This window comes from Chelmon rostratus, chromosome 21, assembly GCF_017976325.1.
Source record: "Chelmon rostratus isolate fCheRos1 chromosome 21, fCheRos1.pri, whole genome shotgun sequence".
NCBI lineage: Eukaryota > Metazoa > Chordata > Actinopteri > Chaetodontiformes > Chaetodontidae > Chelmon > Chelmon rostratus.
Window position 1 is genome coordinate 6,825,628 of NC_055678.1, and position 54,825 is coordinate 6,880,452.

General features: G+C 41.6%; 3 protein-coding genes across 3 annotated transcripts; all 3 read right to left on the reverse strand.

Annotated features, from left to right (window-relative positions):
• Positions 1–2,231: 2,231 nt before the first annotated feature.
• LOC121625278 (endothelial PAS domain-containing protein 1-like) lies at positions 2,232–8,230 on the reverse strand. Its single transcript, XM_041963368.1, has 9 exons — positions 8,205–8,230; positions 6,679–6,845; positions 5,512–5,759; positions 5,323–5,407; positions 5,079–5,179; positions 4,769–4,932; positions 3,856–3,962; positions 3,607–3,775; positions 2,232–2,351 (listed from the first exon to the last, which is right to left on the reverse strand). Exons 1-9 carry the CDS (start codon positions 8,228–8,230, stop codon positions 2,288–2,290), a joined length of 1,131 nt encoding a protein of 376 aa, XP_041819302.1. The 3' UTR covers positions 2,232–2,287.
• A 441-nt stretch (positions 8,231–8,671) lies between these two features.
• On the reverse strand, positions 8,672–47,688 carry LOC121625204 (protein kinase C epsilon type-like). Its single transcript, XM_041963279.1, has 15 exons — positions 46,545–47,688; positions 27,015–27,078; positions 21,110–21,275; positions 20,969–21,003; positions 19,281–19,369; positions 18,861–18,990; positions 18,047–18,189; positions 17,173–17,275; positions 16,313–16,527; positions 14,801–14,974; positions 14,546–14,700; positions 14,129–14,267; positions 12,583–12,771; positions 10,985–11,131; positions 8,672–10,491 (listed from the first exon to the last, which is right to left on the reverse strand). Exons 1-15 carry the CDS (start codon positions 46,887–46,889, stop codon positions 10,342–10,344), a joined length of 2,244 nt encoding a protein of 747 aa, XP_041819213.1. The 5' UTR covers positions 46,890–47,688; the 3' UTR covers positions 8,672–10,341.
• Positions 47,689–52,595: 4,907 nt separating this feature from the next.
• Positions 52,596–54,119, reverse strand: six3b (SIX homeobox 3b). The gene is made up of 2 exons (XM_041963280.1): positions 53,425–54,119; positions 52,596–52,745 (listed from the first exon to the last, which is right to left on the reverse strand). Exons 1-2 carry the CDS (start codon positions 54,117–54,119, stop codon positions 52,607–52,609), a joined length of 834 nt encoding a protein of 277 aa, XP_041819214.1. The 3' UTR covers positions 52,596–52,606.
• Between the last annotated feature and the right edge of the window lie 706 nt (positions 54,120–54,825).

Sequence of the window (54,825 nt, forward strand, 5' to 3'; positions counted from 1 at the left end):
CATGTATATCCATATGCATATGTACTGAATGTAATATCACTTTTCACCTTTTATTTACATAATCACATGAAGTTGTTGCATTAATTTGTTTTTCTATGGACCCCAGGAGGTGTCGCTGTTTTGCTGGTAATAGCTAAAGGGGATCCACATCAGTAAGTGATGGCTAAGGCAAAGCAAAATCTACCTTAAGAATGATTTCATTCTATTATGTTTTCTAATGTGCTCATATCTGTAAGAGCACAGAGTGTTTGTTATGAAGTTAGTTAGATTAATGTCACATGGTGACCACCTGTGGGACACACAGCACATGACGCTGTCCTGCGCAAAGCCTGAGGAATATAAGCTGACTCTAAATTTAACTTCAGTGACTACAGTTAAACACTAGATGGCGCAAGAGTGTTTCCCCTTCCTGCTGTAGTGTGACTGCATCAGTGTGAGGGTGAGAATACTAATTCGCAGCTTTCAGACCAAACTGTGCTTCCTATATAAACTCATTTAAACACATGCATGTGTCTGAGCGCGATACAGATGTGACACTGAAGCTACTTAAAGGTAAAAGAGAACTGGGACTTTATGAAGCCATGTATTTATCAACAAAGACAGAGCAAATTAAAGTGTCAGTTCACCCAAATTACAAAAAAAATGCATCTTTTCTTATCTCTAACATTCTGTGTTTGAGCATTGGCAAAAGACTCCCAGTCAGCTCCTCCCACCTCTCTGTGGATAAATACCAGCAGATGTACGTGACGAAGAATGTTTATCATAATTTGGGTGAGCCGATCTTTTAATGAAAAAGATTATGAATGCGTAATTAGCCAGGGCTCGCTTTTAAATATGTACGTAAAAATTAAAATGAAGCTGCTATTGAAAAAAGGACACTAACATCCACAGCAATAAAAGAAAAAAAAAATAGATATAAGTTCACATCAATAGGGACAGTATGTTCAAGACAGGGAAAGATGTGCAGTGTTACAATTATCAGATACTTAGTCAGGTTGTAGGAGCCTCCCGGTGGATAGAAGGTGTTCTATGCTGCACAAATTCAAAAGCCCTTTGAGGCAAATTTGTGATTTATACCTTCAAAACATGCTGAATGTGCAGCGTTTCGGGGGATTTCTCAGTCCAAGCAACACTCAAATACATCAAACATATAAAGAAACTGTGCATCAATGCGCCCAAACGTTGCACATCGGAAGAGGAAAGAAGATGCTCTGAGTCCGTGATTTGCAGGTTGAAAGATTTAAAATTGGGAGTTTGGTGGCAGCATGTAAATCACTGTACAGTGTATTAGCAGTAGATGAAATCCTTCACTAGAGTAAAAAGTGCAGTAGAAAAATACACCATTACAAGTAAAGGTTTCGCATTGAAAATGTAACTTAAGCAAAAGTATATTCATCAAAAAGTAAAAGTACTCATGGTTCCCAAATATAGTTCCTGTTTTATACTGTTATGTATATATATAAATTGTGTGTGTGTGTGTGTGTGTGTGTGTGTGTGTGAGTGAATTTAGAGGTCGAGAGGTAAAAAGTTGAAAAAGTTCCCACGAGAACTTTCCTCTCGTGTGTCTCTATTCAGGAAGCTGTGGCTTTGACTTGCGTCTGCTCACATCTCCTCATCAGCACAGTGCATATCTCGCTATATATACTCTGTGTGTGTGTGTGTGTGTGTGTATGCGCGTGCCTGTGTGTGTACTGTGCATTATGTCTATGACAGTCAGATGTCACCCCACGTGCCAGGTGGCTCAGAAGGAAAACCCCACAGGAAGTAAGGTCAGGCCCAGAGAGGTCAGGAAAAAGTCAAACTGCCAACTTTTGTCAACACATTTCAGCTCTCACTACGCCCCGTCAACTGTCTGTCAACCACAGTCTACACCTAAAACTTCCACTTTCTTATAGGAGACACATGTCAGGCAGAAGTTGAGCTAGCGAAACGATTATGCAAAACAGTGTGGGAAAACTGCGAAGTCAAGCGATCAAAAAAACAAACGACCTGCCTGAACCACCAAAACCTGACAACTTAAAACATCTTAAATAAACAATATTTTCCCAAGGGTTTGGTTTATTTGTCTGGTGGTAGTTTACAGTTCTGAGTGTTCAGATATTTGAAGCCATGTCCAAATACTATGCATCAAATAGTGCAAGTGGATATCCTCGGAAAGATCACAGCAAGTCGTTTTGAATGAGAAAGTTTTATATTTGGTAAAAGTGAGATTAATTAACACAGCTGATGGTAATTCACAGCGGAGGTAGAGAAGATTGTTGTTTTTTTTGTTCTTCGGACTCCAGTTTCACCTCGAGTATCTGTGGACAGTCTGGTCTAGAGAGAGCTGCAGGGACGGCTGCTCCACTCCACTGTGAGACACACACGCATGCAGCATTAAACCCTTCACAAACAGTAATACTCGGAATTATGATGCTACAACAGGCTCCATCTATGGGATTTACTATAAAGCCCCCAAACAGCAACAACTAGTCACTCAACACATAACTAATTGCATTTTGAAAATCATTTAATCTTATAAGTCAATGTATTGAGCAAAATTGTTCAAGCTTTTTCAAATGCGACCAGCTGCTGCTATTCTCTGTTCACAATTTCATGGCATTTTAATAGATTGATAGAAAAAAATAAGCAACAGATTAATGTAAAGTAATGTAAAGTTATTAGTTCCATATGCTGCCGTTTACTAAAGCGTTGAATGCCTTTGATCTCGATGTGGCATGAAAATGATTGATTGGTAATCAATAACAGCAAAAAGTCGCTATGAGCCGTTACAACTCACTGATGAACAATAAGCCAGTTTTATCACATGACAGCGCTACGGTTCCTGTTCGGTTAGCTCTCGGCACAGAAATGACTCGGTCGGGTTTAGGCTGAGATCATGGTTTGGGTTAAAATGACTTTGTTAACTTTGGAGACTTTCGTCGTCATGGTTTCACAAGTCTTGCAAAAGGACATAACAAACGTAGCAGTTTTTTTCCATTAAGGCAACTGACTCTCAAATCTGTGCAACTTTAAACAGCTCTGAGAGGTTGTGCTAAAGCACCGCAGTGCATCGAGCTAAATGCTAACATCAGCATGCTAACATGCTCAAAGCGCAAAATGTTGACCATGTTAGGTTAGCATGTTAGCATGCTAACATTTGCTCATTAGCTCTAATTCCAAAGTACAGTGGGGCTGATGGAAGCGACTGTTGTTGGTAATAAACCAAAGAGTCGGACAGATTAAATTTAAAATCTGTTGCTACGTTGAACTTGAGAAGATAATTGGTCCAATTATCTCTAATTCATCTTAACGGGGACATTAAATTCTGTACTGCATTTAATGTCAATCCAGCCAATTGTTGATGAGAAATTTCACTGAAAATCACAACCTCATGTTGGCGCTAGAGTTGAAAGCAGAGGATCATCGAAGTCAGTTGGATTCATTCTGCTGTGAACATGAACGTCTGCACGAAATCCATCAAACAGTGAGACGTTTCTATTTGAACTAAATTGTTGGGCCGACACAGCAACTAAGGCTAAAAATAAGCTTCATCAAGGTAGAATCAAATAGATTTAAATCAAGTGACACACACACACACACACACGCACACACACACACACACACCTGAGGACGTAGGTAACACAGAGGATGCAGAGCGGCTGGTGGGCGCCGGGCCTGGACTTGGAGGGTCGGACGCTGGGGATGACAGCGCTATGGCTCTCCACCCAGACGTAACCTCCACCTCTCACCAGCATCCTGTACTGACCGCTGACTGACTGACTCTTAAAACATACTGCGGCGAGAAAGAGAGGGAGGGCGGAAATTACATATTCAGTGTGTAATGTGTGTGTGTGTGTGTGTGTCACTGCTTACAGTTCAGATGATTTTTGGTCAAGCAGTTTGTGTCCAGCGTGTGACAGAGATCGTAGATTGAGCGGCCCAGCAGCTCCTCCGGACTGTAACCTAACAGCAGAGTCACTCTGCAAAAACACCAACGCACAAAGCAGAAACAAATATTATACAGCTGTAGGGTCTAAAATTAAAAAAGGCGAAGGGATAAAGGTAAAAAAGAAGTTTTAAATGACTTGTTCATTGTTGTCAGGCTAAATTTACCCCTTAATATCCGGCTTTCTCTTTTATTTCCAGAATTAAGTAGCTTGTAGGAAGTTAAAATCATTTAATTTTACTCTCTCACTGTATCAGCTTGTTCTTAAGCAAATGTGATTTTTACACTGAGAGAAATATTCAACCTCAAAACTCCATGTTTGTATCTCAGGGAAATATTCCAAACATCTTGTGCATCGTTTCATGCACATTTTGCCCAGAATTCAACCCGGCATCGCTAACTCTGGAAACTCTGAGATCTTCGCTTGAATATTAAATAAAGCTCTGTGGGTTTGAATGATGTTTGGCTGCACGGCCTGAATTTTTGTAATGGGTCAGTGAGGTTTCAGCGATAAAAAATAAACTTACTTCAGACAGCTGCTAATGGTTTGCGTTTGCTGTGCTGTTTTTTACTCATTCGCTGAACCAGCAGGTAGTATCGGTATCAGTGCAGCACAGTTGCAGAATAACAGGGCTTTAATAATCTTCCTTCCTTTTTCTTAATAATTTCATAACGTGCAACATTGCAGAATGAAATCACGACATGTACAGTTTGAACTTTGCTAAAATGCTGCTGAGTGAGTTCAAATGCTGCTTTTTATTCTGTAACTTGGGTTCTTGCATCACTTTTCTGTTTCCACATGCGTGTGTGTGTGTGCTGTCAAGCATGTGTGTGAATCACCTCTGGTCACAGTACGTGAACCTCATGTCCATGCTGTGCTGGCTGGTGAAGGTGTGTGTGCTGAGGAGTGTGTGTGAGAGGGGCAGAGGCTGGCAGGTGAGCAGCAGGCAGGAAGCTGAAGACGGGGTGACACACATCTTCGCTCGGCCCTGACAGTGGAGAACCTGAAACCACGGAGTGGGGTTGGAACGTAGCAGCGACATATTATCAGGAGCTTTTTTCGCTGCTTCATGATGTGTTGAACTTTCAGGAAGAGTTGCAAAAAAAAAAAGTGTGATGTTTGTTTCGAGCGGTATTCTTTCTCACTAACCTTCCACGTTGCAGACTTGAGGTTGGCGCTTCTTCCTCTGTGTGTCAGAGCACCTTTTATCCTCATGACAAAGTCCCTCTTTGCGCCACACCAAACTTCCTCTAAAAAACAAGCAATTTAAGAAGCTACACTGATAAACCCGTTCAAACCTGTATGATAAACAAAAAGGCAAACAGGCACATGATATACAGTGAGCATTGATGCTTGACGTTCACACACACACACACACATTTACAGTACACACCTGGTGTTAGACGTAGATTATTTCTGATTTCTTCATGGTCACAAGGGTGAGTGAACTCAAAAATATTGTGTCCCATCAGCTCAGTCTGTCGGAAAATACAAAGCATTCATCTTCAAATCCCAAATCCTAAATGTATCATTACATTGTGTGTGTGTGTGTGTTTGTGTGTGTGCCTGCATGTGTGTGTACCTGTGTCAAACCCATGTACTTGCTGACGTTGTCAGACAGGAAGATCATGTCTCCCTCAGTGGACAGAACCATCAAGAATCCCTCCAGGATCCTCAGGTACATGTTGGTCTCCTCCGAGGCCTCGACATCCTCCGTTTCTTTCTCCTCCTCGTCACATCCTCCGTCACACTCTGGCCGCTCCTCTCCACCTCCCGTCACTTGTCCGTGTTTTACTGCGTGGCTGGCCTCTCTTTTTGTCCCAGTCTTCCCTGAAACAGTGAAAGAAAGGAAGAGATTTTACTTGTTGCGAAATCTGGTTTCTTTCATGGGAAGCGACTCTATTCTCTTCAATGTGTTCAGTGAGGTCAGTGTTCATGGGGAACTTTGATCAAAGGATGTGGTGTATTTGTGATCGTTAACTAAACCACACATTGTGTGTGTGTGTGTGTCTCACACCTGTCTCAGACTACTCCTGTGTCACATTCACACTCGAAACATGCTTTTTTCTGCAGTTTTCTGTCCAGCAGAAAAGTAACTTATACTTCACAATAATTAGAATTTACCCAATAATTATCTCTGTACATGTAGGTTCAAAGGTTCATTTGAAACATAGTGTATTTTGGAAACTGTAACACAAAGTCCTTCAGAGCTGTATTTTTTGTACAGCTCTGGAAACAAACCATCAGCAGACTTAATTAATCTTATTAAGGTATTGATTTGGTATCAATTGAGCAGGCAGACGTGTTATTTTGTTCAAGGATATTAACTCACTTAATTTCTGTTAGCATTATTTAAAGTAAAATGAGATCTGGTTGTGGCTCGTGTTTTATTTGTTGTCATTATGTACATACTTATATTCTAAATGGAAATATTTTTGCTTCTAACGTTCATTAAATGTGGTCTGTGGCAAAGAATATCAATATTAATATATTTAACAGCCACATGCCCTCAGCTGTGAAACTTATCAAGTGTTATTTGCTGCCTTTCTTTCTTTACACAATCCTGCAAAAATACACAGCAACATATGTAAAATATCTACAGATATCAATGAATGCCATCTGCACAAACATATGAATATCATTTTTGTCCATTTACTGGTTTTGAAGCCCGTCTATTGGCCAGTAACGCTGTTGGTGATGGCGATGTTTCCCTCTGCAGATGTGATGTGTGCGTGATGACCGCTAGTACCTTTGAGCAGTGTGTGCGTGCGCATGTAGCTGAGGGTGAGGCGAATGACTGAGGGCTTGTCTAGGTGAGCTTGGACAGAGGGTTGGAGCGGCAGGAGACGACATAAATCTCCAAACACGTCGGACTCCACCCGTCGTCTCCTTCTGGCTGCCTCGCGGCTGATCGCCCTGCAGAGGACAGAGGTCAGGAAACACTAGAAACTAGAAACTACCACTTCACAGCTGCATTCCACCACCAAGCAGTCTGCAACGACAATCACCTGAAGCTCAATATCAGCGGAAACAATGAGCTTGTAGTGGACTACAATGCTTCAAATATGGATGTTGCTGCAAATTAGCTACGAACTGTGAAACGTGGATGTTTCACACACATCTTGAACCTGGCAGCACAGAAGATCGAAACAATCAGCACAGTTTCAAGGTGGACGTCCAAGATTAGAGTCACCAATTCAGCATCTGACCAAATGTGAAATGTGGTCACAGTCTGCCTTCTGCTCCTGAGTTGTGGTGCTGAAAATTGTTTTTGATGTCACACTGAAGCTGAACTTTGAACTTTTGTGTGAAATTTTGTCATAATTAGCGAATGAATTCTAGAGTTTTGACCACCAAAATCTAATCAGTTTATCTTTGACTCTAAGTGAACGTTGGTGCCAAATTTGAAGAAATTCCCTCCAGGTGCTCCTGAGATATCAAGTTCATGAGAGCGGCTACACACATCTACATGCGATACTCCATGTATTTTACTCACAGAACATTTCCACAGACAGTGCAAATTTTAACTTTTGTTGTAATTACTGGGTACAACATAAAGTACTAAACATACTTAGACACTGTTGTGATTGTTTGTTTGGTGCAGATGTTCAGATTAATTCAATAATGAGTTTTGCAGACATTTACTGAAGGACCCTCTGAGGTGCTTCCACTGTAAACTGTTTATTTTTCTGTACATTTCGCTCACTACAGCTGTAACTCTGCAGATTCAGATTCTACCTTCAGCACAACCAAAAGCTGAGAAAACATCAGTGCTGTTGCTGCTGCTGCTGCTGCAAAAAAACTTTGCAGGAACTGGGTGAAGTGGGTTTCAGCCCGACCTCACGGTGACTTTTTGACACTTTCTGACAGGTCATACAGAATTTCTCAACATTTAGGGAAGTATGCGATACTTAAACTAAGACTACACTGGCGAGAAAAGGAAACCACCAATTTGAGCATAATTAGTTTCAGCTTTGATATGACTAAATGCTAATACTTTTTACTCACAATCGTGATTGCAGGGCTTTTCCATTGAGGTGTTATTCTTTTGTTTTTTTTTTTAAAACATCACTTCTTCCATGGGGAAGGACAGCAAGTGCATTGTGGTTATCTAGATGCCCAGCATGGCCACACATCTCTGGGCTCATCACCTCAGCACCATAGAAACAACTCAATTAAAGCCAAAATCGTTGTAGAGCTTGTCTATATTTTCAAAGACATCGACGTGAAGACGCTTTGCAAAAAGTTTGCGCACAGAACAACATGCAGCTTTACCTTCTCTTCTCCTTGTCGGCTGTCATCGTGTCCCACAGGCGTCTCTATCCGGTGTCATGGTGAACAGTGAGATGAGAGAGATGGTGGCAGCAGGAGATCACAGCACAGCAGGGAATGTCCTCGCTACAGTTCGCACCATCGCAGGTAGTCTAGTTAATCAGAGGGGCAATTAGTGGCGCCAAATGTCACAAGGCAAGTGGCTGAACAGCCTCCAGCGAGCGTGTCTTCCCCCCTCAGCATGTGCATCACCTACAGGCCTCCACAAAACTGAGCGCGATGATAGGTCAGCTGGCCAGGAAAAGCATCACCCTCCCCTCCCCTTCCTCCCTCCCTCCACCCCACTCTCTCTTCTCCTCTCACAGAAAACTTTAATGCATCCTACCATGAAAACAAATCTGCCTCTGAACAGCAGCAGGCGAGGCTCGACGAAAACCGAGGACGGAAGGACGACACACGGGAGTCTGGGAGTGATGTAGACAGCTCAGTGTTTTATTGGAATCAGACCAGACAGGACTAGCCCGGCTGTTGCACTACATTTTGGCACAGAGTAAGATAGTGTGACCAGGAACAGCCCTACCCCTGGGTGCACAAAGCTTCACTACACACCGACTCTACTGCACACAGAGCAACCAGCTCGCCTTCAGATCACTGTACAGTACACGCGACAACAGTCCTTCTCTGTGTGTGCATGTGTGTGTGTGTGTGTCTGTAAGAAAGAGGGAGGAGGTAAAGGAGAGAGTCTGTATGTGGTGTTTTGTCTGTGTGTGTGTGTGTTTGAAATAAGAGGTAATTCAGCTGCTGGTTTTCCACATTTCTTTTCACCTGGCTGTAACAGACCTATGATAGTATAGTTATAGTAATATACACAATGGTTTCCTCCAGATACACTTTACAATAATAATAATTATTAGAATAAAAAAAGAGAGAGAGCAATAAGAAAAGAAAAGCCATTCTTGAAAAAAGCAAAAGTCAGAGAAGCAAGTGGTTTTGGCTGAGTGAGACGGCTGCTGGAGGAGGGAAAGGGGAATTGGTGGTTTGGAGGAGAGGGGAAGGAAAAGGGGGGGGGCTGAAAACACTGATGGTAACTATAGAAACAGAAATGCTGAAGACAAAAAGTCACACACTGACAGGGAACAGGGAAAAAAAAATGTAACGCATTCACACACATATGAAAATGTACATTCATGACAAAGTGACGCCCACGGGCCAGCACGTTTGCGCCGGCAGGACAGACACGGACTCTGAGGCGAGCAGATGGGTGAAGTAGCTGGAAATCGGGCTTTTAACTGCTACACAGGCCGCCTTTAACACTGTGCTCCGCATAATTAGTTCAATAGCCTGTAACTTGTAAGCTCGACATTCACTTTGCACACACAAGACAGGAGGACGTGGGGCGAGTGTGCCGGAAGATGAGAGCAAAATTTCAATCATACCGAAAAAAAAAAACCAAAAACGTTTTGAGGAGAAAAAAGACAAAAATAACACATGAACAAACAAAACTGTAAAATATATAGATAGTCAGGGTATTGCACAAAGGGTATTTGGCCCTAACCGGTCCACAATAAGGACAGTAATAACACAGGTAGGGTGCTTGTCCATGCGCCACAACTCTCCTTTACTAGCAGACAATACCAACACGATACAGCCACTCAACACAGGCTATATACAGGCCTCTGCGCCCAGCACCTACTGTACAGTCCACATGTGTGCTGGGGAGAGAAGCAGTGTAAGTGTGTGTAAGTGTGTGTGTTTGGTTGTCTGAGCATGTGCAGGGAGCTCGTGGGTGTGTGAGTAGAACTTGGGATTGTGTGTTTGGGTGCAAGTCTGCATTAAAAGTGTGCACGTGTGAATGTGTGAGTGAGAGAGTGTGCAGGTGTGTATATTCATATTCATAGTCATAGTCATATTCATATTTATATTCATAATAAACCCAGGCAACAAGAACAACACAATGCAAGTAAAGAATATTCCAAAAGTAACAACAACCAATAGCTTCAAAGTAAAGGAGTGACCGTGTGTGTGCGTGTGTGCGCGTGTGTGTTGTAAAGGGATTTATGGTCAGCAGTGTGTGCGTACGTGCATGTCAGGTTTAGTGTTATTGGATCAGTGTGTGTGTGTGTGTGTGTGTGTGTGTGTGTTAGGTCTGCGTCTCTTCGGGGGCGCAGTAGGAGAAGTCTTTGAACTCCTCCTGGTTGATCTGTCGGATGATGGCCTCGTCCGTGGGCGTCAACACTGGGTCCTCCTTGGTGAAGTCTTGGTCAAAGTTATTCACATCTCGTTTGGTCTTCTGCAGAGGCACGAGCGTGCACACACACACACACACGCACACACACACAGACGGGAAGGATGTCAGAGGAGTCAAAGTGATATTAGAGCGACACCTTCTGACCAATGAGACTTACTGCTTCTTCAGCGAGAACACATTTGTGCATGACATGTTCTAATAAGTGGTTCCCAATATGTGGATGGGCAGTCTCAGGAAAAAAGAATAACTACATAGAAGAATTTAATCATACATTTTCCCTCTATTTTCCATCACTGTAAGGGATTTCTGAGCTACTCTCGCCACAAAATGACCTTGTTTTCCTGTAAACTGCAGAGCAAAGTGTTCAAGCTGCAGGACGCAACTCTGACATGTGTGGAGAATAAAATCTAAACATGCATCTTTAAAAAAACATCGATAAGTGGAGGGAAATCAAGTTAATATTCTCATTTTTGTCACATTTTTACATATGTGTGTACTAATGCATGCAGTGTGTGTGTGTGTGTGTGTTTCTTACAATCCGGGGTTTAAAGGGTGGTTTGACTTTTCTCTGCTCCAGCAGGACCCAGTCGATCTCTCTGAAGAAAGCATGGGTCTTGATGGCCTCCTCACAGCCCTGGTTCACCACGCAGCCCAGACGCTTGGCCGGGTTCTTGGTCATGAACTACACACACACACACACACACACACACACACACACACACACACTTGATTTTAACCATACAGTCTGAAAGCCCCTTTAAGACGCCTCGCTGCGGTTAGCGGTTAACAGTTTTGTCCATAAACCGACGAGGACAGAAGCAGAGCGAGGGGTCGAGCAGAAAGCATTTGAGTGCTAATAATAGCGCAGAGGCATTAATGGCTCTGTGGCTGGTACAAACAAAGAGGCGTAGTGGCAGAGTGATGAAACAGGTCAGCAGAGCGCTGGTGTTATTTACTGTCACTGAAAGCTTGGTCTCTTTTGTTCTGTGGCCCGCACAGTATTGTAAGAGCACTTCGCATACCACTGTGCTTTTATGATCGCATTGTTATTACTTTGACCCTTCTGACTGACTTATTTTATTCTTGTCATTATCACAACAAAGTGAATCGTAACACATCCGCGTCGAGCGCTCTGCAGCTGTTCATGTGCAGCCCTGAGGATAGGAACATGAACAGTGTGGCAACAAGACCGCAGGTCAGAGAAGTCACGGGCAGCACATTCATTATGCAGCACGGTGATTTGAAAAAACTTTGCTGGAATCGGTTTCTTGTGTTGTACAAAAAGAGAAAAGTGAGAAAAGGCTTAAAAATACTCTCTGGTGGATTATTTTTTCATCCAGATCTTTAGAAAAGTGTTCAATTATTCTGGAAAAACCTTCAGAAGAGCGTTGAATGTTGTCAAAGTTATTTAATTTTTAAGAGTTTTGGATGCTTAGCTCTTTGACACCAACGTAATGCTTACCAAGATTATTATAGACAACTAAAGCTAGAAACAAAAAACTAAAGCTGGCTGTGAAAAAAACATTTAGTTCACTGAAATAGAAATAAAACTAGACTTTAGAAAAAGGCCACTGTTTACTTCCAAAACTAATAATGAAGCTAAAAAAATCTCAACGAAAACTAAACATTATTAAACAATTAAAAACTAAATGAGCAAATCCACTCTGGAAACTAAACTGAACTGAAAGCAAAGACTAAAATAACTGAAAAAACAAATGAAAAACACTGAAGTAAAACAGCTCTGATGACAACACTTAACTGGAGCTCAAGTCCAAAAAACCAAACCGACTCACTCATTGGGCCATTTTAACCTCTGAGCATCACATGAAAGGTTACTGGAAAGGTTTTATCTCAGGAAGATTTAGTTTATGCTGATTTTGTAATAAAAAGTCTCAAATGTAGATGGTAAAAAGCAAAAAGTAAAGCACACAGTACATTCTCTAAATGGAACAAAATCTACTGAATTAAATTATGCTAAAATTAAACCATTCTTCATTTTGCCATGTACGCCTTCCAGCACCAGCAGGAGAAAGAGGATGAGGCGCACTCTTGGAGAGAACTGAATCGCTCTTCAAAACTCTAATAATCCAATAAAGAAAGCGTTGGAGGAGGCGGTGCGGAGACGCCACGTACCGCTCTCAGGATGGAAACGGCTTCTTTGCTGAGCCACACGGGGTAGAGGACGTCGTCGTGGAGAATCGACTCGAACAAGTCGTCCTCATTGTCGGCTTCGAACGGAGGCTGTCCGGCCATCATCTCATACATCAGCACCCCCAGGGCCCACCAGTCCACAGAGGCTCCGTACTCCAGCTCCTGCAGGATCTGAACACAGGCAAAACACGGTTCAAACATGGAGGACAGTAACACCGACCTCCACCTGTGACACAGGTCCGCAGGTGCATCCTTATTATCTGAATAAAGTTAAATGTTCGTAACTTTAGGTGGTGGGTAAAGAGAGCGCCAAACAAAATTCACATGTTCCTTTAGGGGCCAAATGAAACATCTTTTACAGCTGGCAGAGGAACGAAATTATTCAAGAAAAAGAGCTGCAGTTTAATAATTCACTAAATACTTAATAATAGTGAAGAAAAGGTGGCAGTAAAATGTGATAAAATATCAAAAGTAAGAGTAAAAATAGCTATTTTCACAGGCGGGTAAAAATTTTCATATCTCCAGCTTAAGAGATTTAGTTTTTTCATATATTTTGACAAAGAACAAAAAAAAATGTAGAAGGAAAAATGAAACAAAGGAAAAGACAGACAGGGAAAAACGAGGAACGAAAGAAAATAGGAACAAAGCTGAGGAAAACATGAATCATGTCTCTGAAAGGTTTTAGAGAAATGTCATCAAGCTGAAACTAGTTGATGATTAATTGCTATACAAGTAGTTGTGATGACTGATTTGTCTGTTTATATTAATTTTATGCTTCTATAAATAATAAAAATATGGTCTCACATAAGTGGAACCAACCCTCAACCACATTTACAGAAAACAAAGAACAAACGTTTCCATCCAGCCCCATTTATGTGACTATTAGAGTTAAGTTAAGCGCCTGGTGATGAACAGCTGGTGGCGCTAACTCTCCATCAGGTCCACGAAGCCGCAGCAGAAGAAGGGGGTGCAACCAGATGACATCACTAAAACAGCACCAGTCAAACCTCAAATTGTGGGAATAATGATTGAAATATGACATTTCTGTTAGCGTCATCCAGCTGTTTCAATGCAGGTGAACGGAAGCGAATGTAACGATTAAAATGATGGAGATCAGCTGATTATGCAATAAGTGTTTTTGAAAAAAAGATATAAAACAACCATATTTATGTGAGTTTATCAGTAACTGGAGTTGACACAATTAACTAATTAGCAAATATTTAAATAACTGATGAAGCATTTGTCACTTTTCAAGCAAACATGCAAGAAAATCCTCTGATTCCAGTTTCAAAAAGGAATATTTGCTGGTTTTCTTTGTCGTCTATGATATTAAACTGAATATGTTTTGGTTTTAGACAGCTGAATATGTGGAAACAGGGTTGAGTATTTTGTCTATTCTCTGACTTATCTTGTGGACCAAATGATAAATCAACTAATTGATATGAAATCAAATCGTTGCAGTCCTGCCAGAAACATAAAACTGCTCTTTCGTACAGTAGAAAGGAGGACAGACCGCAGCTAAGCTCACCTCAGGGGCGATGTAGTCAGGCGTGCCACAGAAGGTGGTGGTGGTCACTCCGTTCATGATGCCCTCTTTGCACATGCCGAAGTCTGCCAGCTTACAGTGTCCCTCTGCGTCCAACAGGATGTTGTCCAGCTTCAGGTCCCTGAGAGACGAGGACAGACAGAGAGAATCAGCACCATCTGCTCTCCATAACAGTTGGTCTCGCTGGGACAAGTGAGCATGAAATGTACTAAAAAACTTGAGAATCATCACGTAATGCAATTAAAAATGCGCAGCATGTTGTCATACACCGTCTGGTATGTTTGAGTTCTTCAAATAAACAATCAAAATCTCTGGACTTCATCTCCAAAACAAGACAGACTGTGAGTATTATGAAGAATATCCTTGGCTGAAAATCTTAAGAAATAAGTGGGCGTTTACCTGTAGATGACCCCGTTACGGTGCAAGAACATGAGGGCTGAGGTGACTTCGGCGGCGTAGAAACGAGAGCGAGGCTCATCAAACTTCCTGGATCGCTGAATCTGGAACATCAGGTCTCCCCCGTTCACATATTCCATTACAAAAAACAAACGGTCCTGCAGAGAGAGAGAGAGAGAGAGAGAGAGCGGTATGATACAGAGGCAGCAGCGATGAATCATCAAATCTGCATGTGCACGTGCTGTCTGGTGGTCCTACCCGTGTCTGGAAGCAGCAGTACAGCTGGGTGAGGTAGGGGTGTCGGCGGGCGAGGGCCAGGATGCGCTTCTCGGTCATGGTGCAGTCCACGTCGTCGTCCTGCAGGATCACGTCCTTCTTCAAAACTTTGACGGCATAAACCTCCTCCGACCCCTTCAGCTCCGCCAGCATCACCTGGGCGAGGGACGAGGAGAGGAAAGAAAGCAGGAGATGTTGGAACCGTTAAGGCACTTCCAGCTCAGGTTAAGAATGAATTCATACACTGAAAAGGCAAAAAGTTGCACATTCTGAAATACACGTTTAATGAGTTAATTATTGTATAGGAATGAGTAAATTGTGTGCTTGTTGTTTTACCAAGACAATAAGTGTTGACAGACTTTTTTTGTGAAAAAAAAATTTATATGATGGTCGAAAGTAGACGCACTTCAAAGCAGCAGTAACTCATTTTTAAAGGACAACAAGCTGTTAGGACAACACACGTAGATCCAGCGCACACAGAGAACATTGGCATTCATTTGTCGTGTTTTTAGCCATTTTGTGAATGCACCTTCAATATTTACACTCCTTTTAGCTCTGTTTTGGTCTTCAGCCACCACAGCTGCTTGTCAGCCGCTGAATGTTCACAAGCCTGTCGGTAACTTTGTTAGTTTACGTGAGCTTTTTTGGTGGAAAACAGCTGGAAAACAACACTAACGTGCGCAGCAAGAGTGAACCAAATCAGTAGTTTTCTGTCAGCTCGTGACCACAAAACAAGCAGCATCTGATTAGCTGTTAAGGTAAACATATTGACTAGTGCAGCTTTTTTATTGTTTTTTGTTTGTTTCGCAGGCACCAGAAACTTTTGTGAAAACTTTTCAAGATCATTTTTAATCAAATTTAAGATTGAATTTTGGACAAATCATCTTCATTCAAGCACTGCAGGTCAGTAGAATGGTAAGTAGTACCTGTGTGGCCGCATGCAGAGAGAGCTTTTAGAGGTTATTACAGTGAGTTACTGTAGGCTGATGTACACTTAACCAACAGGTGCACGCAAATATAAAGCAAAAAAGACAGTTTTAGGTTTATTAGAGATCTGCAACATCAGAAAAGTTAACTCACTTGGATGAATTAAATTAGATCAAATGTTTGTGGCAATTAAGAAATCACAAATTAAAATTTAAGACTGTTTCATGACTTTTAAGGACCGATAATTATAAACTTTGAAGACTTTTTAAGAACCTGCACACACCCTGGTTTCCAAAGATAAAACTAAAGTTTTAAAGTGGGAGAAAGTCTGTTTTCCTGTTTGTGGTGAGTAGTGAAAAGTGAAATGTAATGTGTGGAAACAGCAGCCTCCGAACAACGTCACGCACATGTGAACTGGTCTATTCTGGGCCCTGATATTCTCTGACATCTCCTGATAATTCAGCGGCTATAAATATGAAGATCCTGGTGATAACGTGTTTCAGTAATGAAAACAATGAGCTGTAAACAAACAGACATCCCCCTCAAACGCCTCCTCTGTCATCGCACCTTCCCGAAGCTGCCTTTGCCGAGAACCTTGATGAAGTTGAAGTCCTTGAGGGTCCTCCTCTGGATCTGCCCGTTCTCCCTGCCCGCCGAGGAGGAGGACGAGGAGGAAGAGGAGGTGGTGGAGGAGGAGGAGGAGGAGGAGGAGGACGAGGAGTGCTGGGGTCCCTGCTGGTCGAGCGACAGCGCGTCCTGCAGGCGATCTAACCCTGCCAAGTCTGTGGGCGTCAACGGAAAAGCAGATCAGGCATCAGTGAAAACAGGCCGATCGTCTTTTTTTTATTTTCCCCGTCAGCGTTCGGCTCGTTATGCAAAAAAAGAGCTCAGATTGTTTTTAGAAATGTTGCTCATTTTTTCTTCCTGATCACTTTTCAGTAAACTTTCAAATATGATGATCGCATCCTCTGCTGGAGCCTGGGATGACTCAGTTACAGTATCCCTGAGCACGGAGATTAAACGGCGGCGGCGGCGGCGGCCGGCGCTGTTATCGTCGACTCCATAAAACAAAAATGGGAATCCGTCCATGAGGAGAAAGTTAACTTTTATTCCTCAGCTTCGAAAGTGTGAGAGGACGATGACTAACTGTGACAGCCAAATGGCGGTGGTGGGCGGAGGGGGAGAATTCTTAGATAATTCAAGTAAAATCCACAGCAACAATAACAGATTTAACTACTTGTTTTTTAAAAGGCGCAATAATATTATTCCTGAAATGGAAATACTACCACTCACTGGTAAAATTAACACGTTAACACCACATGCTGCTAAGAACGCATCTCGAAGGGCTTTGAAATGTCCGCCTGTTTGTGTCAAATCTGTGCTTTTTGATGGCTGTGTGTTTGTGTGTGTGTTGTGCTCGGTGTTACCCTGCTGTGAGGGGGAGGTGGGGACAGCTGGCTGGCTGAAGCTGTTCTCCTCAGTCTGGGAGAGCTCAGGAGGAGACTGGGGAGGGTCCTGCCCTGGAGTCAACTGGACAGAGGGAGAGACAACATGACCGTTCCGCTGAGCTGTCCTCGGACTTTATTTTTCCGGTGCATCACCCGTCCACAGAAACGGCGAGAACAAAACCCTAAACCAGTGAATTGTCTCAATAATTTCTCAAAAAAGAGGAAGAATATGAAGCTACAGCCAGCTGCTGGTTAGCTTAGCTTAGCACAAAGACTGGAAACAGGGTGGAAAAGCTAGCCTGGCTCTCTACAAACATAACAAAATCCAACACAAAGCTCATAATTACTTCTGTTTTTACACTCTGGTTTAAGTACTAATAAATCAAGCAACATTTAACATGCTAATCAATCAGTTTTAAAGCCACTTTTAGTTGAATTTTGCTACCTTTGGAGAGAGACAGGCTAGGTGTTCCCTCCTGTTTCAAGCCTTTGTGCAAAGCTAAGCTAACCAGCTGCTGGCTGTAGCTTCATATTTACCATGCAGATGTGAAGGTGGTCTCATTTAACTCAAAGAGGATTTCCCAAAATGTCAAACTTTCCTTTAAAAAAATAAAAATGTCATAAAGAATTTGCGTTTAATGCGACACGAAACATGGCGACCAATCAAACGTCATTTCTGCCGCCATGGGGGTCTCTCAATCAACAGCCACAGACGCCGGTGAAAATGAATAATTGTGCTCCATCAGCAGCGAGCAAAACAACAGTAAACAGCAGAGTGACACGACTCAACAATAATTCGCCCTGTGTTTCCTGCGTTCCTGTTTCAAATGGGGACCGCGGTGAGAGCCGTTACCTTCCTCCTGCGCTGTGCCGTGTTGGAGATCTTATCGGGCGTGACTCCCAGGTCAGACAGGACCTTCGCGATTCCTCGGGCGTCCACGCCACAGTTAGGAGCTACATTGGTCTCACACCGTCTGTGCACATTCATCTTACACACTGCGTAACAACAAAAACGAGAAAACGGCTCCGGGTCAAACACAGAAAGGACGTCTGGCTCAAACACTGGACTTCTTTAAATGTTATCTATTCCTTAACGACATCAAACTGCGCTGGAAGGTCACAGGTGTGATCAATATGAGTAGACTGCAGAGTGTAAAACCATACCTTCACTGTATTTCAGCTAATATTTGACATTTGCTTGATGAAATTATTAACCGTTTGTCAAAATCCTTAATTAATTATGGAAAATGTTCATACACACAGTGACAGATATTCATAGCATACATATGGAAGAAACTGCATGAGAAAACAAAAATAAATTTTCAAATGACCTACAATTATCAAATTAAAATGCTAAAATAAAAAATATTGGATCTGATACAAAAAGGAATCACATTTAACCGAATTTCTTTTACATCTGTAAACCTGTTTTGATCCTGCTCAGTAAAAAACAAGCACAATGGAAAATTCCACTTGGCAAAGATACAAATGTGTAATGAAAAAGTCATTTTTCATGTGCTGTTTTACAAACATAACATTTATTGTCTGCCTTTGACTTCAAATATATGCACATATTGCTCGGGCTCCAATGAGGTTGTAAGACATGAGCTCTCCGAAACGCATCTATGTGCGCTCACGTTGTGAATCCCCACTGCACTTGAACTCACCTTTGCACTGCAGGCCCTGCCTCATGAGGCCCCACAGCAGGGAGCCACAGTGGTCACAGAAGGTGGGAACCTTGTAGTTGTGGATACTGAACTTATGGGGCATGTTAACACTGAACCGCTGTGAACCCACCTACAGAGGGAGACACACACACACACACACAAACACATACGGTGTTACAAAGAGGTCACTGTCGCATTATCACAGGAATAATGCATGTGGCTCAAGTGTTAGCGCACTGTGTACACATGTTACCTTAAGTGACACAGATTGGTTCACAAAAGGCCTGAATGGCACCTCAAACATGATTCAGTGCATGTGATGATACAGATAATTAATGCCAAAGAGGACATATTCATCTGAGCTGAAAACCAACACACTCCATGTGGACTTTGTGGATGTTTGCATGTGAGTGTGAGCACCTCCTCAGGTGTGTCCTCCTGCTTCTTCATCCCGGCACACTTGGTGATGATGAGCTCATGGCAGCGTTTGTGGACGACACACGTGCACACTGGAAGCATCAACGTCAGGCATTCACAAAATTAACAACAGTCTGTTCAGAATCTGATTAGCGGAGGGGCATCAAACACAGCATGTGAATGTGATATCAGCATTATCCCCAGGTTGGATCAGCCGGGCAGAATAAAAGTGATAATATCCTAAAAGGCAATCTGTTCTGCAGGGATTCAGAGGCAACACTGTGGCACTGAGCGATGCATCGATTTGATTCGCAGATTTAATATCCGTGCCAACAGTGACCTCATTAAAGGGGTCAGGTATCTGCCAGATGCAGCTGACCCACATTAAATGTCGATATTAAAATGTACAAATGCAATTTTCTAAACTTTCTTAAAAGCATAATTAAAATCTACAAAAGCCGATGAATGGTCCCAGTGAGGGGATATTTTTTGACGTCACACCATTATAGAGATAGCGCAAGCCACTCGCAAGAAAAAACATTAATATTGGATGATTCTGCAAAACCTGGATTAATTTCAAATTAATTATTTGTACAATAGGACAACTACTACTACAACTACTACTACTACTACATGTAGATCAATTGTGGTTAAGGAAACACAATGTCCACACAGGAGGGGTAGCATGAGCGGCATGTTAGCGGCACAGCAGCAGTACTCAGCCTGCATCTACACGGGATGCGTTCAGGAGCAGTATTGAGTGTGGGTCACCTGTGCTTTGGCAGCGCTCAGACACAACACACACAATCACTGTAGCCTGTGTGGACAGCTGTATTAATCAAAACAGAAGGAGCTAAAACAGGCTTGGCTCATTAATGTTTTGGAAATATCTTCCTCATGATGAAATATTTAAAACCAACGTTATTTGATTTTGGGCACTCAGAGGGAAAACAGCCCTGTGTTAAAACAGTGCAGGGGGCTGCATTGGTGGGTGCCTGTGGTTTAAGGTACCGCTGGGATATGAAATACGATCCAGTTGGGTCCAGTTGGAGTAACAGATGAATACATTTAGAGGCTTATCAGATGCCAAAATACTGTTTATAATACTCACAGACAGGATTTTACAACTCTGCAAAGGCGACAACTATTTTATCTTTAAACAGCAAACAGCTGAACTACAACGTTCACGTCACAGGCTGTGTTTTTACACACCGTGAGTCTTGAACGTGGTCTTAGTCTGAGACAGGAAGTCAGCTCTAAAAAGCTGGATAAATGAGACACCCATCCACTACACCCATACCTAAAACAACACTATTTCCTGCATCTGCACTGAACGTTGACACTGGATGTATATCCTGTCCTGCAGAATCATCCAATATGACTGTCCTTCCTTATGGGCTAAATGACAATAAAATACCTCAACAGGTCAGTAACACTTTCACTTCCAGCTGAATCTTTAGTGTGTTTGCTTACACTGGAACAAAAGCAACGTATGCAGAGAAAGTGCACACAATGTTCATGAGCATTTTTAATACAGCTCATCTACGTGTGGCTCTCGGTGATGGTGGCCCACAACCAAATCACAGCTGTCATTCAGCAACACGTAATCCCTCTTGTGTTCTTGTTCTTCAATAATACATGATGTGCAGCGTTACTTGAGAAATTGGAATCCAACAGAGCAGAGTACTCACCCTGACACTGGTATCCCTGCTTCCCCAGCACGCCCCTATCAGATCACACACAGAGGAGTCAGCATTTCAGCCAGGTTGGTTTAATGAAACATACTAGGTCAGCCAGATCTGTGTGTGTGTGTGGGTGTGTGTGTCGCCTACCAGATAAAATCTCTGCAATGTGAGCAGTACGTTGGTTGTCTCAGGTAGGTGGCCATGAACTTGTGTCCGTTGACTTGATGCACGCGTCTTCGGACGGCGCCCTGTCGCCGGCGAGGACCGATCCTCTCTCGAAACACTCGCTCCTCATTCTCGTTGGTCCCGGAGGCTGTCGAGTGAATAAACACAAGTTTGTCATATTTCAGAATTGGGCAAAAAGGTGCAGCTGAGGCGGCTAGCTGTCACTCAAAGCGGCCATGCCCATAATTATCCGTAAGTTTAAGGCTAACTTTAAGTGAGTTTTATACACTCACCTCCTGTGCAGTTGTCATGAACAATTAGACCAAACTGTTCTTTGTACCAGGCTGTAAACATGTTTATTTCTGCTGTAAACATGGGGGTCTATGGGGATTGACTCGCTTTTGCAGACAGCCTCAAGTGGCCATGTTAAGGAAGTGCAGCTTCTGGCACTTGATTTTTGATTGATTTGCTTGAAGTTTACCAACAAAAACAAATCTGCAAAGAGCAATTTCAGAATATTGGTGTGTTTCTGAGTCATCTTTAGATGAGTTATCACGCACATCACAGTGGACGTTTTCTTATGCACACTGATTTTACTTCCTGAGACTGTACAAATAAGGATCATTTGCATCATGTTGCTGGAGATGTTTAATCATTCAGCGGCCTCTCATCTCCCCCCCCCCCCACCGCCCTCCCTCTTTCTCGCAAACACCCCACACCTACCAGAGGCCTATGCATACGTACGGGTGTGTGCTATTTATACTTTCATGTGTGGGCACTAAAAACGAAGGACAGCATATTAAAATACTCCTCCTCAGCGAGCACCATCCAACCAGCCGTTCCCTTCCTCTCCGCATCTCCCCGGAAACATAAATGCTTTCCGAGGGTAACCTTAAGACAAGAGAACCACCTCCACTCTCACTCCCACACACACTCCTTCTCTCTGCGCTCCTGTCCTACTTCGCCTTTCTTTCACTCTCCCTCCATTCCTCTCCTGGGTGCGTTATAGATGTGGTTACTGCTGAGCCTCTCCAGAGTTCGATTACAGACAGGCTGTCTAGGGACTCGGTGTGTGTGTGTGTGAGTAGGAGTGTATGTGAGTGAAAGTGTGCGTTTTTGTGTATCTGTGCATGTGTGTGTGCGTGGAGACAGCTTAACAGGCCATTATTGGGATCACTTTGTTTTACATAATACATCATCCATCTGTCCAGGACAGACACATACACACAGGCATGCTGACGAGGAGGGGCGACGAGGCATAACAACAGTTGAGAGTGATCGCCGTGGAGACAGACGCACTCGGGTTCTGCGAAATGACCAACCGGAAGATGGCCGTCCAACAGACACGCACATACGGACAGACAGAAGATTCAAATGTGACGTGTAGAAGACCAGCAGACAGCGAAGACAAAGAGGAGGGAAAACTGAACTGCAGATGGTGATATAAACAAATATGACATAAAAATGAGTAACAATACAACAGCGGCAGTAATCCATCTGCTTCTCCAATAATGAACTGCAGAATTTATAATTCACTGCTGGCAGATTTGCGTTGGAAAATCTTTCAGGGTTTAAGACAAATTGAACTAGACATTGTGACATTTTCTGAAGGAAAAAACACACGAATTAATCTGTGCTAAAAGGAGGTGAAGTGGTTCCTCAAGGTCGTCAATGTATTTGTGCCACGCTCAATTATACATAATGTTGAAGCAAATTAAGTTGCACCGTCAGGTTGAAGTGGCTCCTCAAAGATTGTATTGCAAAATAATCACAAAATAAAACCACAAAAGGCGGCATTTTCTCAAAGAAATTAAAGCTGAGACATTTGAAGTGTCTTCAAACTTTAATTCTGTGGTTGTTAATACTCAACTCATAACTACTGTAAAATCCTATAAAAATCTATTTAAAATTGAGACTCTTTGGAGCTTTTGAAATGGCAGCCATGGTTGAAGCATTTGAACAAAATGACGCAGCTGAACTGATTTGAAGCGGCAGCTGAAGTGGTTCCTCAAATTATTCGTAAGATTGTAGATACACTTCAAATAATCTTTCAATACTGAATAAAAATAAAGCCGAGATTGAAGTGAATGCTATACTAAAAAATGTGCAGTTGCAACATCTTTACAAAAGCAATCAGCGCTGCAGAGGAAGCGTTTAAAGCAACTGAAGCGGTGAAAGGTGTTGAATATGAACGTAGATAAACGTGGAGGAGATTGAAGGGTGCACACTTTAACTGAAAAACTGCACTTGAAACATCAGAAATGGCAGAAATCACTGAAGTTGAAGCACTTTGAGGAGTTGAAGGTGAACCACTGAAAGAAGTTCAAGTGGCACAAGGCAAAAATGATCTCAGCTAACGTCACATGTGCATACACTTCCATTAAAAAGGTGCATCTGAAACACTTGAAATGTCTTCAAATTTGGATTCTTTTGAGATTTTATCAAAGGCAGCAACAAGTGAAGGTGACGCATTCAAAGGAACTGAGGAGCTGAATCTGAAGCATTTACAGTAAAGAAGCTGAAGTGGAAGATGAAGCAGCCCCACAGACGTTGGGTAAGACTGTAGCTTTTAACTGGATTTTAGATAGTTATTACTCTTATTTCCTTTCAATTTTCTTAAATGTTGTTACGCTTCTTAATTGCATTTTATTCTATTTTGGATTTACATGTAATTTCGTACTCTGCATTTTCTGTTTTTATGTCAATGTAATGAATTGCTAGATGTATGACACTTAGAGCAAGAAGTTATATTGAAAAAAATAAGAAGCAATACGCTTTTTAAGTGCTCAACGATTTAAAATATTTCAAAAGAAGTATAATAAATCAATATTTAAAGAAAGGGATGAAGAAAGAGAGAGCTGAGAATCCAGAAACAGAGAGGGAGAGACTGCAGATGGTCAGATTAGTTCAGATTATTGAAATTTGCTTCCTGAGAACAACAGATGCGAAAAGGATGGAGAGGAGAAAAGAGGAGGAAAAAAGGAGAAGAAGTCCTTCCAGCCTCCGAAGCTGCAGAGAACAGATTGCACCAGGGGAAAAAAAATATAAATCTGCTAAAAATACCACCTCTTCCTCTGGTTCTCTCCATCCCTCCTATCAGCACACACACACCATTTGTTTTTATCAGCATACATTAACGTGACGAGCACTCAAGCCAGCTGAACTCTGGGAGGAAGTTCAGGAGTGGGAGGAGAGGGGGTCGTGAGGTCACAACAGAGTGTCCAATCATCCATGAGGAGGGCAAGACACGGACGCCTGAGTCTGCGTGTGTGTGTGTGTGTGTGTGTGTGTGTGTGTGTGTGTGTAATCCGTGGCTCAATCTCACCTACTATTTTAAGAATCTACTCCCTCTCTCTTCACTCTCTACTGCTCGCTTCATCCATCTTTACACAGAGAAACTAACCTCTGTGTTACACTACTGGGGTTCTCTGCTGCACCCGCACACACACACACACACACACACACACGTGCACACCTTCACTGGAAGGCAGATAACTGCTTCTATTTATAACCAGGTGTGAAGATGCACAGGTGCAGGTGAAAATCACTCTTATCAGGCAGGATGTGAGTGAGTGCATGTGTGCGGAAAGGGTAATTGAGGGAGAGATTCTGGATGTTTCCATGTTTAATCAATACAAACAAATAGAGGAAGGAAACAGAAGAGAGAGAAGGAGAGAGTTCAGTTCTGTCCAGTAACTTTCTAGGAAAACAGGAAGACCTAAAGCTGTTTTTACAGTAATCTTTTCATCTCACTCTCTGGCCTCTGGTTTCAATGCAGCAGACTGGAAGTAATGGCCAAGGATGTATGCACAATATGTTGTGTTAAACCTGAAATAACTAATGTTTTGGCCACTTGGCGGCAGTGGAAACAAGTTGTGAACACAACATTCAGTGTTGTGTGCATGAAAGCAGGCACAAAGCGCATGTTTGTTGGGTGTGCTCTTGTTAAGTGCGAACTTGCACAGCACTGACAACACTGATGCATCATCACCTTTTAAGTTAACAGCTGCCAACAGGGTGCACAATTATCAGTTATTTGAAGATGTCTTTCTGGCCACATTTCAAATCTAAGTCTAATTATCACTCTGTTTTAGCCCTGTTTTTGGTCTCCACCACCTCCTGAGCAAAATATCTGGTTCTTTAGCTGCTATCTGTGTCTGCCTGCTGTTTGGTGCTCTGCAGGTAGTGTACAGTGCAAACAGCTGCCTCCTGCTTGACACAACAACCTGCAACGCTACGAGAGCAGACAGCTGAACAATGAACTGAAACATGCAATAATTCTAATGATACATCGTTATCATGTAAATATGAATTACAGCCGCTTTAAGCTTATTGTAAAGTAACAAAAATCCTAAGGAATATCATAGTAATACACAATTGTAAGGCTCAAAATGATCAAATAAAGTGCATTTAATTTTTTTTATTCAATGCTCCCATTTGTCCTGCAGCCCTGCTGAATAACACACTTCCTGCTACTCTTATGTTTAAGATTCATGTTATTTATGCAAAATAACATGGAATTGGTTAAAGTTGCAGTAATTGCTATTTCTACATGAACAATGCATCAAATTACTGTGAGCAATGTGAAAGGAGTTTCTTGTAGTGGTAAATCCACAGAGTTTTTAATGTCTTTTGGTTTTACGGCCTGCAACTTTAAAGTTTTGGCTCACCCTCGCTGCTCTCAGTAGCCATCACCAATCACCAATTTGCAGACAGGCAAACTTGGTGAACATAGTGACACATTTAGCTGCTAGAGAAACAGATATTAAATTCAGGAGCTGGAGGAAACTAAGTCGGAGCTAAAAGAGGAGTGAATACTGGAGTATTTCCTGTCAGGTGGCCAGAAACAGAACTCCAGATGAACACTAATGTTTCATTAAAGGATAACTTTCGTTTTTTACAACCTGGACTTTATTTGTAGCATTAAATACGCCCATTTACTCACCCAGACAACTTTGGTGGCATTTGTAGGCGTTTTGAAGAAATTAGCCCCAGAGGAGCGGTGCGTATATCCGTATAATGCAAGTACTCGGGGCACCCGTGCGTAGCCTCTATGTAACGCATAATCCTCGTTCATATTACAATATTTTGTTATGATATGCTGGTGCTATTCCGCTCTGAGCCCGTGGTGGCATGTTATCAACATCCAGCGTCTCTGAACAACGACTTCTGACGCGAATGACGTCATTTTCGAGCGCCGCGCGCTGCGAGCAGCCAGCCACAACGGCTGACTCTGCGGCGGTCGGCTACGAATATGCAATAACGAACCATAGCTGTGCCAAACTACAGCTAAACTAGCCGACCGCCGGCTCAGAGGGGAATAGCACCAGCATATCATAACAAAATATTGGAATATGAACGAGTTTCGTCACAGATTATGCGTTTATAGAGGCTGCGCATGGATGCCCCGAGTACTCGCATTATACGGATATACGCGCCGCTCCTCTGGGGCTAATTTCTTCAAAACGACTCCAAATGCCACCAAAGTTGTCTGGGTGAGTAAATGGGCGTATTTAATGCTAGAAATAAGGTCCAGGTTGTAAAAAACGGAAGTTTTCCTTTAACGTTGTAGGCAATGGGAGACACTTTTTCTCATCAAACTTCTGTCAGAAGCTGTGGCTAAACTTGATTTGTGTATCAGGAGGTTAAAGGATCTCAGTGGTGAACTGAAAACTTAAATAAAGTTACATTAAACTGTGATGGAGTTCATGATATTAGCAGCTGATATGCAGGTAGAGGGACAAACCCTGCATCTTATTATCTTTAAATAGTTCCACCTTTCCAGACACCACCGTATCATCGCGCAACTACAGGCCTGAATGGATGCTTGTGTGTTCTGATGTCTGATTCCTTTGCTTTTCAGTAGTACAACGGGTGGTGGTTTTACCTTCAGTAGAGGATCCGGACAGATCAATGACCACGTAGACCTTCCCCTCCGGCTCCAAGTCAATCTGCAGAGACAAAGGAAGAGAAACAGAGAGTAAATCAGTGAGAAATAACACAGCTGAACAGTAAGTGCAGCAGGGGGGCTTTCCTCCAGCACAAACAAACACACCAGTGCACATGGAGGAGGTCATTATCTTCAATACCATCATCATCAGCAGTAACAACACCATCTTTATCACATTTACCCCTGGTATTAACATTCTTTTTGTGTCTCAGACGTTATCTGGATGAAGATTTCTGATAACAGGGCGTTGCATTTAAACACTTGCTATTTATAAGCTTTTCTGTTGTCTCGATTCTGTGATCTGATCTCAATGTGTAAATTAGGGAGGAGGAGCTGGCAGACTTCTCAACAAATATGACATGTCCTGCAAGGGAGGTGACGCGGCTGAATGAACACAACTGAGTTTCTTTTGCCGAGGAGAAAAATGTGTCTAGCTCTGGCTTTCTAGAGAAAGAGTTCGGCGATGTGCATTTTGCAGTTATATCTGCATTATCATACTTTGCCTTATTCAGGTAAGGCACACAGATACACGTTGCACGTTAGCAGCAGGTGTGAATGGGATCACAGACACTATCACTATCATCCTCATCTTTTGAGCTGAAATGATTAGTTTGATTGACAAAAAAATTAAATGTTAAAAATTTCAGTCATCAATAGTTCGTTTTAAGTAATTTTTCAGGCAAAAACGGTTAACATACAAGTTCAGATTGTCAGTTTTGAGAATTTGCTGCATTTCTTTGTTTTATACGATGGTAAACTGAACATGTTTGGTCGGATGTTCGTCATCATCTTGAGGAAATGTGAAGACAAGTTTTGCTATTTTCTCAAACTTTGTAGACCAAAGGATTCATCTATTAATTTATAACTCTAATCTTAATACAATTTATGCCATTCTTTGTAGCTTAATTAAATTCAATGATAATAAATTCATTAATGATGTAATGATGTTGTATCATGGCTTGATTATAGATTATATTCGCTTTGGGTTTTAAAGTCAGAATCAGGTTTTCTACAAACAAGGTTTTGGTGCATAATGGTCACAATAAACATAGTAAGAGAAAAGAAAAAAACAAGCAGTGCAAATCCATCATTTTAAATATGAATATTATAAAATATACCTAATGAATCTCTGAATGAAACTAAGAGGTGCAATGTGCAAAATATCGACCATATTGTTTTATTATCAATTTTAACTGGACAGAATTGCCAACAGTTGATACGCGATTCACATCTTTTACTGGTGTGTCTTTTATTCACTTATATGTTTTAACGGAAGCAAAACCACTGAATTGAACTGAACAGCCTGCGGTTGTTTGAAATGAAATCAAACAGAAACACTCTCACTTTAAACCAGCAAAGTAGACACATGCAGGATTTTAAAGTCACAAATTGTGTGAATGAATTAAAGTTCAAGTGTACAGGTTGCTAATTTGTAGTACAAAATACTAATTAACGTGCACAAATTACCAAGAGTTTGATACACGGAGTCTTCACAAACACTGGGGCGCACCTGCCACATACACCCTAATCCACAGGGCCCGAAATTAACACTAACCAAGCGCCAAATCAAGCAGACTTCCTGTTTGGTGAGTAAAGTCTCATTACTGAAACAGCAGTTATTGGTTGTCAATTAACTTAACTTGACTTGACTTCACCTTTCACTTTTATTTACAGTCTTCTGATGTTTTATAGACCAAACAATAAATGGATTGATTGAGAGATAATTCAGCAGATTCATCGATAATGTTAATAATCATTAGTTGCAGCCTTACTTGGTAATTGGCCCATTTCAGGCACTGGTACATAGTGAGGGAACAGGGATAGCAGGGTGGTCATTTGGTTGAAAGAATACACATTGGCCCTGTGGTCAAGCCTGAAACACTAGGGCTGCATTATACTTTTAATAAATACTAAATAAATAAAATATTATATGTAAAACACTCAAATCTTTCCCCGACGGAGTCGAATCAGCCTCCTTGACAAAATGTTCTTGTGCTGTTTGTGCAGTTTGCAGCCAATGAATCTGCAGCATTGCATGTTGGATAAAGTAATGCTCAGATGCTTGGAGACTCATCCAAACCTCTTATTTTTAGATCACCAGTAAGCCCAGTCCGCTCTGTGTCATCAGACTGGAAAATGGTAAGAATCGATATCTTTTGTTACACTCAGAGTTGCCAAACGCAGACTAGTTGTTGAACGATAACTGAGGGGGAAGCAAAGCTGCTGAAACAGGGAATGATGTCACTATAGCATAAACACTACCTGTGTTATAACCCATCAATCCTGCATAAACATGCCATAAATTACATACAATGCAGATAAGTGACTTTATCAGAACGACAGCCGATTAAAACATCTTATTTCGGATTTATTCTTCATAATTATTGTGCAGCTATTAAAATATATTTACCAAACAGCTTGAATGCGACAAGTCATAATGAGTTCTGTGTGTGTGAGCAGGTGTCATCAAAATGGAGGCTAATTTATTCTGGGAACCTCATATGCGCACAGAACAAAAAGAAATTTTCCTGCTCAAACATTATTAGACAAGCAAACATGCGACGGTGTGCATACGCACAGACTTATTGGACAAATAATGACATCATCCCCCTACAATATACATGCAGTTACAGAGATTAGAGAGAGTGCAACAGAGAGCGCTAAAGAGACAGACGACACAGGAAAAGAGAGATAGAGAGTGCAAGAGAGAGTGAGAAGGAGAGGTTTAAATCCTTAGTTAAGCTCTGGGACAGCAGCAGATCCTCTTATGCAACAGACAGACTCACACACAGGCAGCGACACACACACACACACACACACACACACACACATACATGTCCATGCATTGCTGAACATGAGACACAGAGATCGCACAGGCACAGATACGAAACAGTCCGAGACGATCAGACACTCATGGAGATGCAGCAGCAAAGGCACAAAATCTCATGGAGAGGAATTTACAGTACTGGGATCTGCAGTAGGACTCATATGTCATGTGATCATATGGAGCCTCAGTCATAAGCATGAAAATTACCGCTTTATTAGATGTGATGACAGGTGAAGAAAAACTATGCTGAAAAGAAAAGATTTTTGTTGCCATTTGATTGATTAATTATACTGAAAGTCCCTCAATGACGAAAACAATGAACAGCAAGTGAATAAAAAAGTGTGTGGATCCTGTTATTTTGTTATTTCTATTTCTTTATGTATACATATTTCCTGTTCCCTTAAAAATTAAATGCAATTCAAGGCTAAAGTAAAGACAAATATAGTCACATCATTATCATTATATTATCTGCATTTTCTCAGTTTTGTCTTTTGTAAAACACTGTAAAAACACTGCTAGCAGTGTGAAAGTGATAACAAATAAAGTGATTATTATTATTATTATTATTATTATTATTATTATCCGCTTTACATGATTTTTTGATTGAAAAAAGAGGATTGAAAAAAAGTCAACATTTTCAGGTCCCGGCCTCTCAAACGAGACGATTTGCTGCCGTCCTCTGTCAAATGTCGCTGTACATTATTCGGGTCTGGAAAGTTTAGACACAGATTTTTCTGTTTTGTTTTTTTTTTTTTGATATTTCACAGTTTAAATTATTCATCTGAAAAGTAATGGGCAAATTAACAAATAAAAAAAGTAACAGAGCTCAAAGTGACACCTTCAAATGTCTTGTTTTGTCCAAACAACAGTCCACTATGATTTTACTTATTACAATTTCATTTCTGCATGAGAAAGGATTCAAACGATTAATTAGTTATCAAAACAGGCAATGATTAATCATTTGTTCACTGATGAATCAAACGAATGTAGGGTAGCCTAATATTTGACTTTGCAGCATCAAATGTTATGTTGTATATAGTATATGAGTATATGAAGTAGAAGTAACTAGTAACTAAAGCTGTCAACTAATTGCGGTGAAATAAAAAGTACAGTATAAAGTATAAAGTGACATGAAATTGCAGTATATCAAGTCAAAGTACCTCAAGCTTATCCTTAAGTGAAGTAAAAGTAAAAGATGTACTTAACATTACACCACTGGTTGCATCTCTAATGTCAATGAGTCTATCTGAAGCTTAAAGCAATAAAAAAACCCCACAGAGAATGTAATACTTATGAGCGTATCATCCTTTTGTTGCATGTATAACACGTAACAACTGCATGGGATTTGTGACCTATAAACGCCACTGGATTCTTGATGTCTACCCTTGAAAATGATGTGCTAATCCCCAAATGTAACCTCTTGCATAACAGCGCATCTCAGCGGGGATTTCAGCTGAAAGATGGACTCAGAGTGATTTGGAATAGAGTGGAGCAAATGGACAGCACCATCATTGATTTAGTGCTCAGGTCCCGAGATGGCATGCCAGCCAAAAACTGATCTCACATTACCGGTCTCTGGCCACTGAGGGGTCTTCCAGCTCATTTTTCCTATCCAAGTCAATACGAATTACTACAATTATCATAAGAATTTGAATTATTACACAGGTGCAAGTTTTTATTGATTAATTAGATCATGTCCACGTTTGGTGGTGCAGCGGCTGTAACTCAGCACGCGGGCCGGCCGTTTGTTTTAAGTTCAGTCTGTCAAAGTGTGACAAAGTGTGTCTGTGCAATACTCTTTGTGTGCATGTAGATCTGGGTGTGATACTGCAGTTTGACTGTGTTCTCTCGATGGCCCAGACAAAATAAAGACTACTCTTATTCTAATTCTAATGCTAGTGTTCAATATCATGCATATTAAAATATTAAATAAATGCAGGCTTTCCATGTATTTTTGGCAGGATTAAAAATCTCTTCTTCTGGATTTACACCATCATTTAACAGCAAAACAACCCACTTAAACCCATTACACAGTACAGTAATGCAGAATAATCACAGGTGTATTTACATTACCACTACTGAAGCTGTTAACAGTGATTTTATACTTGACTTTAGTTGGACTAAAATGGCACGTCGGTTTCCCACAGCCAGCCTAGCACTGCTCACATAGACTAGCGTTTCTCAACGGGGGCGTTAAGAGCATCTCAGATGGCGCTGGAAGCAATATGTTTGAAAGTGGGGCGTTGAGGCGTTCTTAGGGGGTGTTTGTTTAATGCGACCAAAGATTCATAACAATTAAAACCAAAGCCACTAGAAGGGACGGTGAATCGTTTCCATAGCAACAACTCTTTATTTCAGTGTTTCTGTCAGCTGTAGGTGACTCCATGCTCCATGCTGCCTTCACGAGTATATATGATTTCACCAACATGGCGTTTAGCTCAGGAGAGTGGACACTCTCGTCCTCGGTATTCCCCGTGGATGAAATTTAGAGCTTCTTCCTTCTTTAAAGCATTTCTCCCGACACCGTGAACGCTGTGCTGTCGCCATGGTTACTAATTTACAAGAGGGATATTCTGCTGTCCCTTCCCGTGAAAGCAACTTATGGTGTCAGCATCCAGACACACCCTATAACACTGTTCTAAAACCAGACACCTGCCACCTGACAAGCTGAGTCTGATTGGCTGCTGTTTGTGATCAATAACAAGACCTAATTAAAGTTTGATTCATATAATTTCTATTCACATGGCTTTGCATCCTGGGAAACTAATAATGATATTCCAGCTGTCCAGTTAAATCTATTCTGTTATTTGACATTAAGTGACACATAATAATAATCACAACTAATATTCAGGGAAGACAACGTGCCTACATTTGATTTGATGAGTGGAACAGTGATTAAAAAAAAGTCTAAAATCTGCTGTAATCATAGAAATAAAGTAAACAATTCAGAAATGTTATAAGGAGGAAATCCTTACAGATTATTCAAATACTGACACTGATGTTAGCTATACAGACATTTCTATGGCTACCGTTCTGTTACAGTGTAGCCATGTATCCTAGCAACAGATGTTTCTATGGTTGCAGAGCAGTATTTTTTTGGTAGGAGCTTGTAAAATAATGTAGCATGAATTGCTGATAATGAATGTCATGGGATGAATGTGTACGGCAAGTTCAATAAATCTGATAATGTACAGCAAACTGGTCCATATTTTTATTCATATATAAATAAAGACGTTAGTGTGATAACAAGCAGCTTAATCCGCAGACCTCACTGTGGACAGATGCAGAATTTAAAATAAATAATAGCACTGCGGGAAAGTGAGGAAATATATTGTTTGTGATTTTGTTGAACTCTTTGACCTTTCTCCCACTGAGATACTGCCAGTCTCCACAGGATGGTGAATTACATTATTACTTGGCAGTGAAGAGCACTTTATAAGGTAAAAACCTTTACATATACCATCACTATCAAGAGATCTGTGGCTACACTGACACTAAGTTTTTATGGAAAATTCATTTTTAAGTGATTAATGGACAGAGTAACAGCCTAACTGAACATCTAGAGGCACACCTGGCGCAAATATCACAGCAACAAGGTTTTGTACCTGAATAACAAGTTACGCCTGTGTTTATATAAGAATACTGTACGTGAAAAAATAAAGGTACATACAACTATAACTGTAAGGAATGTAAACATTAGTAATGGTTGCACAACTTGCTTTCCTTTAGTTGTGCTAGTTTCAGGACCTTGGTGTTTTGGTTTCATGGCACTCCCAAATGGAACAGAGCCATCATTAGTGTTGTTAGTTACACCTGTGCTGTTCCTGCTCTGACAAGTCAACATGTCCGCAGTGAAGAAGCTCTACTAGAGTCAACTGACAGGTAATTCAAGATGAAATAAGAACTAATACACCTGTGGTGTTTTGATTGAACATCCCTTTGTGCCTTTTAATGGAATCAAGTCGACTGGGGATTGTATTGGGCCTCACCTTTGGTGCATTAATTAGCTTAATCATACTGTATCTAAAAAGCTGAATCACTTCTGGTCAGGGTTGGGTAATGTACCAATACATAAGGTGAGAGTTTGGTATGCCATTTCTACCTCTTCCTTAAAGCTGCATCAATCAATATTTTATACTAATAATAAATCAAATGACTATATGTTATAATCAATATGCAAAAGGTTGGCTTGCAGGGATAAACTCAGAGCGAATTATCATCCACAGTTCACCTCAGCCACCTGTTTTTAGCTCTGACAAAAACCACTGTGCCCTACGAGCACCAGACAGACAAAGCTGGCGACAAAGCAAGATATTTCCCTCAAGAGTTGGTGGAAACCAAAGCAGAGCTAAAAGAGAGTGACTGTTTGACTTAAGTTCATCAGGTGGCCAGAAACACCAGTCGACTGCTGGCTAGTATGGTCGCTATAGCAACTTAAGGGGATAACGTGTCATTGCTGTGTTTTCACTCCACTGCCTCCGAGTGGCCAAAAACTAAATTAATGCAATAACTGCTTTTGTGTTGTTCTTGTTCAATATGTTCTTGTGTTGGACTGCTTTTTGGCAATATTGGATTTACAAGGTTTAGCATCAATGTGATGATTGTTTTGTATGTTTGTTTTATTTGTATTGTGGCAATGAGATTTCTGGAAATTTTACCAAATCATGAAACCTATTAGCGCTGCAACTAATGATTATTTATATAGCATTAAGTCTATGGTGAAAAGGCTGGTCATAATTTTCCATAGATGTCCAGTCCAACACCAAAAGATCTTCAACTTACAATTGAATAAAAGCAAAAAGCTAGAACACAGAATGTTTGGCTTATTTTCCCGATGAGTGTCTTAAATCGTTAATTGATAATTACTTTCTTTCAACCAAGTGATGGATTAATTGTTTCAGCACTAATAAAATCGCATATAACATGACAGAAGATTTTATCCACATCACCACCTGCTGTTAAACTGATCGTAATGTGACTTGGATTTAATCTGCTGTGCACAGACACACACGTGCTTTGAGGTTCTCCACCCCAACAACAAAAGATGGGAGGAGAGAGCTGGAGAATCTAGTTCGCCTCATTAATCTTGTTAGTCCAATTAGGACACTGATACAGCCAGGGAGACGGATAACTTCACAAACCCTCTCTCACACACACACATGCAGGAAGCTGAGTGTGTGTGTTAGTGTGTGTGAGAGAGAGAGTTCGGTAAGTGTCTGGGGATTTTAAAATGGACTTCAGAGGGAGGTTAGCATTAAACACACATACAAGCTTAACTCTGTTGGGTTCGTCCCATCACAACACATACAAACAGGCTCCAAACACACACGCTACTGATACAATCAAAAAACACACACACACCATATGCAGCAGCACAGCGAAGCACTCAAACAAGCAGACAGGGCACTCAAAGCTTGCATTATATCAATACTGTGGAGCTAACCCCCTCCCACTCTCCGTCCATCTCGCTCACTATCTCTGTCCAACCAGACAGCTCTCTCTGTCTCTCTCAGGAGCGTTTAGTCTCAGTGACAGCCTCCCACATCCATCTGTCAAATGACAAATTTCGGCTTTGAGAGAGCTCGACCGCAGTCACACAATAACATGTGTGTGTGTGTGCGTTTGTGTGTTTGTCCTTCTTTCTATCACTCAGCAACTCAAGCGTGTCCTCCTGCACACACACACACACACACACAACCACACACACACACAGGAGGCCCATGCTGAGTGAGACAGCATGAGAGTCATGCATCTTTAATGTAACATCACAGACGGCTAATAATGTAAGAGGAGCTGAGCCGTGTGGTGGTGCTGGTGCTGGTGGTGAGGGGAGGCTGGGGGACATTCATCAAAGCCCGCTGCGCCATTGCAATGGGTGGCATGTCCGGCGGTCCAGTAGCATCAACTAGACAGGGAGAGAATTGGACTTAGAAGACTGGACATTCCCGATCAAACCATCCTGTCTGTTCAGTCATCTCGGAGCTCACAAACATTCAAGATGAGTGTGTGATATCCAGATGGACTGGCAGACGGCCTGATGAGCCGCCCCTGTTGATCAGTCGTCAGTGTTGGACGTGACTAAATGAAAACGCACTTCATAGAAACTCAGGCTGAAGGAGGAAGCCTTGGTGTCCTGGGGCTGAGCCGTTAGAGGAAAATTGGGAATTTATACTGTGATTTCCATCTACATAGTAAATACGGTTGTGTCTGGTATAAGCACAAACATCTTGTTTCGTAAAAGGAGAAAACATTGCAGCAAACTTTGCTAGTTTTCCATGAAAAGACTGATTGTTTTAGTCTATATTTACAATATACATTTCATTAGTTAGTTATTTTCATGTAATATTTACACACTATAGGTATTATTGTAATAATGATAAACTGTTGGTTAGCCATGCCTGAGACTGTAGCTAACTGTTTTGATATGTGACTCACAAACCCCAAAAAATACTGTTAAGAGGACTAACTGCTTCAGCTAATGTTAGCTTCGGGAGGAGCTGCTTCACAAATACCTGATGTACTGATTCATACCTTTTAAAGCAACTGTTCAACATTTTGTGAAATGTGCTGTTACTCACTTTCTGGTACAGAGCTAGACATAGGGTTGATATCGCTTTCATATCTCTCGGTTAAATTAGAAAGTACTACAAACAGCTACTTAGCTTAGCTTAGCTGGAAACATGGGAAAATAGCTAGCCAGCCTCTATCCAGAGGTAACAAAATTCACTTACCAGCAACTCTAAAGCTCACCAATTAGCTAACATGTTATTTGTCATTAGTTTAATTAGTACAAAAAAAACACCACTGTATAAAAATGACTCTTTCTTGGTTCAGAGCAGTTGCCAAGCAACCAGCTGAGACTTTAGGAAGTTACTGGTCCTGGCCAAGAAATGGTCGAGCACATATCCCAGCATTCAACAGCAATTTGTTTACATTTCAGTTTCTGTATGGTTTAAACTTTAACAAATGTGTGCTTAGCTAACTGGCTGCTGGCTACAGCTTTATGTTCAATGGTGGTATATCAGTATCAATGCTCTCCCATTCTTTCACCAAACACTAGCTACTAGATCAGCACCAAGCTGGCTACTGTCTTATAATAACATGATGCCACTGGTCAGATTTATGTACAGAAGGACTCACCACTCAGTTGGGCATTTTCAGTGGAAAAAACACACAATAATAAGCAACAAGCATCAAAATGAAACAAATAAGTCTTTTCCACAAAATCTTTGGTTTCATTTTGTTTGTCCAGCTCATGAAATTATTGTAAACTACACCTGACTATGACTGTTTTTGTTTCAATTTTCCGATACTAGCGTCTACACAGTACCTGAGTTTTGTTATCGATACTGAAACAATATTGTTTTACAGATATAAATTTTGAATACATAAAACCAAACCATCAAAGTTCTTAAACAGGAAATGTTTGACTGAGCACAAGGAGTCTACAGGAGACCATTTGCTAAATAAAAATGCAAAATTGGCAACATTTTGATTTGAATCAGCAGCTAAAAATATAAGCAAAGCAGTTTACAAATCTGTTCAGACAGTGGATGATGACAGTTTTCATTACTTTGCTACAGAGGCATGTCAGTCAAGAAGTACTGACGTTCAATACCCAACCCGAATGGCTGGCAAAATCAGTGGTTGCCAATACTCATTTCTTACAGCTTGGTTAAGAAAATGTTTAATCTAAGTTAAAAATTGCAGCTCATGTGATTTTAGAATTGCACTCTTCAAATCACAAATTTAATTTAAAAAATGTTTTCATCTATTCTATTCACGGCTATAAATTAAAATCTGTTTAAAAGGTGTTTTTCTTAATGCAAAAACAGACCAGGGGTCACAGAAAGAGAAAGGGGACGGACAGTGTGGATTTCACCTGCTGTCCCAAAGCTCTCAAATATCCTCCCATTTCTTCTCTTTCACTGAGAACATGCATTAAACACCCTCCGGCATACACTCACACACCAAAGGTTGACCTGATTTGGCATCAGTGGGCAGAACACTGCGCTTGTCTTTGTGCATGTGTGTGTGTGTGTGTGTGTGTGTATTGTCACGGTGGCAACAGCGCATCTTAAATCCAGTCTGTCCTACTTAACCAGCAGGTCACCAAGGGGTGGAGCTTATGATGTCATGTAACTCGCCGTGGTGAGGGAATGGAGTGTGGAGCTCAGGAAAAAGAAAGTGACAATGACAATATGGCTGTGACCTCAGTGATGATCACAGTCATGTCAGGCCAAGGATGGTGACACGGTTATGACAGTAATGGATGATATTTTTAACTTTACCTCAGTACTTTCCATGGCAAAAAAAGCCTCTGTCACGTCAGAGAGTGGCACAGCAAAGTCAGTGGGTAAAGCTTTGTACATAGAGACTACTCACAGGGCTAGCTAACTACTGTAGCTGGTGAGCTAATCGCTAACATGCTAGCAAGCTGGGAAGATGAGTTACTAGTCAGTCACATAACTCTCCAAGCTTTAGCTATTGTCTCTGTACTGTGCCATGTTCTCCCCCCTATTACTTTGTTCTCAGGATGGCACATTTCATTCAATAAAGTTTAATTTAAAAGAGAAAAACACTCTTTGAGCTAGCTGTCAGTTAGCAAGCCTGCTAGCGACAAAGCCGACAGGCCAAAAAGTTCACAGTGTATTCCTGTGTTATTACTGTCTGGCGACCATGCCTCTTTTGTGGAGCAGTTTATCCTCTACTATACAGAGAAGGGTTGAATAAAAGTGTATGGTGCAACACAGCTAATAAGTTATGCTAGCTTCCTCCATTTTGGACTCTCAGGCTTTCTGCTCCCTAAACAGTTAGCACTGTGAAGTCATCTTAATATTGGTCTACGGCACAAATTTGCATGTCAAAGTTCATCAAAGTTGAAGCACACAAAAAAGATTTGTCCATTTTTACTAGCCATGGTAATTCCCTTTAAATTAATTGATCTGACGGAAAAAATTTGCCGTTTAAAATGACGATTCATGTCATATCATACACACCGTATTTATGAGAGTCTGACATTCATGTCAACTTACTAGCAGAAATTAAGAGTTGGGAATTGATGATGGTCATTGCAGATCAAATCCAATATGAAGAATAATACTGATGGAATAGATCTTTATGCTGTATTTGTCAATTGTTGACAAATCACTAAAATATGTAACATGCTAAAAATATCGAATTTAGATTTAATATCTAAGTGCTATGACACTAGAAATAGGGTTAAGCTAAAATTATGGTGACTGGCCTCTAACTGTAGTCCTTCAGTCATTAATCCTGGCTGCTCCAAGTATGAGCATGTGAGTGTGTTGATGCCAAGTGTCAGACAGTGGCTGGTTGACATCTGACATGGCCCGTGTCCCTGTTAGGAAACATTACACTGCGTGGTCATCACATCTCAGACTGAGTCCTAGAAGCTTCTAGCGGCCTCACAGCTCTCAACCTTCAACCTCGTATATTTACATGCACACAGAGCTTATTTCTACACTTCATGCCGTGTCTCCTTCATCACTAGCTTCCTCTTCTCCACAGCCTTCTCCCTCTTATGTTTGTGTATTTTCATTTCCCTTACAACCCCCCAAATCTTCCTTTTTAAATTTCTACCTCCTCTGATTTCTCTACATAACTGTCAAAAACCGTAATTGAACATTTTACACCCTTTCAATGCTACCAGTGATTGTTTTAAGACTAATTTTAGTACCCAAAACAAAACGGATAAAACAAGCCTATTTCCAAGTCAAAATTGCTAATGGAAGTTACAAATGCACACAATAACTGCAGTAATTTAACCAACATGCTTTCTGTGTTGTAACACAAAACCTGCACCAACCTAAGCACCATTCAACATGAATTTTGCAGGTGTGTTATACTGTATAAAACATGGATGAAGTCTCTGTGACGCCACCCATAGCTTTCTGAAGAGCCATTGTAAAGCTCAGTGTCAGTGGTTCTGGCTGTCGCAATCTTGGCAGTGTGTCACTCCACCAAACTCTAATCCAAAAATGGGCAAAGCGGTGGAGCATGGGTGGAGCTGAGGTGGGCAGAATGAACTCCAGTCACTGAAACCTAGTGGCTAGCTGTCATTCAGAGCGGCCATGCCCATAATTATACATACCTTTAAGCCTTACAATTTAAACAAACGAGTTCAATAAAATGTATATAGTTGTCATGAATGGCGTAATTAGCTGTAGAAACATGTTTATTTCTGCTGAAAAGTTGGGCATTTGATATGGGGTCTATGGGGATTGACTCACTTTTGGAGCCAAACTCTTAGTGGACTTTTGAGGAACTGCAGTTTTTGGCACTTCTGTGTCGGCTTCATTTTTCAGCTCCAGAGGTTACCACTTGGCTATGAAATCTAGCAATAGCTACCACAATCCTGGAGATCCTTTTTTAACTGTGACAAAATGTAAGACACGGTGGCAAGAATGATAAAAATATGTGTAATAATTGTTGCTGTGTGAGGTGTGGTTGCACATGCCTCAACTTTAGCCCTAATATTTCTTTCAAAACACTAAATCTTCAGCAGCAAAGCAGCTGGTGTTGTTAAAATGTAGCTTCTGGTCACAACTGGCACTAGTCTTCCTACTAACTAGGTAGATAAACATAACAAGACAATAAAAGTTAATGGCCAGATACCATAGCGAACAAGCTAATAATCTGTTTTTATCATGTCAGCTAAGGCAAAATCAGATTCCATAGCTAACAAGCTAATATACTGGCTTTATCTTGTCAGCTAACGCTAACACAAAGCCAGATACCAGTTACCAACCTAACAGATTTTATCTTGCCAGCTAAAAAATCTTTTTTAAATCTGCTTTATCTAGCAAAATAACACATCAGATACCATAGCTAACAAGCTAACAAACTGATTACATCTTGCTAGATGTAAATCGGATGCATCACTTAAACTTTTTCTTATCCAAAGCCATGTCGCCTCAGAACTGAGCAGCTACAAAACATGGCTGCCAGATGATATATTCCTGGACTTTTAAGTCCAATGAATCTTGAATATATTGAAGCTACTATTGCTATATGTTAGCTTTATTATAGTTATATGTAGTCTGTATAATTAACATCACATTGAAGTACAACAAATAATGAAAGAGGGTTGCTCATTTTTGCTCATGTGAGGTGGCTCTTTCACATGGTTGTGTTCCCTCTAGCAAACTGTATCATGGCGGGTGATGGAGAAAGCAATGTTTTCTCAAAGAGCATTTATAGCGCATTTGATTCGGTTACAACTAGTGACAACAGAAAACCATAAGAATATATTAAAAATGCTTTTAGAGTGGCAGCCAGAGCCAGCGACACAGCAAACCTAAGGACAGATCTTTCCCAATGATGTAATTTTTTTACTGTTGTAAAAAGTTCAATCTTACTCCAGTAATAACCAAAACCAATCTCAAAACCAATCAAGATCATTTTGGTCAAAACAATTTCACCGTAAATAAATACAGTATTTTATATCCTCACAGTCACAGTCATAAAACCACATTTTACTAGTCGGATTCTACATACATCTTTACAATAACATCTCTTTTTATCAAATATAACCCATTTATCTAAACAGCTTATTTTGAAGTGAAAAATAAAAGCTGAGATCCTGTCGCCTGCTGTAATCATCCAGTCTCTGACATACTATAGTTACCACAGGAATGCACAGACGCAGTTTTGTTTACAGAGGAATGTGGCTAACCTCTATATAAAGGCGATGCAAGGCAATCTTATTTATAAAACACATTTCAATACAAGTAAATGCATTGTGTTTACGTTAAAGTGCATACAACAGCTCACAAGAAAATGTACATTAACTGCAGTATGTGATGGCAGGAGTTGGATGAGCATGATAGCTTACATAAATGGCAAATGTTGCTCTCAGCTGTGTGCACAAATAAAAGGTATGTTGTGTCAATGTTGGTCTAAGGAGTGTATCTACACTGCAGTAAATGATTACAGTGGATTACAGCTTTTAACTCAGGACATTACGGCTGCGACTTCCATCTCATTTAGCTTGCACTTTTTAGTTCAAAATAAGTGGCGTAAATCGCTGAATAAAACTTGTTTAAACCTGTCTGGGGCTTGACTATGGTTGGCCCAGTAAACACTGTTGTATCTAGCTGTGCACTTGCATACAATCTCTACAATTATGCTGGTGAGTAAGATGGAATTTCCCTTAAAGAGAGAACATGCAGGACAAAGAACCTTTCAAGTTCCTCCACCTTTGAAGGTCTTGAATTTAAATTATTCTGAGTTCTCAAAGAACCACTTTGCTTTTTTTTCTCTTCTTGCCCCCCTCCCTCCCTCAACTCTCACCTACCCATCTCTCTCTCTCTCTGTCTCTCTCTCTCTCTCTCTCTCTCTGGTGTTTCTGTGGGTGAGAGGCTGTCACCAAGGGGACGGGCTGTCATTGTCACCATGGGGATGGGCTCCACAGAGCATCTCAATTACTGAGTGGGACAATTAATAAGCATCAAAGCCTGGTTAATATTTCACCGGCGCCACAGAGCAGCAACCTGGCCCACAGTGCTTGGGTCCACAGGAGATGTATCATGGCGAGGTGGTGGAAGACAAAAGGGACCAGGAAGCAGGCAGGATGGGAATAACAGAGCGGAGACGAGAGGCATGATGTGATGAGATGAGATGAGAGAGGCAGCAGAAGGGCGGAGGAAGTGAGAAAGACAGAGCTGAGGTACACAAGGCGCAGCGTTCATCTGAACAGCAGGAAGTGTACCATTTGGTACGACTTCATGGCAGCAGATTGAGGAATGATACTTTCAATCGAACACCGATTTTTATTATAAACAAAATCATTATAATTCGTCCTGAAGGGGCTATTGCATGCGTTTAACAAATTCCATGGCAATCCATCCAATAGTTGTTGAGACATGTCACTTAAAAACAAAAATCATGATGGCTCTAGAGGAAAAGTCATCGGGATTCATCCACTGGGGACCATGAATATATGTACCAACTTTGATGGCAATCCATCCAATAGTTGTAGAGATATTTCAGTCTGGACCGAACAGGCGGACCAACCCACAGAGAGTCACTTGAGCCATGCCACCAGCATGGCTAAAACATATATAAAGTTTATTATCAGCGCTGAAACATGTTGATAATTCTGCAATTAGTTGGTCAATGGAGACTTCAGCTACAACAACTTTGATGACCAATGAATCTGTATAAAATTTACAACTTATTGGTCGTTTAACAAGGAAAAATGACAGTTGGTTGCACAAAAACAAGCAAACTGAAGACATCACCTCAGACTTTGGGGAAATAGTGATGGGAATTTTGCACTATTTTGTGACAATTTACTCTTCGGTTAATTCACGAAACACGAAAAGAATGGGAGGATTAATAAATCATGAAGGTAATTAGTGCGTTAGCCCTAAGACGTCCCATTGGAAAACAGCATATTTTTTAAACTCTGCCTGGATTATTTATTCCACTCGGGTTGGCAGTATGGCGGTACATAAAGTGTGACAGTACAAACGTGTCCACCAGTAGAGACTTTGGCGACACAGCGTCTGCACTGCCACACAGCGAGCGAGTGAGTGCTGATGACATTGCAGAGTGTAGCTACTTCGAACTCTGATTTGCATGCATGTATATGGCTTTCCACGATTTCTTTTACGCCCAAATACATGTAGTACTAATATCAATGTAAAAACAACTGTTGTCATTAAGTCCTCCTCCTCCTCCTGGACACTCCCGAAGTTAATCAAATGTGATGAAATATGGTTATTTTCACTGTAGTTCACATAACAGTTACTAGACCGTGATAAAAACTGTGATATAGCATTACATATTCCATGGTAGAAGATTTTGGTCATATCGGCCACCAGTAAATACGGCATGTCATTGTTTTTGAAAATGACCACAATGACTGAAAAGAGTCTAATTGGTCAATACATACATGTTCATATTCATGCAACGCACTAGAGTAATAGCAGTCCATGAATGTTCTGCATCATCAAAGCATCCTGTAGCTATGAGAAACGAGTGTGTGACACAAATGTGGAAAAAGATTATGAGAAAACCTTGACCGATCAGACTCGGACCACATATTAACCACTGCATTACACTTCCCAGCGTTTCCTTGTTGAGTCTGAACTTGACGTTCTTGCCTCCCCACTGGAGACCGAACAAGAGTAAATGGCAGCAGGAGCATCAGGAGAGAGCAGATGAAAGAGGGGGTGCACAAGCGAGGCAGGAAGAGGAAGATGATGGGTAAACGAGGGGAGGAGGAGGGAGGGCGAGTGTGAGGAAGATGAGAGGGGAATCGCTGTTGGAGAGGGGAGGATGCGGGAGACGCAGGAGGCAGAACTTGTGAGTAATGGAGTACTAAAGAGAGGAGGACCGAGGGGAAGTGGGAGGGACTGTGTCGCTGTGAGGCAGATGTATTGACGAGCTGGCTGGCTGATCAATGGGATGTGGTCAATCAACAGAGTGATCCATATGCTTTGACCTTACTCGGCTGAGGGACGAGGTGTGTGTGTGTGTGTGTAACTATTTGTATGCCAGTTTAAACTGATATCGTGTAAGATTACATAACTATACATCAATTAAACCCCTCCTAACGAACCACATCGTTAGGAGGGGCAGCATTTTTCATGCTATGGTCTGCAAATCACATATACTTTCACGTCATATGTAGATTAACAAAGCTTTCAATAACGTCTGAGCAGTATGTCAGCATGAAAATAAGCTTCCTAAGACTTCAAATTTGAGATTCACCACAATGAACATGTTGTTGACTCTCTTTTTTTACATTACGTCATGGTTATATGTTAATCCAGCTGAGAGCAGGGTCTGTATCAAAAACTCTGGCATTACAGAGCCTTCAAAATGCTGTTTTGACTGAATAAACAGTAATAATGCTGGAATAGGCGCAACTAAACAGTCGCGTTATAAGGTTTCAAGTCTCTGAGAGTTGATTCTCATTGTGTACTAACATAAAGTGAAACTAATGGCTGCCTGAAACTACTGTAATAACTCACAATACGCTTTGGCAAATGGTCGGCACTATTGTAAAGTGCATGTGCTTCGTAGGTAATGGGCTAAAAGCAAAATGACACATGCTGCTATTTAAATTGCGAGTCCTCGGCTCCCAGAATGCCTGAGCTGAGATCACCTTCATCAGCCTTTCATCCAACGTAAGGCGAGATGAGCGAAAACGAAGCACAGAAGTGGAACAAGATCACATGTTAAAGCTGGAGACAAAACACGCAGACCCAAATGAAAGGAACTTCAGTCTCTTCCACTGCTGAGTGGCCGTTTTCGTATCCTGAAGACACTGAACCAGGTAGCGGCGAAGTCTCACAATATCTGCGTTGTTGTGCTTGCTTTATAAATGCAGCTCTACAGCGGGAAAGACAGGGGCACCTCGTATTTCTTCAATCCAAAGAGGCGGGAGGAATGTGAGGAATTAAGGAAGGATGACTACAGGCTGGACCTGAGATGGCCAAATCAGATCTAATGCGAGTCCGAACAGCTCCTGTGTCACAGATAAGGGAGGAAAAGCTGCAGAATTAGAGTACAGAAAAAACCAAAGAAGCTCTGCCATGGCTCTACAGAAGTAAAAGGGGACTATGTGACTTTGTGGGAGACCCCAAAACTGATCTAGACCAGACTGGACATCCATACAGACATACAGTTTGACAACAGACGTGTGCAGCTGAATTCACAGTTAACTGAATCCTACATTAGAGCATTGTTACCTCATAAAAACAAAAAACAGGGATTGATATTTTAATTTTTATGTTTTTTTCGCAAAAATTTCTAGTGGGCCAGGCCCCATTTTGGGCAGCTTTGTCTCAAATTCATCAGCATGTTTGTGACTGGAAGGGCCCAACAACTGAGGAATGCTACAAACGCTATAAACAACAACCACAGAGGTGCCCATGAGTCGGGACACACCAGACTGTGATCAGCCCCAGTACTGATCTCATTAGGTGTATTGGTTATCGGCCAGAAGTGACATTAAATACAGCTTCTGCATTAAATTGAATTAAAAATTCACTGTTTCTATTGTAAGTTGCACTATTGGTCCACGCAGTGAAGCAGCTGTTGTACAGATTGTGAATTAGGGAAATAGAGAGCAATGGTATCGACGAGTATTCAGCATCAGAGGGTGCCCTGACCCGAGAGATCAGAGTCTGTAAAGGTGCTCACCCGCCAGGCAAGCAGCTGTGCTGGGAGGCTCTCAGGGACGAATGTGTGTGAATGTATGAATTTTGTGACACAGCAAATGATCAATTAGCCTCTTTCCTGGAGGAAAAAAGAGTAAAAAAGAACTTGGTTTTGGTTGAACACTCAACAACATTCATGCATATTGTGGCCAGGGGACACTGGGCCAAAACATACCATAAGCTCATTCCATTGTACACTGTGCAGCAACCACAAGCACAGTATGCACCACATCAAATATGCCAGGGCAACTATGCAATAGCAGAGTTGTTGTAAAGGCTGTGTATTTCTGAAACTGGTGCCCCTGTTTGTTTCAGGGCCTGGGTTTAATTTCACCTGCATGAGCACATGTTGTAAGACGCTGCAAATTTATCTGCAACCTGTGGCTTTCAGGACCCGATGACTTCTGGCATACATACTTAAACAGTCACACGTCAAACACTTACCCAGTCTTCATAGTGTCTGGTGCCGTTCTGCAGCAGGTCCTCCAGCTGGATGGTGCAGTTGGCCACGAAGTCATCATATCCGATGGGTGCATCGTGGAAAACAGACAGCTCCAGGCTCCTTCCCTCACGGACCTCAGTGCAGAACTCCTGGTGCCAGGCGGGGCTGTTGGTCTTGGTCCTGGTTGCGGTCTGGCCAAGCCGGGTCTGGTCCAGATTCAGGGCCAGGTAGGGGTCCAACAGGAAGGAGCCGCTCTTCCCCACGGCATGACGCAGGGCCCATGGGGTGGGCTTCAGGTCCACAGCCTCACACACTCGCACCTTCAACAAGCCACTGAACACAGGCATGGCTGCAGGCTCCTGGGATGTGTGTGTGTATACAAGGATGAGGATGAGGGTGTGTGTGTCTGTGTGTGTGTGTTTAGGCTAGTCTGCCTGTTCCTGCTCCTGTACACAGAGTGTTTCCTTCCAATGAGCGGGGTCACTGCACAGTTCTGCTACATCCCATAATGCCGCTGGCTTCTTGGGCTCTCAGTCTAATACAGCCATATCAGAACACTGTGTTATGCACACACACACACACTCACACACACAAACGCACAGACACACACACGCTCACAGTACAGCTGATGGACCCCTAACGGGCTGAAAATCTCAGTAACAACGCAGACTCACACCCTTCAGAGGTCGCTTGCTGAACGCTCCCAGACCCGAGCCGCTGCCTTGTTTGTTTACGGTCGGTCCCGTGCGCCAGACAAGATTACCGTTTCGGCGGAAACAGGCCGAGATATAAAACGGCAGTGAGGCGGAACACGGGTTAACAGGCTCCGGCTGGCTTCATGCGGAGCCCCGGAGCTTACCCGCGGTCCTTATGTGTCTCTCCCGGGTCAGGGTGGGAGAGAGCGCGAGCAGCCGCGCCTAGCCATCCGGGATTGGTGCTCCGTTTCCAGCCCCTCGCTCGCTCCTCTCAGGGATAATCTCCGTGCTTCGACCTCACGGTACCGCGATATTTGCGCGTCTTCTCGGAAAGCAATGCCTTTGTGCCTCCCCCCAATGCAGTCTTTTTCGGGCTCACGAGCACCCCTGATTCATCACGGCGCTCCGCTCCCGTTCGTTTTTTTTTTTTTTTTTCTCCGTTCGGTCCTTGCGCGCGCCCCCCGTTTCCCGTCCCCTCTCTCTCTCCTGAGCCCGTGAGTGAGCGCGAGCTGCAGGAAATGCGCAAAACGCGTCACCCGCGCTGCCGGGCTCCTGCACCGGATGAGAGGAGAGAGAGAGAGAGAGAGACTGTGTGTGTATGCGTGTGCGTGCGTGTGTATGTGTGCGTGAGTGTGTGCGCGCGCGTGCAAATGGAAGAGGTGTTTTTTGAGCGCAAGAGACGAAGAGGGGGATGGAATTCACCCGCAGGCATGGAGTGTGTGTGTGTGTGTGTGTGTGTGTCATGGCCAGACAGCCAGTGGAGCCAGTCAATCAGTCGGTCCTTATGCATGGTCACAGACAGCTCACACACACATACACACAAACACACACACACACACACACACACACACACACACACACAAGAAGAGAGCCTGCAGATACAGAACAAATGTTATGAGGACACTAATGTAAATTGCTGGAATAGTATCTTAAAATATCTCTGGTTACACCATCAGTTCATGGGAATATTGCGGAGGTGTGATGGTTGTTTCAGTCAGCAGTGAGTGTTTATTTGTCTGTGTCACTTGTCTGTATATATTTATTTAAATGTCCTCCATCTCTGTGTTAATCTCTGCAGTATTGGAATACCTTGCATGCTTATATTATTACACACCTATAAATACTCACACATACTTGTTTATATTGAATGTCAAGTACATTTCTATGCAATTCCAACTCACTAACTTACCAAACCAGAACATGACATCAATATACAGCATACACAATTGATTGTAATGTGTATACTTAATGCTGATTATACATGTAACTGCTGTGGTTTTGTTGTTGTTATTTCCAGAATCTGTTGCACTTTTGACATCATTTTTTAAAAAGAAAACAAATAAAAACAGTAAATGAGCTTGCATTACCAAGCTACAGTATATTTTCAGGTGTTAACATTGCACAGTATCATCTTTAACAGGTTGTCTTAAAAAATGGCCGATTATACATTTTTCCTGATGCAGTTTATACTCGATCTTTTAACATCTTTTATGCTATTTTGCTGGATTTAAAAAAAAAAACATCTTTAACCTTATTCTGTTCCTGTTTAATGTTTCTATTCAAGGAAACAATAAAAACAAAATGTTCAGTATATAAAGGCAGTTATTTTTTTCCCAGAGAGAATACAACAGGTATAAACAATGTGCCATATTGCAGCCGTACACCCTCATTCAAAGTTAATTTAAGATTATTGTTAAATTACATTTAAATTAGCTGTTATTTCCCTGGAGGCTTTAATTTGTTGCCTTATGTGAAGTGTTTCATAACGTACTCTAAAATTATTATCATTATGTTACCATTATTATTAGCATTAACACTCTTATCATTACAGGACACATGACAGGTGATCGTTTTGATGCTTTGTTGGTTGATTGGTCACAGACACAAATGAGGGACAAGTGGGTTGCCATAGCAACTGTCACTCCCCATGACGAACTGTGCTGTGTCTTCAGACATTTAATTCACAAACACAAACAAGGAGGATTATGAAAGTTTGTTATTGGAACAACAGAACAGTCCTGCGCCATTCATACAGGGAAGCTCAGCAGAGTTTGAGCACAAAATCCAGATATTTTTCCCTCCAGCTGTTAATTAAGAGAGCCGCTTGGTTTTATTCGAGAATGTTTGCTCATTAAAATTTTTTAAAATGCAGCTTTTATTTACAGTAAATCAGAAAACTCCTCCTGCAGGTGTTACACATGTACGACATTAATGACTGGGGTCTTTAAAACCTGTGATGTGCTTGCAAATATGCAACCTCTCAGATCTTCACTTGCAGACTAAAGAAATGTAATCAAATTTGTTTTGTACTCAATCATAATCAATTTGTAGAAACTGACTTGAATTAAGGAAGGAAAGAGAGGAAGTGTACACTACACCAAGCATCATAACTCTGCCCTTTAACTGTACCTCAGGCCTGGCCAGCTGCGCCACCTGCTGGCTCGTGGGACGTATCGCCGGGACGCTGACGATTAAGGATGTGACGTCAGGGTGCGCTGTGTTCAAGTGCTCCTCGGTAGATTGAGATTTGGATGGTGAGAACTGGATTTCTGCAGTGTTGGAACAAGTTTTCAGACTTTAACTTTGGTAAAAGTAGCAATAAAAGGATAAAATGACTACAGTGCAAGTAATAATCCTACTTACCAAAGAACTGCAAAAGTATTAACAGAAAAATGGGAAAGTATTCATTGGATGGAGGATGATCCCTGTCAGTGTGAGAAATAATAATAGATTGTTATTACAATGTATGATTTACAGTGACAGAAGCATTTTAGCTTTAGAAATTAAGCTAATCTTACCCACTGGGTAACTTAATCTATAACAGTGAGTCTATAATTAATCTATAATGCATCATATTTTACAAACTGACCATATGTAAAAAAAAAAAAAAAAAAAGAAAAGAAAAGTATAAACTATAGCTTCAGACAAATGTAGTGGAATTAAAAAGTATAATATTTGCCTCTGAAATGTAGCAGAGAAATGGAAACACTCAACTAAAGTAGCCTATAATTATACTAGTATACTTGTACAGCACTTGAGTAAATGTACTTTGCTATTCTCCCTGACAGGGTTTCTGTGACACAGAGGATCTCATCTGTTAGTAACTCTGTGGGTAAAAGTAAAAAGTACTACAATGTTAAAGATACTGCGTTACATGTGAAAGTCCTCGACTCAAAGTTTTACTTGAGTCAAAGTATTGGCAGCAAAATGTATTCAAAGTAAATTTAGTTATTTTGCAGAATCGCCCCTTCCTGAGCGTTATATTACTGTATATATCATATTATTGTATTACTATTATGTGCAACAGCAATTTAATACACAACACATCACAATGGAGATACATTTAACTTCTTTAACAGTTGTGTTGTTAACATGATCTGATGAACTGAGACTAAATAAAATAAAATAAAATACTGTTAATAGTAAATATTTCCACCACTGTAACATATGAACGACTCAGTGTTGCAATGTTATAATATGAGTCAGAGGTTAAAAAAAAGGAAAGTAACGCTTTTAATGTCATTTTTAATGCAGTTAAACTATTTGATTTGACCTGTTTTTCAGCCTGCTTTATTGTCGAAGCCTGGTTTGTGCACTTTTCAGCTGTTTGTTAATGACACGAAAACGCATTGGAATTTGTTGCTGATTCTCATAACAACGACCTGCTGTGTTCACTTTGACCACCGGATGGCGCCACACTGTTTTCCCACTGCGGCGTTTCCAGAGTTCTGTGATTCAGCAGCATACGTGTTTGTTAGTTTACACTTTTTAGGAATTTATGTTTCAGCGATGGAGGTGTATCGGAGGTGTATGAATCTGCAGTTTACAATCATAATTTTTGCACAAACAAATAAAAAAGATAAAATATGTAAAAGGCTGCTTTACAGATGTGTTGAAAACTTTGTAAAAAATCTGGTTTATGAGTATTAAACAGGGAAAACAAACAAAAGCAGCCAAACCCAACAGTCAGAGGTGGAAGAAGTACTCAGTGTAGTAATACTACACAGTAGAAATACTCCGTTTAATGAAAAATTCTACTTGAATGATAACAGTATTTGCATCAAAATGTACTTAAAGTACTAAAAGTGAAAGCAATCACTGTGCAGCCATTTCAGGATAATATTGTTTCAACTATTGGAGCATTATTATTGAGGCATAATGTTTAATGTTGAAGCTGGTAAAGGTGGAGAGAACTTGTTGTTCTTCAGTCATTTGCTTTTAATCCCAAAGAAGCAAAGAACATTTCAACGCAGGACTCAGTGGGAAAAATAAGGTTTAGAAAAATATTTCTTATTGTTTTTTTATTGAGTAAATGCTTCTATTGTATTTAAATAGAAAATATCATAGATGAACAAGCATCTTTCTTCAAAACTCACACTTCAGATAAACCCTTTTATAAACTTTTTTAAACCCACCATGGAGTATTAACAGTTAATACCTGCTTTATAACTCACTGAAGGATTTGTTCATGTGTGTAATCGCACAATATATCATTAAACATGTATATATACTGTTTATACTGCGTTATTAATAGTTTATTAACTCTTTATGCACCTGTTACTTTGTTTAATTGTAGAAGTTAAAATCACTGATAAATAAATTCATGTGATGGACACACACACACACACACACTGTCCTTCAGAACGCTACAGTGATGGCATCATTAAAGAAGAGTGGGCACAATAACAGTCATATATTAAATAATTTTATTTATACAAAATACCAAAACATTTATTCAGCATCAAGTTGAACACAAAGTAGGACATCACACACAGACTGCACAGTGAACTCTGTGAACTTTAAATAAAGTAGACGTGAAGGTAAAGACACTAAAAACGCTCAGAAACATAGAAACAGCCAGACAGGGAGGTAGGCTTCTGTGTGTATTGATTGTCTACAGCAGTGGACATCCAGGGGGCTAAAGGAACAACTGCTTTCATTAAAGTAATAATAATAATAATGACACATAATTAGAGAAAATAAGAATAATTATCTCACTGACAGGTTTCAGTCTGTAAAGGTCCTCCCATGTGGGGGTCCCTGGCTTATAAAGACTAACAGGGCCCCATGGCTTGATGTCTGACTAATGAGGTTGATTTTGTAAGATGGGTCATCAGATGTGCACCATCCAGTGCTGAAGTTAAAAATCAATCTGTGGGTCTAATCTGCAGCTGGTTGTCAGTGAACGAGCAGCAGAGACGTAAATCGTGTGTTTGATGGGCTCGGGAGATATTAAGGGTGAAGCTGTTTTATGCCCTCAACATGTATTGCAAACCCTGACCTGCCTTTTGTCTGTGTCCTCCCCTCCTCGGTAATCCACGACGGGAGCATCACAGGCCCATGAAGGTCCATTTCATTGATTAAAAGTCTCAAACATCCAAGTCGGAGTCACTGTCCGTTACTGAGAGAAGAGTTTCTCCATCTGCGCGCTCTCCGCTGCCGTCTGGACTGCACTCTCCTCCGCTAAGTGAACGCGCGCCGTCTGGACGCATGCGGTGGTGCTGCAATCTGAAAACAAGAGAAAAGAAGTTGTTAAAGGTGGTGAAGTCCGTCTAAATCCAAACTCAAGTGTGGAAACACAATAAAACTAAATGAAACCGAAGAATAAAACAGTTTTTTTGTGGAAAAAAGGACAAATGTAAACAGAAAATGACTGTTCAAAATGAATCGAAATGAAACCATTGTCAAAGCCCAACAGCGACTAATCTTCCGCCCATGTGTGGTGAGCAATTTGTACCCATTCATGCACATTTTGCCTTCACCAACAGGGCGGCTGACCCACACACTGACCCTGAAGCAAATTATAGACAGGGTGAGAGGGGAAGAAAGATCGAGCAGGTCAGACTGACAGAGAGAAAACAAAAACCTACAAGCTGAATGGCTGTGCGCTTTTACGCATGAATGGCCCTTTTACGCACAACCTTGGCTGCCTGTGGAGAAGAAATTGCCTGAACGAGTCAGTCAAATTAAGTGAGTGATCAATAAGGAGGCTGATTAAATGCCTTGATTTTAACAGCATTTTGATATTTTAAAAAGAAAAATAAAGTCCAGAGGCATGCGGGTATTTGTTGGCTATAAAATAAAGAGTTAAAAGTTCCTTTGGACGACTCTTCCGTGCAATATGTGAATGTTCTTTCCGCTCCGTACAACGGACTCAACGGACAACTTGTTTCATGCAGTCACTGACCTGTTTTTGGCTGCTGCGGCCCGGTCTCTCTGTCTCCGGTTTTTGAACCAGTTTCCAACTTGAGTCGGTGTGAGTCCGGTTGCGTGCGCCAGCTCCCGCTTCTTGCCGGGGTTCGGGTACGGGTCCTGCAGGTACCATTCTCTCAGCAGCCCCCGCGTGCGCTCTTTGAAGCAGTGCGTCTTCTGCTCTCCGTCCCAGATGGTCCTCGGTAGCGGGAACTTCTTCCTCACGCGGTACTTGTCTACCGGTCCCAGCGGCCGCCCCCGGAGCTTCTCCGCCTCCCGGTAGTGAGCTTCGAGCCACATTGCCTGCAGTTTACCGTGCGAGGCGCGCGTAAAGCGGTGCGTCTCCAGGATGTGATAAAGCTCGCGGAAACTCCCCGTGTGGTAGGCCACCACGGCGCGGGCCCGCTGCACGGACTCGTGCTCAGAGATGGAGTCGCGGCCGTCTGCGGTCACCGGGAGTGACCAGAGGAAGCGGGCCAGCCGCTCGATGTCTCCGGTCTCCTCCAGAGTTTCGCAGACGCTGGCGATCTGCGCCGCAGAGAAACACAGTCCCGGCAGAGCCAGGGGAGGACAGGCCGAGGGAGGGTCCTCCGGGGACCGAGAGCGGGCCAGAACAGGGGGCCCATCCGCGAAGTGAGGCAAGAGGATACGGGAGGCTGAGAAAAAGTCGAGCGGCGACCTGAACACCATCTGGATGACAGAGTGAAGCCAGAGAAGAGACGAAGCGTGTCTCAGTCTGAGAGAAATCTGCTGAAGTCTGACTCTTTAGCTCACCTGGGAGTCAGGGAGGGAACCCGAATCTGACTCCTGATTGGACACCCTGGAGCTGATGCGAGGTTGTCATGGCAGCGCTGTCAATCAAACAGAGGATTTATCTCCCTCCTCATGAGCGCAGGCCGGACACATTAAGTCCCTTCTGAACAGCCTTTCTACTGTGAACCATTTCATACAACAGGAAACAGGTAGTTTGACAAAAAGAAGAAAAATTAATGAACTTTTTCCTGAGGTCGAAAACAGATGAACATGAACAGATAAAGACACATGAAGGCGAATTCAAAGCTGACCAAAAACGTCACAACGGCATCAATCACAATTTCCGCTATAGGGTTACACATTTATCACTGTTTTAGAAGAGAAGGCCAGTAGCTTTCAGTGTTCCAGAAGCCTCCAGATAGATGGAGACACATTAAACTGAGTCTCAGCTGAAGCCTACAGGATAGCAGTGGGTCCAAATAACTGAAAAGGATATTCACATGACGGTCACCTGCTAATAAACAGCATTTCACTTGTACAAATATTGCCTGCATGCGCTGGAAATATAAATATATATTCTTTTTGTTACATTTTTGTGGTGTAAATTTATATTCATTTGTAATTTCATTCTCGACATGTCTTA

Bases quoted from the DNA above. Each gene is read 5' to 3' on its own strand.
- LOC121625278 (XM_041963368.1), bottom strand. From the start codon at position 8,230: ATGACAGCCGACAAGGAGAAGAGAAG. The intron at 3,963-4,768 runs GTGATTCACACA...GTGTTTTTGCAG, and splicing joins TTCACGTACTGTGACCAGAG to AGTGACTCTGCTGTTAGGTT. The intron at 2,352-3,606 runs GTGTGTGTGTGT...TGTGTCTCACAG, and splicing joins TGTGTTACCTACGTCCTCAG to TGGAGTGGAGCAGCCGTCCC.
- LOC121625204 (XM_041963279.1), bottom strand. From the start codon at position 46,889: ATGCCTGTGTTCAGTGGCTTGTTGAAGGTGCGAGTGTGTGAGGCTGTG. The intron at 27,079-46,544 runs GTAAGTGTTTGA...TTGTCTCTGCAG, and splicing joins CCAGACACTATGAAGACTGG to ATTGACTTGGAGCCGGAGGG. The intron at 18,991-19,280 runs GTGCTCACACTC...CTCCCTCTGTAG, and splicing joins AGGAGGACACACCTGAGGAG to GTGGGTTCACAGCGGTTCAG.
- six3b (XM_041963280.1), bottom strand. From the start codon at position 54,119: ATGGTGTTCAGGTCGCCGCTCGACTTTTTCTCAGCCTCCCGTATCCTC. The intron at 52,746-53,424 runs GTCAGTGACTGC...TCTTGTTTTCAG, and splicing joins GCCGCAGCAGCCAAAAACAG to ATTGCAGCACCACCGCATGC.